The sequence below is a fragment of the Ipomoea nil genome, unplaced genomic scaffold, assembly GCF_001879475.1.
Source record: "Ipomoea nil cultivar Tokyo-kokei standard unplaced genomic scaffold, Asagao_1.1 scaffold0457, whole genome shotgun sequence".
NCBI classification, from domain to species: Eukaryota; Viridiplantae; Streptophyta; class Magnoliopsida; order Solanales; family Convolvulaceae; genus Ipomoea; species Ipomoea nil.
The window spans coordinates 544591-616679 of record NW_017616885.1 but is presented as its reverse complement, the minus strand read 5'-3'; the positions used below and the strand labels follow the sequence as shown (position 1 = coordinate 616679).

General features: G+C 35.4%; 3 protein-coding genes across 3 annotated transcripts; 2 read left to right on the top strand and 1 right to left on the bottom strand.

Annotated features, from left to right (window-relative positions):
* Positions 1-14991: 14991 nt before the first annotated feature.
* Positions 14992-16925, top strand: LOC109172941. The gene is made up of 3 exons (XM_019322191.1): positions 14992-15412; positions 15571-15848; positions 15930-16925. Exons 1-3 carry the CDS (start codon positions 14992-14994, stop codon positions 16923-16925), a joined length of 1695 nt encoding a protein of 564 aa, XP_019177736.1.
* A 12800-nt stretch (positions 16926-29725) lies between these two features.
* LOC109172940 lies at positions 29726-33685 on the top strand. Its single transcript, XM_019322190.1, has 2 exons — positions 29726-30627; positions 30826-33685. Exons 1-2 carry the CDS (start codon positions 29726-29728, stop codon positions 33683-33685), a joined length of 3762 nt encoding a protein of 1253 aa, XP_019177735.1.
* A 17622-nt stretch (positions 33686-51307) lies between these two features.
* Positions 51308-53624, bottom strand: LOC109172927 (protein SMAX1-LIKE 3-like). Its single transcript, XM_019322178.1, has 3 exons — positions 52884-53624; positions 52052-52280; positions 51308-51820 (listed from the first exon to the last, which is right to left on the bottom strand). The coding sequence occupies exons 1-3, from the start codon at positions 53564-53566 to the stop codon at positions 51506-51508; spliced, it is 1227 nt and encodes a 408-aa protein (XP_019177723.1). The 5' UTR covers positions 53567-53624; the 3' UTR covers positions 51308-51505.
* Between the last annotated feature and the right edge of the window lie 18465 nt (positions 53625-72089).

Below are 72089 nucleotides of genomic sequence, written 5' to 3'. Positions count from 1 at the left end.
AGTTTGAACTCGTGTGAACTACATCCTAAATATTACTTTCGTAAACTGAAGTTTGTTATTATTTCTCTTTCTTTACCCACTTTTTTTTTCGAATTTACAGAATCATTTCTCCTTTATTTGAATTATATTTCATATTTATTCTTGTATTTGCTTACTTGTTTTTTGAATACTACTAAGGGCATGTTTTGTTCATGAGTTTAGCTATCAGGAATGGAAATCAAAGTCATTGTTATTGTTTGATTGACAAGTTTCTAAAGCATTACTATAGGATTTGATTACCCCTTAATTAGAAAACTCATTCCCTAATAAAATAAGGGTTTCATTTCATTATTCCCCTCCTAATTAGTAATTTTATTTTTAAGTTTGGATTAATGCTTTTAGATTTTTGTTTTTGTTTTGTTTTTATATTGGTGTTTTGGATGTCTTTATATTAGAATAAATTGTCTTATTTTTTTTTTCTTTGTATTTTTAAAACATTTATTCCCATTATAGGATCATATAGAACCAAACAACAATATTGGTAATCATTCCCATACTACCATACTACCAAACATGCAAAATACTTTCATCAAAACTCATTACCATTATTACCAAGTATTTGATTCCCATTCCAATTCTGATTCCCATCCATGTACAAACCAAACACATCATAACTCTGTTACAATGCAGTATCTGTTCATAACTACTTTCTCAATCTATACAATTAAAGCACAAAGAGTCAATATCTCCATTTGTTTAAGTTGAACTAATTTCTACATAATTTGCATAACTAGTGTATGACTTTTAAATTGTAATCTACCCTACACCTACACACTACTCTTAAAAAAGACAACCTTGGGTCGAAATCTCCTTTCAAACAACTCACCTCCCACACTCATTTAGTCACATCAAGTACTTCTACTTAATATGATGGTTTAAGAGTGAATGTGATACGCCATTCATTGTAATTATGGAGCTTAATTAGGAATGAATTAATTATATTTCTAGAATTAGTATGATAATTAGGATGGTATAACTTAATTAGTGGAAGAGTTAATATTGTGCCTAAATTAGTATAGGGAAATTATGTAAATCACAATATATCATTACCTTGTATAGTTAGTATAATTTTAGTAGGTTAATTATTATAGGTATTAGTAAATTAGTATAAATAGACCATTGTATATGAAGATGGAGGAAGGAGAGAAATATTATGTTATTCCAGTCTTTTATATTGAAGAGTTCTTCATTCTCTTTTATTATATTGTTTTACTTTTGGAGTTACCGTAACTCGAATACGGATTGGAGCTAGAAGCCTGCTCGAAAGATTTCTTCCGTTGCGTACTAAATTTCAGTACGTACGCCATTCATTGTAATTATGGAGCTTAATTAGGAATGAATGGCGTATCAGAATGCAACAATTTAAATAAATTATTCACTTTGAAGAAGAAGAAAAAAGAAACTAGCGAGATTGAATTAAAATTTATTACTCTTAAAATAAACTTGACCTATAATCTCACTGGACTTTTATACTTCCTCTTCTCATTAGTTAAACAGCCCGCTCCAGTGGCGGACTCAGGAATTTTTTTCAGCGGGGGCAAAATATTAAAGGAAAATTGATAATTAGAAAAAAAAATGAAACACTTAAAAAGTATAACCATAAATAATGTTGGATATAGGAAAATTATAAAACACATCAAAACATTATAAAAATATTCATAACAAAATATGAATATAATCAATTTGATAAAATAATTTGAATAAAAGATCCATTATAAATTACACATCTTATCTCATTATTAATATCAATGAAGATTATATTATTGTGTTGAAGCAATATGCACTATTAATAATATTGAAAATGTGAAATAATGTGAAAAGATAGTGTTAATGGTGAAAATGTGAAATAAAATGTCAAAAACATTGAAAACAAACCACACACCCAACCATAGATTCGAACCCTAACCTACCTTTAAGCCAACCATGCGCTCTGCCAACTAAGCTAAGTCACATTTTATTATCATTTCTCTATTTTTTAATACTTATAATAAAACTTCTACTATATATACACATATACATACAAGGGTTATATAAGAGGTGGGGGTGGGGTGAGTGGGGGCAGCTGACCCCACTGCCCCACTGTGGGTCCGCCTCTGGCCCGCTCACTTGTGGTTATACTCTAATCTAATCCACGCCTGGATTATTTATACAAGCCAGGAAGCCAACAGCTCTTGTTTTATATATATATATATATATATATATATATATATATATATATATATATATATATATAGGAGTGATCACATGTGGCCATGTTGTTAGGTGTGGTCATATGGTCAATTATAGGTCATTAGATTAGATAGATCCAATGAATCATATTAATCAAGATTTTTTTAGTATTTTCGCGCACATTCTCCTACCCAGCGAACTGCAAGGGTAAACTCGTCATAAAACACCGAAATATTAATCAAGATTTTGTTGTGTGTTTTATTACACTATTGGTGCATGTTGTCCAACACTGTCGGTGTATTCTGGAACCCGGCCGCTATAAATGGCCATTGTAATTACCATAACACGAAAATACACCATTGGTGTGTTTCACTGTGGTGTGTTTTATTACACTATTGGTGTATGTTGTCAACACTGTTGGTGTATTCTGGAACCCGCCCGCTATAAATGGTCACTGTAATTACCATAACACCCCCACTTACCAAAACGCGCAAAAATCCTCAGAATTCCCACTGCCGTTAGATTAAACTGATTCAACGACACAGTTACGATCACATGACCACACCTAATGACATGACCACATATGAGCGCTTTTCTATATATATATATATATAGGCTTATGAGGAAAACTCACAGACTCATTATTCAAGAGTGAGTACTAAATTTACTTTATTCATATGTAATAGCATGCAAATTATCACACAGGAGATCAGATGTAAACTGCATGCACTAGGAAGACCTTGTATAATGGGCGCAATTGAAATAGTATTGATAATAATCAAACTCAAGAACTTTTGTTACGAAATTGTGCTCCACCCATTCTGATCCATCACGGTTTTCCAAGTAATTATTTATCTTTTGACATGTGTTTTTGGTTTTGGTATAAATTTTTTTTTTGAATGCTATTGATTCTATTACAAAGTATTTCAATGTCCGTTTATCTTTTCATTTAAAGTCTAATTAATCGTATTATGATGAAAGGACCTCAATTGGAAAGAAATTGAAAGTCAATGGATCTAAAGTGTCCAAATTAAAAGTCGGAAACTAATTTTGGAAAATCAATATAGTTGGAGGACCGTTGCTGAAATTAACTCCTATTATAAAAGTTCTACTACATGTTCTTCCAAATTTTATTCCCATACTTTTTCTCCTTGACATGACAAACAAGGATGAAATATTTTCATCATGTGGATTTTAGAAAAAGTGTCTATATCAAAATTGAGTTAATACCCAAAATCGTCATCGACTATAGTTGTTTTTCTCAATTTCGTCCTAAACGACTTTGGTGACCTAATATCGTCCCAGACTTTTGTGTTTCGCTCAATTTAGTCCCAGACTTTTGTGTTTTTCTCAATTTAGTCCCTCATTTGTTATTCTGTCCATTTGGTGTTAAATAAATAGACAATTCAGTAATTTTAATATTGGGATCTCTTTACTCATAGACATGTGAACTGCGAAATCCTTTTTTTTTTTACGAATTACTCCTAAAACTGCGAATATAAAATTTGATTTGCAGGTCCGGGAGTAATTGTGGGTGTAATTCGTACAAGAAAGAGGAATTTCGCACTTCACAAGTTGAAAGTGAAGAGAGATCAATATTGACATTACTGAATTGTCCCTTTATTTAACACCAATTTGACGGAATAACAAATGGAGGACTAAATTGAGCGAAACACAAAAGTCTGGGACGATATTAGGTCACCAAAGTCGTTTAGGACGAAATTGAGAAAAACTACTATAGTCGAGGACGATTTTAGGTATTAACTCTATCAAAATTTATGAGAGAGAATAGAAGTTAATAATAAAAGATGAGAGTCCATGTATTTTCCCTATTATATTATTATATAATGTTTCATGTACTATGCTTTTTAACAAATCATTCCTGCAACTCTGCAAGTTGCTTTTCATATCATTCAAAAAGTAGCTATTTTTTTTATAGTAAAAGTAGCTAGTTAAATACACCATATTCCTGACCTAAAACAAGAACTCCTAAAAACAAATTTTTAAATTAAAAAGAAATTAAAATATTCATAATGGGGGGATAGGAAATAATTTTGGAATCATATCATTTATTGCTACAAATAATCAAATAATGCATGAGTCATTAGGTATGGATTGATGAGAAATCACATGCATTGTTAGTGTTTTTTTGGCTCAACCTTATCACAATCATGGTAATAAGTGGTATAATTCAAATAAAACAAATAAAATTAAAAAAAAAATTGTAAACATTTAAAAGAAAATTACAATTTTTTTTTTAAATTAGGTCAAGTCAAATAGATTTCACTATGTTGTAATAGCAAATATAAAAGATCAAGTTTACTTGAAAGTCATTAATTAAGGATCATTTCTCTTTTTTTTTTTTTGGTGTCAACTACACATTGTGGTCCGGGTCCACCCGGTTCGCTCCGAGAGGCACAGAAGCTGGCCTAAAGGGAATCGTCACTTGTGGGAATTAAACTCGGGTTATCCCGGAATTCTCCCCCACAAAGAGAGCTCATTTGCCACTTGAGCTACCCTGTTGGGTTTAAGGATCATTTCTCTCATAGAAGATGAAGTAGACCAGAAAGAAGAGATATTATTATTATTATTATTATTAGAATTCGACACGCAGTGTTTGCAATGATTAGAGAGTAGATCAAGATTTCTCCTTTATGCATTTCCCTTTTCTCCTTTAAATGATACATTTAATAACTTTTATTTAGGTCTTTGAACGAACTAGCCTCTGTTTCTGACCTAAACTAATGATAAAGTATGACTTAATACTCGTTTTGACCCCTCGACTATTTGGACTATTTTGGTTTGAACAAAAGATAATTTTAAGTAAAAATTGCATAATTAGTAATAAAATTAAGTAAATTTAGAAATTGATAATCAAAGTGGTAAAATTCTAATAGTTAAAGGATCAAAATGGGTATTAACTCGATAATGAATTTTTGAAACACACAATTACTTTCTAGATAATTATTGAACCGTCCCAATATCCAAGAAATTAGAGGTAACTTTTGAGTTATCGAAGAAGTTTCTCGTCGCAAGAGGTCTTGTTGTTGGAAGTAAGACAAAACATTGATTTAGAAGTCACTTGAGTTATCCCACGCAGGCCATTTTTATAGGTTTTTTATTGAAAAAAAAAATGCTAGTTGGACTTAGGGATGTTAATCGGGCCAGCCTGCTCGGTTTTGGGGGCAAATTATGCTGTGGATACGAGTCCAAAATGACGTTATTTTCTGGGAAAACAACGGCATTCCAGTTAAAAAAAAATTTTGATTTTGTCTCGCCGTTAACGACGTTATTCGTTTGTGAAATTATGAATGTACAGTTATGGAATTATGAACGCAGAGCTCTGACATTATGAACTTACAATTATGAACATATAGTGATAAAATTATGAACATAGAGCTCTAAAATTGTGAACATAAAGTTTCAAAAATTATGAATGTACAGTTATGGAATTATGAATGTACAATTATGGGATTATGAATGTACAATTATGGAATTATGAACACAGAGCTCTGACATTATGAACTTACAATTATGAACATATAGTGATAAAATTATAAACATAAAGCTCTAAAATTGTGAACATAGAGCTTCGAAAATTATGAATTTACAGTTATTGAATTATGAATGTACAATTACGGAATTATGAATGTACAGTTATGGAAGTATGAATATACAGTTATGGAATTATAAACACAGAGCTCTGACATTATGAACTTACAATTATGAACATATAGTGATAAAATTATGAACATATGCTCCTATAAAGAAGCGGTCTGAAATTTAAAAATAAAAAATAAAAATGGTGGAAGATAACGGTGCCACTAACGACACCGTTACCGTGTCCACAATGTATGCTGGACACGGATCCATAGCATAACGACTGGTTTCGGGCTATCCTATTGGGCTGTCGGGTTTATTGGTTTGGCTAATTGATTATTTTATTATTTTATTATTTTATTTTCAGGTTCGGGTTTGCCCTAACCCTAAACTTCGAGTTATCAGGCTTATCGGGCGGGCTGAACCATCTTAATTAAAATTGAAAACTGAGAGTGAGGACCCACATTTAGAGCTATAAAAATAGGCTCTATTTGTCGAGTTGAACAACTTTAGGCCTTGTTTAGACAGGTTGGATTGTATATTTCTCCAATCCGATCGAACAGACCGTCCTGTTTAGCCCCTAAGGGGTACCCATGTTATATAGGTTGGCTTCATGACATATGTAACCCGCGGGTCAACTCGTATAACCCGCCACCCTTTCCCATACCTCCATCCTAAGTTTATTTAAATATTTATTACTTTAAATGCGTTTGTAATTTTATATTAGAATTTCAAAATATTGTTAAAAGCAAGAATTGAACTCTTAAGCTCTTCGTTAATCTTAACCTAGCAAGATCAGTTAAATGCTAACGATATTTTATTAAACCTTTTTGTATAACTATATATTTATTTAAATCATTCACAAACATGATATAGTTATATTATTATATAACACACACACACACACAGTTATATATATATATATATATATATATATATATATATATATATATATATATATATATATATATATATATATATATCTGTGTGTGTGTGTGTATATACATATTTATTAATGATCAAATGAGAACCGCCCTTATGTTGCTCATATCCATAGTTTATCGGCTCAAACCAAGAAGGCCAATAAGCAGTTCCTACTATATCGAAAATCAAACTTGAAAGCTTGTTGTTATCAAGTCAACTATCTGATCAACTCGACGTACTGGGAGTTTTCCCAAAATGCATTTATTTAACAATTACATTTGAGGGGGTTGGGATACTTGGATTGTGCAAAGGCGTGATATCCTTTATATAATAAAGCTATATGGTTTGGAAAATAATTAATGTTACAATTAATGCCACAACATCCTTTATTATAAATAAAAAAAAAACACAACATTTAAAAAATAAAATAGCTATATATTATATAATCATATAAAAAATATACTTTTGAAAAATAAAATTGTTATATATTATATAATCATATAAAAAATGTGTTCAATTAGAGTTTAAATTTACACATACAAAATTTGAAATTTACTTTCCAAATGTAATTATCTTAGTTATTATTCGTATTGTGAAAATTATAATATAGATGAAATACAATTAAGAATAAATCAATGTAATTATGTAAATTCTCTCTATAAGTTTATTTGAATATGCACATAATTAGAGATTATATTAACCATACAAAATTATAATTTTAATTTTAATTTTAATTTTAATTGTAATTTTGTATTCTATAAAAATAATAAATACTTGACCAATGGAAGCTCAAAAATATTATTATATTAAATAATTTAAAATATTTTAGTTTTTCTATTTTTTATTTATATTTATAATAATAATAACATAATTTTTTCCCGTGCAACGCGCGGGTGAATTACTAGTTAGGCTAAAAGGAGCAATCTATGAACCATATTCATATTAAATTAACCCACTTAATTCTCTAAAAGATGTAATCATGATCATTTTAATTGATTTGATAATGATACACCTAGCAGATTTAACCTTTACAGAGTATTTAATATAAAATTTTTACGGGAGACTATTTATGATAAAAATCAAAATTAAGATGCGTGTTTTGGTCGAATTGAAAGTCAAGAATTAAAATGAATACTAGTTCAATAGCCAGAAGAGCATTTGTGATATATTTTTTTTTTAAGAATGAATTAAAGTGTGTCATGTCAATTGGAAATATAAAAGAAGTAAAATGTGAAAGTACGTGCAAATTATGCTGTGCAACCGAATGCACCATGCGCATGGTGCATACGATGCAAAACGATGTCGTTTTGGTTAAAAAACACGCGTCCCACTTAAAAAAGAAATCAGGTTTGATTCCCAGCAATAGCATTTTTATATATCCATAAATTCATAACTATATATCCATAAATTCATAACTATATATCCACAAATTCATAACTATATATCCACAGTGAATGAATGAAGTAAAAATCCACAATGAATGAACTAAATATCCCCAATGAATGAACTAAATATCCACAATGAATGAACTAAATATCCATAAATTCATAACTATATATCCAGAAATTTATAACTATATATCCATAAATTCATAAGTATATATCCACAGTGAATGAATGAAGTAAATATCTACAATGAATGAACTAAATATCCATAAATTCATAACTATATATCCACAATAATGCTATTGCTGAGAATTGAACCTAAATTTTTTTTTTAAGTGAGACACGCGTTTTTAATCAAAATAATGTCGTTTTACATTGTATGCACCATGCGCATGGTGCATTCGGTTGTACAGCATAACTATTGGGAAGTATGCATGTTGTTAAATTGACTGCTTATAATGATTTTGCATTTCACTAGACCTCTCTGAATAAGCCCAGTTGAATTTCGATGAAAGTTTATGGACTTTGAGGGAATAATATTGGGCTACGATGATCTAACAAAACCATTCCTTGCCCAAATGTATATTCACACATACATGAAGATAAAATATATATTGAGTTAAATCATGGTCAAATGGTTTAACTTTGATTATAAAAACAACATATTATATATACTTGACAATTCATGTAAATGAATTGACACGATAGTGACACAAATATGATAGGGCTAAACATGAAATTAAACAATCAGTTAAAGTTTACAAATTAGAATTATAAATACGAATATGATTTTTAAATTGGTCGGCACATGTATGTTTAGTTAATAGGTTTCAAGTCCACACACATGCAAATCAATTAGATATGTTAACATTAAATTTTTTAAAGAAAATAAAACTTTAAAAAAAAACTTTTTTTAATCCACAATTAAATCTAACAATATAGCAACCAAGACTATGTAGTCTAATGGTACCCGGGTTGGATTTTCATTTGGAAGATTATGAGTTTGAGCTTTAGTGGAGGTGTTATTGGTTCTTTATGTTTTAGTAGGTTGAGCAAGTATATGAACAGATACTACATTGTAATAGAGCCAGTAGCATTCAAAAAAAAAAATCTAATATCTAAAAAATGATAACTAACGATAATATTAAATTATTAAATAGGTTATTAACAGGTTTAAGCCAGATTACCACTTAAAACATTAAACATTTCAACCTATTAATGAGCCAAAACACGTTAAGACAAAACATTAATTTATTATTTTTGTGTCTAATTTTCTCGTCTTTGTTAATGTGTTGTGTTAAAAATTTTCAGTCGTATTAAATCAATCTTATAATTAGTTGATATCGTAAAAACAATGTACGGTGGTGTTATCATAGGTTTGAAATGAATCACTTTTATTGGTATATATTATTCCAACTAGAAACGAGATTAAAAAGGCTCGTGTGCGCTGGCACGAATGTCGTCTGGAAATTGGCAGGCCAAAATTGAAGGTTTCGGTTTGCACGAACCTATAGAGAAGGATACCTCCTCTTGTGAATAATCCAACACCAAACACTAGCCAAATTCTCCATCTTTCCTTCCCTTATTTTCAAGAAAAAAGAAAAATAATAATCTTATTTTATTGGATTATTATTTGTTTTTCACCAACAGGCATCCAACATATAATTCTATACGACATTATTTTTTTTTTTTTTTTGAAAACTATACGGCATTATTTATATATATAGACATTAGTTAAATCATTTATCTCTGTTTGATCAAGATTTAATCCATTGAACATAACTGTAAGTGTACAAAATAGTACACATTAGATTGACTAATTTATTAGTTTATTTTATTAATATGTAATGTTAATTAGTATGAGTTGTAATTAGTATTTTGGACCAAGCTAAAATGTGTGGGGGAGATTTATTGTTAATAAGTTGGACAAAGAGCAAGTCTGAAGATCTCAAGTTAAAGAAGATGTGGTTGAGAAGAATTCAAGCCACATATGAAAGCTACAATCAAGGCTTGGTGAAATGGAAATTACATACAGTATATAAGGAAGGGAAAACGAAAGAGGAAGTTGCCAATTCTGAAATTCTGATCACATACGCAAGCTTTCTATATTACTGCTTTAATATTGATTATGTTATATTTGTGATTTAATTCTGTACTTCAAGTCAGTACCTGTGACAGTTGAAGCGATACACCAAAGATGGTTATGGCATGCACGGTTCAGTCCTGAATATGTGTTTTAGAAGAGTTGTAGTGGTAAAGGCTGTGAGCCGTTTGTAGTTACCTCTTGTAATACTCTGTAGTGAACATCTAGTGGATTAGGCAGACGTGGGTTGCCCCGCAGACGTAGGAGAAGGAGCTCCGAACTGCGTAACAATTCTACTGTGTTTTTACTTTATTTATGCTTTCAATTTCGTTATTTATACGTTGATTAAATTGATTTAATTAAACAGCGAAATTGTCTCGTAATATGAAATCAAGTAGAATCCTTAGTGTTAAATTGATTTCAAGATACACGGGCTTTTTCAATTGGTATCAGAGCCACCAGACTTAAGTTATTAGTCTGTCGATCTGGCTACTCCGTGCCCCTTGATCTCAATTCTTCAGCGGCTATTATTATTATTTCTGATTTTGTTAAATTGTTCGATCTCACGGGTTATTGAGTGTTACAGAATGGAGCACACTAAAGCTCTTCCCCAGCTAGTCGGTGACAACTATGCATATTGGAAGGTGCGCACGCGTACTCATCTCAAAGAACAAGGTGAAGCAGTATGGTGTATCATTGTAACAGGCTGGAAACATCCAACCAAAGCCAATACCAGTGAGGATGAAACTCGAGTGACGAAACCTGAAAATGAATGGACCTAAGCTGAGAAAACAAGTGCTGGACACAACGATAAGGCACTAGATATTATTTATGGGCTAATTCATGAAAGTCAATTTCCTATTGTTGCAGGCCATGATTCAGCTAAAGGCGCATGGGAAGCACTAGAGGCTACCTATGAAGGCACAACGTCGGTAAAACAATCGAAACTGCAACTGGTACAGTCAGACTTCGAGGAGCTCCAGATGAATGAAGATGAAACCATCGTGACCTTTCACACTCGTGTGCAAGAGCTAGCAAATCGAGCTATGGTCCTCGGAGAACCGTTCACTCAAGAAAAGTTGGTGAAAAAAATTCTACGATCGCTGCCACCTCAGTTCCGGATGAAAGTTACAACGATCCAGGAACATGACAACTGGGAGAAAAAGACTGTAACACAACTAATGGGGAATCTAAGAACTTATGAGATGGAAATCTTAACAGATCACACGAAAAAACAAAAAACAGTAGCATTTACCGCTGAAGAAAATAATTGTATACCTGACTTAGATGAAATAGGTGATGATCCAGTTGTATTTCTTACTAAACAGTTTTCTAAAATTTTGAAACAGGTATCAAAAGGTTCACGAAACAAGAATATGCAAAAGGGAGCGTCATCATCTAAAACAAGTTCTAAATCAGGATCATCAACCTTCAAGCCTTCTGGTTCACGTCCAGGACAGTCCAAAGAGAAACCCAACAGCAAAGGGATCAGATGCTATGAATGTGAGGGCTTCGGACATGTACAAGCAGAGTGTCTCACCTATCTTCGACGCAAGAAATCTATGTCAGCTGTTACTTGGAGTGATGACGACTCGGAAGGTGAAACAGGAGGATCTGATCCAGACAAAATTTCTGGTAATTTTGTTGCCTTTACTGCACATATGGCTGCTGGACCGGGTCATGAAGATGTTGCTGACTCAGAGGGAGGCGACTATATCTCTGCAGAAGATTTAGAGTCAAGTGAATCATCTTTTGAAATTGAGTTTAATAAGTTGTATCCCAAATGAGCAGCACTAAGCAAAGAAAATCGTAGATTAACTAGTGAAATAGGGATTGTAGCAACTGCAAAGAAAGTATATCAAACTCAAATAGCCGATAGGGATCTGCTTCTTAAGGAGGCATTGGCTCGAGAAGAAAAACTGAAACAAGAGGTACAGACTCTGAAACAGGAGCTGAACACCTACAAACGCCAAATCCAAATGATGGATACCATGTCTACACTTGACGAAATCCTTGAGTCTGGAAGAAAGACTTCGGCAAAATTTGGTATAGGTTTCACAGGAAACAGCTCAAAGGACAAAACGGTGTTTGTCAAAGCGTCAGGCCCTGGTCAAGGAGATATTCCAGAGTCTAGCACAGCGACACATCGCGTTGGTACAGTAATATCACTCAAGCCATATTATAAATCCTATAACCCGGTATGTCATTATTGCAGGTTACGGGGTCATACCAGACCTGAATGCTACTACTTCTACAAGGATCAAAGAACCGAGAAGTTCAAACACAAGAACATCCAACCCTTTACAAGACAAATCTGGGTTAAAAAGTCAGATTATATCTCATTCGTATCTTTCCACTCTAAAAGTACAGGTCGAGAAGAAAAATGGTACTTCGATAGCGGGTGTTCACGTCACATGACAGGAAATGCTAAATTTCTTAGTAACGTTAATACAAGCAAAGGTGAAGTTACCTTTGGCGACGGTATAAAATGACAAGTCACTGGTATAGGCACGCTAAACGTAGTTGGTCTGCCAAAACTAGAGAAAGTTCTACTAGTCAAAGGACTTCATGCAAATCTTATAAGTATAAGTCAACTATGTGACCAGAACTGGAACGTGAGCTTCACCAAAAATAACTGCAGTGTCCTAGATAAAACAAATCAATGTGGTATGGAAGGTACAAGGTCAACTGATAATTGCTATATTCTCACTAACAATGTTTTGTGTTGCAAGATCAATGTAGATAAAACTGAGCTTTGGCACCAAAAGCTAGGACATCTAAGTTACAGACTTCTTGACAAGCTTGTGAAGATTGAAGGTGTTCGTGGATTACCCAAGCTAAAAGTCAAACCAACCATATGTGGTGCATGTCAAGCAAGAAAGCAAACCAAATCCTCTCATCCAGCTCAGCACACCATAAACACAAGTCAATGCTTGGAACTGATCCACATGGATCTCATTGGTCCAACTCAAACAGAAAGTGTTGGAGGTAAGAAATACATACTAGTTTGCGTAGATGATTATTCTCGTTTTTCTTGGGTTACCTTTCTCATGGACAAGTCTGAGACCCTCGAAACCTTCAAAACTCTGGCATTGAAACTTCAAAAAGAAAGAGATGAACCCATCATTCGAATCCGAAGTGATCACGGACGAGAATTCGACAACAATCTGTTCGATACCTTCTGCAACCAAACAGGAATTACACATGAATACTCAGCACCGAAAACACCTCAACAAAACGGAGTTGTTGAACGGAAGAACCGCACAATTCAAGAAATGGGACGAGTTCTGCTTAATGCCAAAGGACTACCTCAAAAATTTTGGGCAGAAGCTGTGAACACTGCATGTCACATCATCAATCGAGTCTATCTATGTCCAGGCACAAATCAGACTCCGTATACATTATGGAAAGGTAAGAAACCAAACATTAAATATTTTCATGTTTTCGGATCACGCTGTTTTATCTTGAAGGATCGAAACCCTGTCACAAAGTTTGAACCAAAAAGCGATGAAGGCATCTTCCTCGGCTATTCAACGAACAGCAGAGCATATCGTGTATATAACAAAGTTACCAAAATCATCATGGAGTCTACAAATGTTGTAATCGATGATCAACCGAACGATATTATCACAACGTCTCAGCCTGGACCAGTGACAGATCCTGACACAAGTTATCCTGAAACTTCTGATTCCAGAACCCCTGAACCTAATCCGGAGTCCTTTATGCCATCTCCCACATCAACTCAACCAAAGCAAGGAACTGAGTCTGAGTCTGAATCTGACACTGATCACTGTAACATTGATATCCCTACTCGCATCCAGAAAGCTCATCCAATACAAAACGTAATTGGAGACCCCAGTTCCGGTGTAAAAACCAGAGGTAAACCGAAACATGATTATCTTCAATTAGCAGGATATTCTTGTTATACTTCGCAGATCGAACCGAAGAATATCAAAGAAGCTCTAACAGACGAACACTGGATCAAGGCCATGCAAGAAGAACTGGGGCAGTTCGAACGAAATAAGGTATGGTCTCTAATTCCTAAACCTAACAATGTTAATGTTGTAGGTACCAAATGGATCTTTCGCAACAAAACCGATGCAGCTGGCAACATCTCTAAAAATCCAGTCCAACACTCCAGGACGAAACACATAGACATTCGACACCACTTTATTCGTGAACTTGTTGAAGGGAAAGAAATTACTTTGGAATATACTTCAACAGATAAAAATCTTGCAGACTTGTTCACCAAGCCGTTAGACAAATCGAGATTTGAACTACTTAGAGCAGCACTTGGAGTTTGCAATCCCACGGCTTAATCTACCACACCAGGTATTACAAATAAATTCCAATTAATCTTTTTATGTTAACATGGCAGTTTGTTTAACTGTGTTGCAGAAGGGCTCATTCGACTTTTTAATCCATAATATTATCCTTTCCCCATATTTAATACCAGTTAAAATCAAACCATATAGTTCAAATTTTCCCCAAACCTCTATCTAAAAATTAGTTACCTTATACGGCTCATTTGACCTCTCATATTTAATTTATTCTCAAAATTAAATCTTAAACTCAGATACTGATTCTATCATCCACAATACTCTTCTATTATAACTCTACTTTCTAGTCTTACAACCTAGTCAATCCTTTCCCTACTTTCACATCTTTTGAGAACCATCTCTTCACCATCATTCATTAACAAATTAATTCATTATCTCTTTGTCTCTCTTACCCATCACCACCGTCACTTTCATCTTCATCCTTAAAGCTTCCTTCGAAAACTCTTCAACAATGGAAGAAGACAATCCTTTTGCTATCTTCACCACGAAATCGGAAAGATTAGAGCTCCTTCGACAGATTATCGACGCTGATTCTCCCCTCACATCTGATGACACCGATCGAGTGCTTGCCACGGTTAAAATATGTGAAAGTCTCCTTGAAGGCCTTTCGGACAAAGAAATTCGACAAATCAAAGCTCTTACCCGGTTCATCTCAGCCAAGCCGTGGACTCTTCAGGTGGATCTACCCAAACCGCCTCCATCACAACAGGAGACGGTGCATGCCTCATCTCCGGAAAATACGGTAATCTCCTCACCGTTAGATGACAATGTTTCAGCTTCTAGAAAGTTAGATTTCAACCTTTCTTTGCCAGATCAGTTTGTGTCTATCATTCCCTCTAGTGATATGTGTGCCCCTTCCTTTCCTATACAAGGTGATCCATATGATCCTTATTCACAAAATTGCCTGAAAATCTTGTGCCATTATCTGATTTAGTGCATGCTATGTCATCTCCCTTTACCATTCGAAATATTAACCAATATGTGTCTCCCATGACTTGTGTTGCATTCTCTATTCCCATAACCATTCCAGTCTCAAAATCCGCAGAGGTTCCCATCCCTGTGCCCACCTTACATGACTCTGTTCCTATTATCTCTGTGCCCGTGGGCAAATCTTCCCGAAAAGGGAAAGAAAAAATTATTGTTTCAGGTACAGCCGAGAAAAGAAAAATTGGAGCATTGGAGGATGTTGTCTGCTTGTCTGATTCCAAGCAATCAAAAAGAGGGTCTACATTGCCACCCAGGGTGACAAGGTCCAGATCAGTTTCAGGCCCAGTACCAAGTCCAGCCCCTGCACCAGCAGCTGCCACTGTCTCATCTGGCTCAAAGATGAAGAAATCTAAGAAGACATACCATTCGATTTTATTGTCTCCAACTTTGATGTCTGATTAGAGTGTTCATGCCACTAGAGATTTTATAGTGGAGAAATCCATCAATGTGGAAGAGCTGACAAAAAAATGCAACATTGTGCCTATCTTGCGAGATCAATGCCTACTTGCCTCACTTGTTCATATTGGACCATACTCCACATGGCTCACTGCCGAGTTCTACACGAATTTAACTTTGGATACTTTTTCAGAGGGGTCACCTCGATTTCAACAAGTTTTCATCTGGGATAAATGGTATCCCTTAAGTCCGGTCGTGATCAATTCCTATTTGGGTACTCCAAATCATCAAGCTGCCCCTGACCCGAGTCCTAATCTCCTAGTTGCTGCTTTAACTCACAACAAAGTCGTCACTTGGCCAGGCACCGGACTCGAAAGCCTAAAGCTCACCACGATCTACTCTGTTCTTTTACGGCTTGCTTCAACAAATTGGATGCCGGTTGTGCGTCATCATCTTGTGTCTGACCAGCTTGCTGCCCTCCTTTACAAGATCAGGAACCGACTTCCTTTCAATCTTGGAGAAATCATTTTTGGTTATCTCGCTCAATTTGTGCGACATAGGGAACCTAAGGTACATCTTCTGTTTCCTAGTTTAATTTTCGGGTTTCTACAGGAATATGGGTTCAAGCCCTACAAAGATGAGGTGGTAATTGCTAATGACTCAGTCTATAAATACGATGTTCGTTTAACCCATAAGGATCACTATGATGATAGAGCTACGCTCATGATCACTCCCGACGCACCAACTGTCACGCCCTCTGTGTCTGCCCCTGCATCATCTGCTGACACTGCTTCAGCCCCGAATCTTCGTCCTACGGCAGTGTTCAAGGAACCTCAGACGCTCATGGATTGCCGTCAAATTGTTCTCACTCTTCAAGCGTCAATTGCTCAAATTCGCACATCGGTTGCTTCTCAACAAATAACCATTGATGACTTAGAAAAGTTGTTGGGTGCTCAGTTGGAAGAAATAGCTAGAATGGAGGCCATCTATGCTTGGATCTGAACTAATACTGGCGCTGGCACTGGTTCTATATCTGAGAGTGATGAATCTGAGTCGGGCAACCCGGTCTGCAAGTTAATCCAATCCACTAGTATGATGTTCACCGGTTTGTTTGTCATTTATTTGGCATAAACAAAGGGGGAGTATGGGAATGTTTGGAATGTTTGGATGTTTGGTAAGTTTTTAGTATTTGGTATATTTTGGTATGGATGTTAATCCTTGGTTCGGATGCTATTAATAATTTGGTATGACTATAAATATTTTTGGTATGACTATGAATGACTTAAGTATGAATGTCTTGGTGTATTTGGTATGTTGACTGCATGGTATGAATTGGTTTTAATTGGAATGCATATGAAGAAAGGAAAGCTCCAAGTTAGGGGGAGTAATTCAAATTACAGTATGGAAAGCGTGACATATATGGTATGTTTGATACAACACTTTTTCGTGCATGAGTCACTATTTATTGATTGGATGAAGTATGTGAGTCAACATCAACTAAGGTCCAAAATAAAATCCCACACACAAATAAGCTTTGGTCTGGTTCTAAAAGATTTAAAATTGCATATTTAATTTTCTTTATATGTTCAGTATGTATACTTTGGGATGTTAATAAACTATTCATTTCTTTTTCCCAAAGTATAATGATACTATTGTTTTACCAAATAAATTGCCAAAGGGGGAGATTGTAAGTGTACAAAATAGTACACATTAGATTGGCTAATTTATTAGTTTATTTTATTAATATGTAATGTTAATTAGTATGAGTTGTAATTAGTATTTTGGACCAAGCTAAAATGTGTGGTGGAGATTTATTGTTAATAAGTTGGACAAAGAGCAAGTCTGAAGATCTCAAGTTAAAGAAGATGTGGTTGAGAAGAATTCAAGCCACATATGAAAGCTACAATCAAGGCTTGGTGAAATGGAAATTACGTACAGTATATAAGGAAGGGAAAACGAAAGAGGAAGTTGCCAATTCTGAAATTCTGATCACATACGCAAGCTTTCTATATTACTGCTTTAATATTGATTATGTTATATTTGTGATTTAATTCTGTACTTCAAGTCAGTACCTGTGACAGTTGAAGCGATACACCAAAGATGGTTATGGCATGCACGGTTCAGTCCTGAATAGGTGTTTTAGAAGAGTTGTAGTGGTAAAGGTTGTGAGCATCTAGTAGATTGAGCAGACGTGGGTTGCCCCGCAGACGTAGGAGAAGGAGCTCCGAACTGCGTAACAATTCTACTGTGTCTTTACTTTATTTATGCTTTCAATTTCGTTATTTATACGTTGATTAAATTGATTTAATTAAACAGCGAAATTGTCTCGTAATATAAAATCAAGTAGAATCCTTAGTGTTAAATTGATTTCAAGATACACGGGCTTTTTCAATAACCCAAATAATATAGGTACTTTGGCTATTTTATATTCAATGTAAGTTATGTAAGAGATTATTATTACACAATACACATCCTACGTGACGAGCAAATATCATAATCATTTATAGTCATTAATTATTTGTACGAAAAATGATCAATTTTATTACAAATGAATTAAATTAGAGTTTGATTTTGGTATAATGTTATCCGAGCTGAGTGGATAATATACAGAATAGGGAAATGCCAATTTTTTGTAAAAATAAAAAATAAAAAATAAAAAAATCCTGATATATGGAACTTCTTTTCGACTGTCAGAAAGCTAGCATTACAAGTGTCCTTAATAAGGTCCGCTGAGATTGTAGCATAGTGTGCGACCACACTTTTTCAGTTCTCACCATAAGTTTCTTTGGGAGTGAAGAAATTAAGGGCGTGTTTGGTTTAGAGGTTTACATATTAGAAATGTGAACCAAAATCATAGTTATTATTTAGTTGATAATTTTTTAAAATACACAATTATGAAATTTGATTACCTGTTTGATTAAGAACCTTATTCCCTAATTAAAAATAGGTATCATTCCATCTTATATTGATAATTTGATTTTTTTTTTTTTAAATACGGTAATTTGATTTTTAAATTTAGATTAGTGCTTTTAAATTTTTGTTTTGAGTTTTTGTTAATATTGGTGCTTTAGATGTCATTATATAATGATCAATTGCCTTGATTTTTTATTTTTATATTTTTAAAATTTTTGTTCCCATTATAGGGTAATACATAACCAAACATCAATATTGATAAATCATTCCAATTCCACACTCTTATCAAACATGTAAAATACTTTCACCAAAACTCATTATCATTATCAAGTATTTGATTCGTATCCCGATTTCGATTTTTATGTGCGAACCAAACATACTGTAAAATTTATTCAAATGGTTTAACATGATACATACTATAATTTTTTTTTTTTAATACCTCTATCAATCTACCATACATTTTACTACAATATTTTGTCTAAAATAAAAATGTGAATCATTTACGTTTTCTCTTCTTTTCCTATCCATTTGATTAGAGTTGTCAAAACAGTCCATCTGCCTCGTTCAAACGGATCCGTGACGGATCATCAAAAAGTGGGTCAGGTTGTGTTGTCCCATTTTGGAAATGGGTTTGTTTACCTTAGCCCACATTTAAATATTTTAAGGTTAGCTAAATGGAGGCAAATTATATTGTGCACCACGGTGCATAATTGATTATGCACCGCGCATCAGACACTACAGTGTGTTTAAACTGACACTGTCAAAACGACGTCGTTTTATTTAATGAAAAGAAACAGAATCTTCGCAAAAAATAACTCTGTTCTTCAGTTTCATTTTGTATACACTGCAGTTTCAGTTCAACACAACTACAGTTTCATTTCGATATAACTACAGTTTCATTCAATATTTATACACTCAAGTATGTGAAAATGTTATTTAATTTTATTTTATATGCACTATAATTTCATTAAAACACAACTACATGATCATTTGAATATAATTACAGCTTCATTGTACAATATACACTCAAATATGTGAAATGTTATTTAGTTTCATTTTATATATACTGTAGTTTCATTTCACCACAACTACAGTATCATTTTGATATAACTGTAGTTTCATTTGATAATATAAAAATAATACGTGAGCCAGTGTCGGTTTAGACACACTGTAGCGTCTGACGCGCGATTATGCACCGCGGTGCACGATATAACGACCCCTAAATGGAGCAGCATGTTAACTCACTTTTATAATTACAATACACTAGTAAATTAATCGTGCCATTCACGGATAAAATTTTTTATTATATATTTAAATGAGAAAATTAAAGATGAAATTATAAATAATTCTAATATTTGAAAGTGCACATTTATTTGATTATAAATTTAGTGCAAAACTATCACTTAATTAATTGAATAATATATGACTTGTTTGTCTGCAATTATTTTGGAAAAATCGATACGTAATATAATTAATGTAATTATATTATTACTAAAATAAATATGAAAAAGGTGAAAAAATTTAATTGTAATAATTTAAAAATAAATCCAACGACCCATGTTTAACATAATTCCCATAATAATTATTAGGCAATTATACTAATATATGTCTAATTATACTTTTATACCGTAAATATATTCCTTTTTACAATATCTTATTTACTTTCATCCTTGTAACACCCCGTAATTTTACCGTTTAAACCCAAATTAATTATTTAATTAATTCCGTTAGGAGTAGCTGAAAAGGGATTTAATTCGGCCGGGACCCTTAATTAATTGGTATGGTCCATGGTGGACCGTGGACCATTGTCTATATTTAAGCCTCTAAGCCCGTTAGAATAAAGAAGGTGGGTCCAATACTATTCAGATTCTAATTAGGAATCCTAAACCTATTTAAAGGGGACTAAAAAGCATTCAGAACCCTTTCACCCATCCCTCTCACTCGAAAATCACTCCCAAAGAGATAGTCAAAGAATTTCCCATCACCAAGCCTAGGAAAGATCGATTGGGAGAGAACCCTGAGGAAGAATCGTAGGAGTCGTGAGAAGTTTAATTAAGCTAAAAGGTAACCCATGTCTTACAAAACATATTTTCCTTACTATGTTATGATTTATTGGAATCCTTGAGTTATGAATGCGTTATCTTGCGATTATACCTTTTTAGAGCTTGTATTTAGGGTTTATATTGTGATCTCTTTATATTCTTGATGTTCTTGATGATCTTGGGGGTAATTATGTGCATGTTCTTGTGTTAAGCGAGCATGTTTATAGCTTGTGTTTAGGGTTCAATAATGTTGTTCGTTGAGTCGTTCTATGCATTCAAGTCCCTATAATTGTTGATGTGAGTGTTGGGTGTGTTTTGGACTTGATTTTGGATAAAATTGGTATATTCCCGAAGTGGAAAATTCCCAGGGATATTGTTCCAGCAGGTAGTCGTGGGGGGACGAACCCCCCACTTGACCACCCGCCGGAATGGCGAAAAAGTTCCAGCGGGCGGCTGGCGGGTGGACGACCACCCGCTGGAACGTTAAGGTTCCGCCGGCGGGAGGTCGGCGGGTGGTTGTCCACTCGCTGGTACTTGCCAGTGCGGGGTCGTTCGGTCTCCGTTTGGTCGAACCTCGTGCCTCGGAGTGTCTTCTTTGATGTTTGTGGGTTTAGAATAATGTCCTAGGTACCGTAAATAGGATTCGTGAGTCGTGTTTATGCATGTGGACTAAACCTGTGTTGTGTTGGTCCAAAGTATGGTCTATGTTATTCCTCGTAGGTCGCATGTTTATATTGATGTCACGTGTCGTTGTGAGTCTATTCGTATGGTCTTCCCTTTCCCTGGTTATCCCTTGATGAAGTTGTTGTTGAGTTTTGAATGTGGTGTTGATGTCCATGGATGATGAAAAGATATGAGATTGGTGGAAAAGATATGTTAGCGGTATATAGCACTGCGTGTGCTTAGATTATGGTGCTGCGGTACAATCAGGTTAGCATTGCGTGTGCTGATGATATTGCACTGCGCGTGCTTATGTTATGGTGCAGCGGTACCTATGTAATGGTGCTGCGGTGCTGAGAGATCAGTGGTATGCTGGAGGTAATGTAGGCGGGGAGCTTTGCTCTGGAGGGATAAGGCTGGTGGAGTACAAGGTTGTCTGGAGGTACAGGTTGGAACCGATATAAGGATGGAGATGAGTAAATGTTTGAACTTGGTATAAGGTTGGAACATGGACGTGTCTCTTGGTCTTCTTGTTGTCTATTATTGTTGTCGTGTCTTATTGTCTTATTGTGTCTCTTATTGTTGTCCTGTCTTTTGGTCATGGTTTGCATGCTTGTATCGTAATGTTGTCGTGTCGTGTCAATGTTAACGGTATTTCGCGAGTCTTTATCCTGATTTGAAAGCTAGAGTTGTTTAAGACTATATTTATGTATTCCCGTGTTTTAAAATGGTTTTCTTATATATATATATATATATATATATATATATATATATATATATATATATATATATATATATATATATATATATATATATATATTGTACTCAACGCGTGGGAGTGTGTTACTTAGCATTATTCGCTAACGGTTGCTACACCGCATGTTTTTCAGGTACAGATTAGTTGAGTCGTGAGCGCGTTATACGGAGCTGTGGTTCCTAGCTTAGTTAGTACTTAGCTTTAGTTTGATGGCCTGTGAGCTCTTTTGTATTCGAATGATATTTATGGATTGTGATTAGTTAGTTGGTAGCCTTGTGGATTGTGATTAGTTAGTTGGTAACCTTGTGCATCTAGGTTCTCTAGCTTAGATGTGGCATAACACCCCTAAACTATTATGCTTAGCTTCCACTTATTTGGGTATAAATGATAGACTTATTCTTATTTTGTAAGCTTTAATTGTTTTAGAATATGCTTAAAGTCGGGGGTGTTACAGTTGGTATCAGAGTCTAAGTTCGACCCTAAGTTTATGCCTTTAGGATAAGATTTTAAAGATGTTAGGCTTGAACTCTAGGTGTTTAAGTACTTAGAATGTAAGAATCTTAGGACGCGCGGTGAGATTGTGAGTTTATTTATCGCTTTCTGTTAAAGTTTTCCTATGCTTGTTCTTTGTTTAGCTTTCATTCTTGTAGTTAAGACATCAGGTAAGGGCGCATGTTCCTGACCCACATCTATGGCCGATATTAAACCTATAGAATCTAGGATGACACCATTAAGAAACCGTGCAAGGACCCCTGAGATGCCTACTAATGAACAGTTGGCCCAAAACTTGCACCAGTTGACTCAGATCGCCCAGGCACTGAGCAACAATCTCCTCAACAACAACAACCATCCCCCGCCCGATAGGAATCGCGACGTAGCTCGTCAGGTATCGAATCATCGTCTTCCTATCTTTGCCGGGGAAGAAGACCCCGCGATACTTGAGGAGTGGATCCGTACGTTCGATAAGATCTTTGAAGTAGCGGGTGCCCGGAAGAGCGCCGGGTCGAGTTGTTATCGTTTTACTTTGGACACGAGGCCGACTTATGGTGGATTCATGAAAGCCCAGTCTGTAGACAAGAACCGGGTTTCAACTGGGAAGCTTTGAAGGATAAGCTACGGGAACGCTTCTATCACTCGCACGTAAGAGCGGCGATGTACAAAGAATTTCTTCACTTGAAACAAAGATTCTCTACAGTGGTAGAATACCACAAAAGGTTCCTAGAATTGGCTCGTTTCGCCCACGTGTTGGTTCATAGGGAAACAACGAAAGTGGAGAAATTCGTTATAGGGCTCAACTTTGAGGCTAGGAAAGCCTTGACCGTAAACAGGCCAAGAACCCTTAATGACTCTTACATCAACGCCGCCAATCTTTATCGGATTCAACAATTGCAACGGGGAACCCAAGAGCAAGCAAAGAGAAAGAACGATAGAAGCGGAGGCCTTAACTTAAAACGAATAAGGAACGATTCCAATGTTAGGTCTACCCCTCAGTAAGCCCAACGACCGCCGAAAGGAAACAACGAGGCCGGATGGGGGCAAACCCTTTGTAGAAGATGTGGCAAGGATTGCCGAGGGAACGCCTTGCAATGCTACAATTGTGGGGAAAGGGGCTACAAGGCTTTTTCAGTGTAACCAACCTGCACGTGTAAGGCCACCGCCCACAGGGCAACAAGGCAATATGAATAACCAAGGGGGCTATGGAGCACCTGGGAAGGTGTTCATCATGAGTCGCACTCAAGCCGAAGTCGAGGCCGAGGCTGAAATCGAAACCGAAACCGGAACCGAAGCCGTACCCATAGGGGACGAGGACGAGGACCTTACAGGTAATTCTGTGCCCCATCCATGGAGCTAAATTAAAATAATTAATTGTGTTCCCTCGTGAGCACTAGGCCTTGGAAATAATACTTAGGTAACCTAGGAGACTTTGACTTAAAATCTTTGATCCCACCTTGAGACTAGTAAGAGTAAAATCTTAGGAACCATAAGGAAGTTGAACCAAAAACCATAAAACAAGATAAGTGTAACCTAAGAGTTGTGAACCGAAAACCTCCCCTTTCCATGACTAAACTCTTAACCATCAGATCACAAAGTGTTTCTCAAAATTTAAGGAATACAAAATCTTCTTAGGTGAAAAATGTTCTATATATATATATATATATATATATATATATATATATATATATATATATATATATATATATATATATATATATATATATATATATATAGGGAAGGGTTCAGGTGCGACGCACTTTAAACATTAACATGGCGCATCTTAAGTACACAAATCACCACGCACCTTAAGTCCACAAACAAAGCACCTTAAGAACACAAATAACTCACCTTAAGTAAAAAAGTCACGAACATTAAGCACAGAACAAAGCACATTGAGCACAAAACTCACACACTTAAGATTTTAAAATGTCTCATATTAAACACAAACCCACGCACGTTAATCACAAAACCACTCACCTTAATTTTGACCTAGATGCAAAAATTACAAAATTACACCGCATTGATGAATGGCTCCGATTAAACCGCACGTGAAGCGCTCACCTGCACGAGAACCGAGCAGAGCCCCACCGTAAGGGCCCCCCACACCCCGGCCCGACAGAGCAGAGGCTAAACCGGTGCTCACTGCACACAAGGAACCCCCTTCACTTTGAGAGGTTGCTCCCACACTGCCGCTGGTGAGACTCGATCCCTGGTCATTCTTCCAAAGTTTCACCTCTATGACCAGTTGAGCTACCCATGCGGGCTTGTTATAATTATACACGTTGACTGCTATAGTGGCTATTCATTAAAAATTTTCATTTTGAAATGTCTAAATCATACTCTTAGGGGGGTGTATTCGATCATGACTTTCATAGAGTTTTAAAGACTTTTATGAACTTTAAAAGTTTAGAGGTATTCAATTCAAACTTTTAGAGAGTCTTTAAAAGTCATGCGGTATTCAATCACGATTTTTAAAGAGTCTTTAAAAGTCATGTGGTATTCGATTAAGACTTTTAGAGAGTCTTTAAAAGTCATGTGGTATTCAAAAAGTTATGAAGTTTTGTAGACTTTTAAATTTTAAGACTTCTGTAGACTTTTCCTTCTAAAATATAAATAGTTGAAATCCAACCATCAACCCCAAGATTTCAAAATTTTCTTTCTAACAACTTTGAATGTTTTCTCTCTATTTACACTCTATTTTTTCACCCTATTTAAACTTTATAAACCTACCTAAATTTAATAAAATTATTTTTTCTTCATTATCCTATATTTTCCTCATACCTAAACTCTACCAATTTTTCGCTCTCCTAAACTTTACAATCTTCCTCTAAAAATTCGAAATAATATTATTTTTACTTCATTATTGCGTGTTTATATTGATTTTTATTTTTTTTTTCAATGAATTTTTATCCCTAACTTTCTCTAATTCTCCCTAAATAAATGAACAAAGCAAATTTTTCATCGTCAAATTTTAGTATATGTAATATGTTTCATAATATTCATATAAATTCTTATATATTTTGATTGCAAACAGTAGCACCTTGTTGTTGTTCGCAGTCTTAAATTGCTATTGCAAATAATAGTTCTTTGCGTGATGTCTAGCAATATATCAAGTACAATTTTTTATATATATTATTAATATTAGATTTTTATTTTTTTTTTATTTTATGAAACTTGTAATTATATTTTTAAATATTTTATTTGATCAACTCTTTTATTATAAATTTTATTGTTCAATATTGTTATGAATTTCTAATGAAATAGTTTTTTTTTTTTTTTTTGATGTTTATTAATAATATATATAAGTCTTAGCATACTATGGATAAAAATAATAACGTTGAGAATGTTGACGTAGGTGAAGAACTATATAATAAGAAGAATTTTATGATATATTATAAATGTTTTGTAAGAAAATTATAAATGATAAGAATCAAAATCATTGAAAGTTTGTAAAGATGTATTCAATTTAGAATTTCAATGACTTTTGTAGACTTTTTAAAATAAGAAGTTGATAAAAGTCTATGAATGTTTTTTATATAGACTTTTATAGAGTCTTATAAAGTTTTAAAAAGTTTTGAACGATTCTATGAAAGTCAATCAAAGTTTATTAAAATCTATCATTTTAAAAGTCTTTAAAACTCTACAAAAGTCATGATTGAATACACCCCCCTTAATTAGAAAATTAATAGCGTTCAAAAAAAAATTGAAAAGTAATAAGCATTTAGAAATATCTACAAATCTATATCTGTACATACAAATACAAGTATTTACAAATCTAATAAGAGCCAATAAAGTTAGACTCCTAACGGAAAGTAAAAAATGTTGGTTTTTAATTGTTTGTAGAAATGAATACTTCATATTATTTTGATTTTAGTATTTACTATTATTATTTTTTCTATTTTACAGTCTATTATATCATTTAATTTTTCTAAATACCCTTGTATTCCGTCAGTAAACTTTAGTCACAAAATATTTCGTTAACTATTTATTATTCTTAACTTAATCATTAATTTCTATAAGAAATGTCTTAAGTTCGTACCCCATCCCAATCAGAGTTAACATAATTGTTAAACATATACTATGAATATGTTAAAATGTATTAAAAAAAAAACTAGGTACCACAAGTGGATTGGGAGAATAGTTCAATTCCCAATGTGTACTTTTAAACTTGTGTTTTAGAATTTATCAAAGTATCATTCGATATCCCGACGTATATATGCAATATTATCAAATTTTTCTTAAAAGTAAATATTTTCAAGAATGCATATCTATGACCTGTGGCATAATTTTTCAAAAAATTAACTGGTGCAATAGCAGTTTTAGAGCGAAACACCCTGATGAAGCATGCTGCAAAAGAGGTGATGAAGCATGCTGAAAAAAGGAAAAATAAATAGTCTAAGGACTTCTCTGTAATTACCATTTTCTTTTCGATTATAACCACCTGATGTCACTGCACCTACACATCATTCTTAGAATTTTATCAAATGCATGAAAACCTCTAAAGAAATTTGTATGTTAATTTTTATTATAGCATTATAACAATATCTATTGTAACTATATGTTTGAATTATTTATTATCATCCTCTATTGACAGCAATTGTAGCAATTGTCATTGACAAACTTACAAAAAAATTTGTCTCAACAGCGAATGAAAATAAATAAATCAATGACTTTATTATTGTGGATCAAAAGTAAGTAACCCACTTTATTACTCTTATTTAATTAAATAAATTAGTAGCTACAACAAAAAATAATGCATATGAATTTCTTTAATTTGGAATTAGATGTCTATGATGCCTTTATTCAAAAAAATTATTCATTATCTTAAAAAAGAGATATAATTTCATTAGTTATATTATCCTTATTTTCTACAATTCAAAAATTCCTTACCTTTAAATTCATAAATTAATTATATTTACTACATTGTCAATTGTCTTCTTTTTACATTATCTTATAATTAAATATCAAAGTTATAATACAAAATATGTTATATATTTATTTATCAAGTATTTTATTAACCAAAGGGACTCATCTATTCTTAACCAAAGTTCAAGGGTTCGATCCTTGGCGTTGGGAATGGAGTATCCTTAAATCTCCAGGCCAGCTGTCCCACCCAAAAGAGGTGCCTACAGTTCAGCGAGGGGATTAGTCACTATGTCCGACGGTGGAACCCTGGATATACCCAAAAAAAAAAAAAAATTAATACAATGGAAAAAAAATAGTTTGAAGTCAATCATATTAACTACTTGGGGAGGATTTGTTGATGAAGAGGGTATTCAAATAATCCAAGAAATTGAAGCAGGAAACTACCTCTATCTCTGAATTACATCGCAGTTGTTCACTTTAAAGTAAATCATATTTCTTTATTAAGATGATTTAAAATGTATTAATTTTTACTACCTTATCTTATTTTATTCATTAAATCAACTATGAATTTCTCTATCCACAAGAACTCATTCAACAATAATGGTTGAACCAAATTAAAAGTACCTCAAGCAGAACACCTAAAGGACTAGCTAATATGATTTTTATGTTAGGCTGCTAGCCAGTTAAAACATAGAACAATCTGGCGAAAAGAAGAATTATGACCTGAGTGAGTTTTTTTCTCTCTCCGTTTTTAGACGTGTAGAGTTTTTCCCTTCCCCTCTCCTTGTGAGTTTCTGTGTCGTTTGAGTGTTTCTGTCTGGTATCATGGAGAAAGGCAGTACGAGTGCTGTGACAGATGCTTGTGGAGCCTTGTCCATTGTTGATGAGGATGACGGTGTGATTGTGGAAGTTGATGAGGTACCCCCACCGACGTTTGATTACCGGTTCGCGGTGACGGGACGTGTGGCTACGGATAAGTCAGTCAAGTTGGTGATATTTCGGGATGTCATGGCTAAAGCTTGGCGTCCGGTAAGGGGAGTGATGGTTCGGGACTTGGGCTCGAATCGGTTTCTTTTCCTTTTTTACTGTGAAAAGGATATCTCTAGAGTTCTGACGGACGGCCCGTGGACGTTTGATCAGAACCTTGTCCTTCTTCACCGTCTGCAGGAAGGAGAGGATCCGATATCGGTTGATCTCAGCATGGCCTCTTTTTGGATACAAGTTCATAACCTGCCCGGAGGATTTATGTCGGAGAAGGTGGCAAAAGTCGTTGGCAACTATGTTGGTGTGTTTGAGAAGGCAGACCAGCGGAATTTTGCTGGAGCAGAACGTACTTTTATGCGCGTGCGAACACAAATCAATGTTACAAAGCCTCTGAAAGCAAAAATGAAAATGAAAAAGCCTGGTGCTGACTGGTTTTGGATTGACCTCAAATATGAGCGGCTTCCTTCGTTTTGTTTCTCCTGTGGAATTATTGGCCATGCCGATAAATTCTGCCCAGAAGATACTGACAAGCCAGTGGGAAGTGGTGAGAAACCGTTTGGCTCATGGCTGCGAGCAGGTGGCCGGAAAGGAGTAGCAGCAGTTCCGACTAACAGGTGGCTGGTCCTGGAGGATCCGGTGGCAGATGCCGCCACGGCGGGGAGAGGAAAGGACGAGAGCTTGACAAAAGTAACAGACGCCAATAATGGGGAGTTAATGCCGAAGGTGGTGGGGAACGATCCGTTGCCTCCGAGTTTGGGGGCTGGCGTAAATGAGAGTAATGGAGGTGCAAGTGATGTGGGTAATTACAGTGAGGTTGAGGGAGTGGTCATTGTGGATCAGAAAAGGCGTAGAGTTGGTAGAGAGGAAGGGAGTGATACATGGGCTAGCCCAATGGTCATTGAAAGTCAGATTAATTCTGATGAGGTGGGTCCTGAGGTCCAGGCCCACCCGGCCCAATGAGTTATCTTAGTTGGAACTGCCGTGGGCTTGGAAATCCTATGGCAGTTCATGTTCTGTTGGGCTTTGTTACACAATACAAACCCGACGTTATTTTTTTATCAGAAACTTTAAGTGGCGCGTCGAAGATGGAGTCTGTGAGAGTGAGATTAAATTACGACAATTGTCTTACAGTGGAGGCGACGAGAAGAAGCGGTGGCCTAGCTCTGCTATGGAATGGGGGATTGGATGTGGAGGTGGTAGGCTATTCCAACCACTACATTGACACAGTGATAACGCAGAGGGGATCTCGGTGGAGGTTCACAGGGTTTTACGGCTGCCCTAAGTGGAATCAGCGATATACTTCGTGGAATACTCTCAGGTATCTCTCTTCCTTAAACGACCTTCCTTGGGTCCTAATGGGGGATTTAAACGACATTTTGGACGCAAGGGAGAAGCTGGGACGAGTGCCTCACCCTCAATGGTTGATTAGGGGATTTCGAGAAGCTGTGCGTGCGAGTGGGTTGTATGACTTTCCTTTTGAGGGTTATCAATTCACTTGGGACCGTGGGCGAGGAACTAGTAATTGGGTGAGGGAGAAACTGGATAGGATTTTAGTGTCTGGTAACTGGCAAGATTTGTTCCCAGGGGCGAGAGCTTGGTCGGTGGAAGGAAGCAATAGTGATCATATGCCTCTGCTATTAAAAACAAACACCTTGGGGAGGCAAGGGTTTAGGAGGAGACCGAGGTTTGGGAATTCATGGGGTAGCATTCCTGAGTGCAGAGAGGTGGTGGAGTCAGCTTGGGTGTCATTAGATGGCTTTCCGATTGAAGATAGGCTAGTTGGTTGTGGCAGACGAGTCTGGGAATGGGGGAAAAATCAAACTCGTAGGGAGGTGAGGGAGATAGAGAATTGTAGGGTGAGGATGGGGTCTTTGAGAGGGGCAGTAGACTCTGAGGGGATGAGGGAGTTTGGGGAGTATCAACGGAAATATTTTCAGCTCCAACATTCTTATTGTGACCGGCTTAGACAGAGAGCAAAGGAATGGTGGTATAAGGGGGGGGGTGGGGGGGGGGGGGGGATTGCAATAGCCGCTTCTTCCATAACTCTATAAATGGTAGAAGGAGAAAGAATAGGATTACGGGGGTGAAGGATTCTGGAGGGGTGCTGGTTACGGATGAGGATGGTATAGGGGGTAGTTGTGGACTATTTCTCTCAGTTGTTTAAGAGTCATGAGGGGGACATAAGGCTGGTGATAGACTGTGTGCAGCATAGAATTTCGCACGACCAGAATGCGACCTTGGAGAAGCCGATAAATTCAGATGAGGTGCGGGCAGCAGTATTCTCTATGCACCCGGACAAATCTCCCGGCCCCGATGGCTTGTCCCCAGCTTTTTTCCAGCTGCACTGGGATATTTTGGGCACCGAGGTAGTTTCTTTTTGTCATAACTTTCTTACATCTGGTCAGTTACCTGCTTCTGTGAATGAAACCCATATTGTCTTGATCCCGAAAACAAAACACCCTGAGTTGATGTCTGAGTTTCGCCCTATATCCCTATGTAATGTGCTTTACCGCATTCTTGCTAAAGTCTTGGCTAATCGTCTTAGGGGGGTGTTAGACTCTATTATTTCCAATGCTCAAAGTGCTTTTATTCCGGGTCGTTCTATTGTTGATAATGTCCTAATTGCGTTTGAGTCAACTCATTCCTTAAATCGAAAGAGGGGTAGTAAGGGTGGTTTTTGTGCGTTGAAGGTTGATATGAGTAAGGCATATGATCGGGTGGAATGGGGATTCTTGTGTCAGGTCTTAAAGAAAATGGGATTTGGTGAGCGTTGGGTGGGTTGGATGAGAGAGTGTGTGTCTTCTGTCCAATATAACGTTTTGATTGAGGGGCGGGAGTGGGGTCCAATAGTTCCTGAGCGGGGTCTAAGGCAAGGGGATCCTCTATCACCATGTCTTTTTATTATAGTGGCTGAAAGTCTGAGTGCCATGCTGAGAGTTCAGGAAGGGGAAGGGGTGTTCCATGGGATTTCTGTAGCGCGACATGCGCCGACTATTTCTCATCTGTTTTTCGCTGATGATTGTTTGTTTTTCTTTCGGGCAAACAGTTTTGAGGCTAGGATTTTGAGAGATGTCTTAGAGGAGTATGGGGGTGCAAGTGGTCAACATGTAAATTATGCAAAAACGTCAATTCTATTTGGAAATAATGTGCATAGGGAGGATAAGGAGGCTGTTTGTGAGACCTTGGGAATCCACGAACAGCAGGGTAGGGGGAGATATCTAGGGTTGCCGGGGTTTGTAGGGAGAAGGAAGAAAGAAATTTTGGGGTTCATTAAGGATAAGGTTCGGGCTAGAATCATGCATTGGGGAAATCATTTTTTGTCCCGGGCTGGGCGAGAGACCCTCCTTAAAACTGTTCTACAAAGCATACCAAATTATGCTATGAATGTTTTTTTACTGCCTAAGGGGCTTTGTGAGGATATTGAGCGGCTCATGAACTCTTTTTGGTGGGGATGTGAAGGGAAGGGGGGAAAAGGTATTCGGTGGAGTGCGTGGGGGGAGTTATGTAAACCCAAGCTCTATGGGGGAATGGGTTTTAGAAGGGTGAGAGAGATGAACCTAGCCATGTTGGGGAAGCAAGGATGGAAATTTTTAAATAATCCGAATGCGTTAGTAACCCGGGTGTTTAAGGCTCGATATTTCCTAAAATGTTCTTTCCTTGAAGCTGGGGTGGGCTCAAATCCGTCCTTTGTGTGGTCTAGCGTTAGGGAAACTCAAGGGTTACTGCGTGGAGGGGTGCGGTGGAGGATAGGGGATGGTGGCACGGTGAAGGTATGGGGTGATCCTTGGCTCCCTGATGTTCACAATCCTTATGTTATGACTACGGAACAGAGTTATTTAAATGATCCTTTGGTTAAATCTCTCTTCTGTGTGGGTGAAATGAAATGGGATAGTGAACTGATTAATGATATATTTGATCAACGAGATGCCAAACTGATTTTGAACCTGCCTCTACCTGCTGAATCAGAGTATGACTTGCTGTATTGGGGAGGGGAAATAAATGGACTATATTCAGTTAAAAGTGCCTATAAGCTGGCTTTTGGTAATTTGAGTCAAGAACAAAAATTGCCTTGGGCTGCTGTCTGGAATCTTAATCTTCCTCCGAAGATAAAATGTTTTTTTTGGGCCATGTGTGCGATGAAGTTGCCAACTAAAGACGCATTGATTGTTAAACAGGTGGCTTGTGATCCGACGTGTCAATTATGTGGCGATGAACCCGAGACGGCGATCCATCTAGTTGCCAATTGTAGCTTTACCCATGCTTGCTGGAATGAGATTGCAACAGGATGGAATATGGGATGGGCAGGTTCGGTGGGGTTATGGGTTCAGGAACTATGGAATGAGTTGCCTACTGCTATGGTAGAAAAGGTAGTTACAATTGCTTGGGCTATATGGGAGAACCGAAACTCTATGGTCTGGAAATCTCAATGCAAGGACCCGAGAACAATGGTACGTATGGCGTTGAGCTATGTGCGAGATTGGCAAACTGCTCAGAGTCAAAATACAACAAGGACACAAAATATGGCTATTCAAGCGCACCATACTGCATGGTCCCCCCCTCCTCCACATTATTTGAAAATAAATATTGATGTGGCCATGGACTTTGAGCATTGCCGAATGGGATATGGGTGGATTCTTAGGGATGCAGCGGGCGTGGTGAAGGGGGCTGCGACCTCTACGATTCAAGGGATTTATTCTGTTCGAGAGGCCGAAGCCATAGGGGCTCGTGAAGCTTTGAGTTGGATCAAGAACAAAGGATGGTCCCAAGTTGTGCTTGAAACTGATGCGCAGGTGGTGACAAATGCTGTGGTAGCAGATCAGAACTTCACCCCGTTTGGAATGATCATTGCTGAGGTTCGTGCGCTTTTGGAGCATCTGCCTTTGGTTCGGTTTGTTTTTACAAAGCGGAATGCAAATGTCTCAGCTCATCTGTTAGCCAAGTATGCATTGTGTAATTCTGGGGAGGGGGTGATTGAATATTTTGATTTTATTCCCTATTTTCTTTCATCATCTGTTTTAGCAGACATGTCTGGTTTGAGAAATTAATATATTTTGATCTTTTGTTTTCAAAAAAAATATGATTTTTATGTTGATAATAATATGTAAATGGTAATTAGATCATTATCTTACGTAGTTACATTTAAAACTCATTATTAAAAATGCCAACGGGGGCAATAGAACATCGTGACACACTTGACACATCGAAAAGATGTCGAGACTTCAACAATGCTCCAATTAATCTTGCAAATCCAGAAAATGAAGAAATTTCAAAAATAGCCACCGTTGCAACATTCATTGATCTTGTATGTAATATACTTATTGTGTATCCTTTAAATATATGAGAACTAATATAAATTTACAATTCATTTCATTTTCTAGACTCAAACTTTTTGGATTACAAAGCAAAATAAGCATCAAAATTAACAACAAAAACACTTAATATTCGGGCTACCAGCAGAGTCATTTTTGTTATTATTATCAAGTAAACAAGTTATGAACTAGAGGTACTACTCATCATGAATCTTCTAAAAATATAATAAATATTAATATTTTGTTCAATACTTTTACATGAGAATCTATGACACACATCTTATAACACATGAAACATGTTGGGGAGAGAAGTACCACGGCTAAGATAAAGAGTTCATAGTAAAACTAAAATCCAGTCATATACACAGCAAGCTAGGCAAATTTAAAACTTCCTACATCATAATCTCATTGCATGACGCTGCACTCTATGCTATCTCTAGTAACACAATTGCACATGACACACTACCAATTAAAAAGAGGAGGAAACGTACTGAAGATGAAGACAATGACAAAGCTACCCAAAAGAGAATTAAGAAGACTTAAGAGAAATTCAAACCAAAGGTAGTATTTATTTAGACTATCGGTTTTAGACTAGCGTTATTACAAAGTTGCAAACATTTATTTAGTGACAATTATAATCAGCATCTCCTATATTATCATGCATTCATATACTTTGATTTACTGATTTAAATAAACAAATTCAACATTCAATTACCTATGCATGAACATCTCCTATATAATCTTGCATTGATATACTTTGAATTACTTATTTTAAAATAATCATTGGGCATTATTTCATTCGCGCAATGAGCGTGAAAAACTAGTGGCTAAATACGTACATATAATAATTAGAGACTACCTAATTTTTTAATTTCTAAATGTAAGAGTTAATTCCATTTTTGGTCCTAGATTTATAGGTGGTAGTTCACTTTTAGTCCTTTTTTTTTTTTTTTATCAAAACATCCTATTTTGGTCCTAGTATTATTGTGACATGACCAATTTTAGTCCTCTATCAACAAAATCGTTGAAATTTTGTTAAATAGAAGGATATTTTGATCTTTTTAATACAAAGTGCGTTGACTCGTTATATTTTTTATGTTTATTTTTGAAAAAAAAAATCATAATTGAAGAGCGAAATGTCCTTGTATTTAATGAAATTTCAACGATTTTCTTGATAGATGACCAAAATTGGTCATGTCACAATAAAAAAGGACTAAATGTGACCTGCCACTTATAAATCTATGACCAAAAATGAAATTAACTCTAAATGTAATTATCTTAATTATAAATCTACCAATATAAATTATAATTATGGAAATTATATTTTAAAATTTACCTAAATACATATTAATAAATATTATATGCGAAAGTATACAATCATATAATCATATAAGTAATTACGTTCGATTATAGTCTAAATCTAACCATACAAAATTTAAAATTACATCTTTTGATTTCTAAATATAAGTCCCTTAATTATTATTCATATGGTTGGAATTATAATATAGGAAAATGCTAATTTCCCCTACATCTACCATGCACAACTAAGTCATTATATTCCATGGTGTTGCAAGTTCTAATATTTTTTTTTTTCCTTTGTTTTTTTTTTTTTTTTATTTCAAATGTCAACCTATTAGGACTTGTCAAATAAGGGAATGACTATTTTGTGAAGCGTAGATGTAAGGGCATTCTAGCATTGTCTTATAATATATATGAAAAACAATTAGGAATGAATCAATATATTATGCATGTAAATTTCGTTTATAAATTTTGTCATGATTAGGGACTATATTAATCATAAAAAAAATTAATTTTAATTTTTTATGCTATGAAAATACATACTTTATCAAATATATGAGAAGTCTAATTATATTATTATATTGTACATTTTGATATTTTTTATTTTTTAAAATTTATAATAACACAATTTCTTCCGTGCATCACACGTGTAAAGCACTAGTTAATATATTTAAGAAACAAGATATACTATAGTGTAGAAGTTTACACAATATTTTAATAGTACTAATAAAAAATATATATGACAATATACACACACATGTGTGTATATATAATTATATATCTCGAAAACCATATAATTAAGTTCGTTTATGTACAAGCTAAGGATAGAAAGAGTAGGGCCTTTTCCAAAGGTGCATAGACACAAGAGTACTATCATGTAAGGAAATGTTTAAAAAAATCACCCACTAAAGGGTGATAAAAAGTTAACAGCTTCTATGTATCAAAAAGGGCTGTGCACATTCTGCATTCATATAATTTATTGGAATTTCTTTTAGCATTCATTGGGAGGTCATACATTCATGGTGGAGGACCCTCTTTCCTTCAACTCCCTCCTTTCACTCCTGCTTTTCTGGGAAAATAAGATTACATAACTCTACTCCAATTCCTCATCTCAATAAAGTATGAAATGTTTCAATTCATGGTGGAAACATTATTCTAAATTATGCTGCCCAATCTCTTTCTCTCTCTCTGTGAAAAATCACACTTTTAATTTTTCAATTGTTACCCTATATGCAATTTAGTAACTCGTCAATTTTTAAAAGTTTAATTTTTCAATTGTTCCAAACATTGTCAATTTGGTCCATCGGCCCTTGATATTAATGAGATATATGGGTAGGACTATAGAAGAAAATTGAGAGTCGTTGCGTGTGAAATTCTTTTTTTTTTTTTTAAAGGCAAAACTTTAAAATGAGCAGAATTTAACTTTTTTGAATACTATTGACTCTATTACAATTTAGTATCTGTTCTATACTTTCTCGACAATTGAGCGACAAAAAATGTGATTATATATTTTTACAGAGCTTCTAAATTTAATAAGTCGTCTAAAGTTTGTTGGAAAAATAGCATTAAAATGGCATAAAATGACATGTTAAGTGGCTATTTTGTGGTACAATTATCAGTGGGGTCCACTTCCGATTTGGATCGGGTCAAAGTGGATTCGGGTTCTTCGTAGTGAGACGAAGAGATTGATATATTGTACGCTCAAAACGGATAATGGGTGAATGAGATATTGATTCTCAAAGTAGACCCATTGAGTTGGAAAAATGTAAGGGAAAAGTGAGCATTGTCCCACATTGATTTGGAAAGAGGATTTCACCCCCCCCCCCCCCCCCCCCCCTTTTATACAAGAGCTCTTTTGGAGCTTGTAGAATTGTATAGCATAGAGGCTCTCTCGCGCGGGGGGAGGGGGGGGGGGTGCAAATCAAATTCCAACTGGGGGCACGAATGTCGTCCGGAAATTGGCTGGCCTTGCGGGCTGGCAAATCAAATTCCAACTGGGGGCACGAATGTCGTCCGGAAATTGGCTGGCCTTGCGGGCTTCTGTACAGTTTTCCAACACTATATGGCCACAGCACGAGAGATCACCCGAGATCAAGTGTCCAACACTATATGGCCACACCACGAGAGATCACCCGAGATCAAGTGTCCAACACTATATGGCCACACCACGAGAGATCACCCGAGATCAAGTGTCCAACACTATATGCCCACACCACGAGAGATCACCCGAGATCAAGTGTCCAACACTATATGGCCACACCACGAGAGATCACCCGAGATCAAGTGATCTCTCGTGCGCTGTCATGAGGTCACACGAGAGTTTGACTCTCGTGTTGTGAGCACAAACGAGAGTTCAGTCTCGTGTGCACTGAAGCACGAACTTTCGTGCATCCCGAAAGTAACTGAGCTGAAACAGCGCGGACCATTCGTTGGTTTTGGACTGTTACAGGATTAATCTTGTATTAATTCCACCTTTTGAATTTTTGAGTTAAATCTCAATAATGGTGGCTGTTTCAGGTGTTACAAATCGTGGATTAAATGCTAAACTAAATGCTATTGATTCCTCACCTCCTATATAAGAAGGGGTGTAGCAGCAGTGTTTCGACACAGACTGAAAAACAACACACACAACACTGAAATTCTGTTTTCCCAGCTCCAAAATCTCTGCTCCTACTCCCTTCTTGTAGCTGTGTTCGTCCCATGCTCTAGTTCGCCGGGTTCGTTCGTTTGGGTGCTCAAACGTCGAACCGTTGTACGTTTTATCCTGGGAAACCTAGGCCACAACGCTCCTAGCACTTTTGGGAGGTGGCAAATAAGGTTTTAAGGAAAGACAGACACTTTGCCTAACTCGTACGAATCTTTCTTCCTTCTCCTTCTTTCTTGTTTTGGATTATGCTCTAAGCAAAAATCCATTCTTTCTTGTTGTTTTGGAATTATAATCTAAGGATTATATTTTCTTTTTGGTTGATATATATTGGTATATCTTTTTCGTAGATATACATGTATATATAACCGTTGGGTCCGTTTTATATATATTTGTGTGTATATATATATTTCGGATATATATCTAATAATATTTTATATATATTTCGTGTGTATAGATATAAATATTATTTTTCGGATATTAAATCGATTGTGGTTCATTATCACCAACAAAGTTAAACAAAAAAAAAAAAAAAAAAAAAAAAAAAAAAAAAAAGGAAGTAGATTTTTGTGGCTTGTGAAATGAGTTAAATTTATCAACTTTAATCTATCTCTATCTTTTATTAACTTTAACATCTTAAAAGATTATGTTATTAGTGACTTGATCTCCTAATCACTTCTCATACACTTTGCTTTTTCTCAGTTATTGCTTTTTTGATTGGAAAAAAGATTTCCAAAGTTAATATGCTATCTTTTTTGTCAGTATATATATAATATGCTATCTTGGTGCAAAAGAATAGTGGTTGTCTGTGATAAGGAACTTCAACTCAAGCTGTACCAAAAAAGATGGAAGCCAAGAATTCAACTGTTCAAAGTGGAAAGAAACCCAAATCCTATAAAAGGAGGCAAAAAAGAAAGTGGCCCTGCTTGCTGACACTACATATTCCATTAAGGGAATAAAGTTATAATCCAAATTATTGAATTGAATGTATTATATTAATATATTGTGCAATGATGTTTATAATGTGTACACACTGGGTTGAAGAGCTTGATGAGGTTAAGACCAACAATAAGTTCAGAGTCTATTGGTGACTTTAGAACACGTCCAATAGCAAAAGTCCAATATGATATGATTTATCGACATCATGTCTATGTTTAATGAATCCACATGCTAAATTTGATGAAAGAAGGGACAATCTTAGTCAAGTTGGTCGGACAGTTAGTTTAGTAATCACAAGGTTTCAAGTTTGACTATCTGAAAGAGTTATCTATTAATTTTTTTAGTTTGTGTCCGTCAGATTTGAACGATCTAGTCAGATTTACTTTCTTGTAGTCTCATTTGCCAGCTTGGGTCAAAAAGCAGTCTTCACTCAAAACGTACATTCGTGTAGGGGCTACGGGTTTTCTCGTATCACAATACGACTTTGGGATACAAAGATGGTGCAATAGATTTAGATGCTTATCTAAACCAATCTCTAATGTGCTTATACGAATGAACTTATCCAAATTATTCAATATTAAGTACCGGTGACACCGAGTAATAGTAACGCAAGAAGATGATATTTCATCAATCATCATACTACATGGGGATCGTTTTTTATTGGTGATTACTCACTACCTCAACAAGTGTTATAACATTGTATCTAACATCTTATACCAACTTGTAATTTGTTTATTAGTATCTCATAAACACCTTATAGATGCATGATCGTAAGTATGTTACCAGGTATATTTATAAGTGGAGTTAATACCATCTGAGGTCCTCCGAGTATAGTGGTTTTGCCACGTTTAGTCCTAAACTTTCAAATTGACCATTTGTGGTCCTTCGACTTTCAAATTTAACCATTTGTGGTCCAAGTTAACCACCCATGGTTCTTCAAGTTTTGAAATTTAACCAATCGTGGTCCTCTTGAATGGACCATGGTTGGTTAAAATTTAATAGTTAAAGGACCATGAGTGGTAACTTGGATCACGAATGGTTAAATTTGAAAATCGAAGGACCACAGATGGTCAATTTGAAAGTTTAGGACTAAACGTGACAAAACCACTATACTCGGAGGACCTCAAATGGTATTAACTCTTTATAAGTGAGCAGAATTGTCTTGTTTCAGAGTCTGAGTACAAGTTTTAGAGCATGTCTATCTATCATCACAGGGGTTCGGCTTTTATACTACAAAGCATAACCGTTACAACAATAATAGCAATGATCTCCAAATAAAAAAGTACAACAACGACTCGTCTCTATAAGTGTCATGACTCATTAGTTATTGTTGTGCGCTCTAATAAGTGCATGGGCTCTTGCAACCATTCCACCTGCTATCTGACCGTTACTGTTTGACTGGCTTCACTACATACTTTGACTCCTTGCTTTGGGACCAAGAGTTCTTCGGGTCGGGTCTAGTGACTTATCTAATTATCCGATCACCATCCCCCTACTCTCGAGTTGCGAAAGTAGTGGTGGATGGATGGAGACAGTTAGGGAATAAAGTGCAAATTATTAAGCATCTTGTCACCAGCCCCTACTCTCAAGTTACAAGCATAAAGGAGTCAGGTAAGGAGTAATAATATTGTTCCCTTTTGTATATTTATTTTATTTTAATAATAATAATTTTTTAATTTCATGTCAGGATCGAAATAGTCACAGTGGCCGAGGCGCTTGGATAAGGCCATACATCAGCCCTTGCCCGAGGACAAGACTCGACCATGGTTGTTGATGAGGCCATTCTTCGGTGCCTGGCCGAGGATAAGCTTCGACCATGGTGGCGAAGGCCATGCCCCTGCGCCTGGCCGAGGACATGTCTCGACTATGGTGGCCAAAGCCATGCCTCAGCGCCTAGGCGAGGATAGGCCTCAACCATAGTGGCTAAGCATTGTCCTTGATACCGCCTACAATCCCTTTTGTTTTTTTTTTTTTTTTTTTTTTTTTTGGGCGTGGGGGGGGGGGGGGGGGGGGGGGGTGAAGGGGCAAAGAAGTAGGGATAGATTCAGAAATTTTTTCCAGTAAACGCGAAACATTAAAATAAAAGAGATAAATTTAAAATAAATAAATAAATTACCTAAAAAATATAGTTGTAAATATTGTTACATATGAGCGAAAAATAAAACACATCGAAACTTTATAAAAATATTCATAACAAAATATGAAACATAATTAATTTGATAAAATAATTTGAATAGAGAACACATTATAATTTGATAAAATAATTTGAATAGAAAACACATTATAAATTACACATCTCATTATTAATATAAAAGAAAATGATTCAAACCCCTGACCTTTATTATAACCAAACATGTGCTCTACCAACTAATCTAACTCATTTCTTGTTAATATTTAGTAAATTTTTTATACTAATACTAAAACATGTACTATATATACATATATATACATACAAAGGTTATATATGGGGTGGGGGTGGGGTGATGAGGGGGGAGCTGCCCCCCTGCCCCCCCCCCCCTGGCTCCGTCTCTGAGTGCGCCAATGATGCCATCAAGCAAATCGCCAAGTATTTGTCAATAGAATCCACTGCTTGTTGGGTGCCATAGGGGTCGGCCCCCATGGTCCCGTTTGAATTGTTGGCAATAGCGAGCCCCTAGCCAACACTTTCAGTGCTCTTGTAGCTAAGGGAGCACTACATCCGTCAGGTGGGTGAGGTCTAACTTCTCACACCCTTAGGGCATGATGTTTTTTTTTTTTTTTTAAAATAAGAATGGTCGAGGTAGGACATCGGCCATTTTAATTTGTTAAGACTTGAAACTTGGTTGAGGTTGGGCCCGACCATGAATTAAAATAAAGGGATAATTGTAAAAAATGCCCCTCTATAATATGTCAATTATCAGTGTCACCCCTGAATTATGAGTGGTGTAAATGTTGCCCCTCAATTATCAAAAAGGTGCACATATAGCCCCTCCCATAACGGACATGTGGTTCCCCGTTAGTGTACGACACCGTTAAGTCGAAGTAAATATGTAATTTAGTTGTTTTTTTCCTCCCTCGATTCGAAGTACCAGCAATGGACAGCGGTGGGGAACCACATGTCCGTTACGGGAGGGGCTATATGTGCACCATTTTGATAATTGAGGGGCAACATTTACACCACTCATAATTCAGGGATGACATTGATAATTGACATATTATAGAGGGGCATTTTTAACAATTTTCCCTAAAATAAACTTGTGTTTCTTTCTAGATGAAAAAATTAATATGGGCAGACCATGATCAACAATTACAAAATTCCTATTGTGTATCTTCTATTTCTCGACTTGTTTTTTATGTTGCGCGGGCTCTTCCTCTAAGTCTCCTTCCTTTGTGATCTAGTCGTATTCTCTCTCTTTTCCCTTTTTTTTTTTTTTTTTTTTTTTTTGTTGTTGGTGCCAGAAGTGGATGGCTTGGAGCCCTCACCCTTTTGCCATACATTTTTGGGTTGGCCTCGCTGTTGTTGTTGCCCTAGGCAATTCACAAACTGATGACTAAAGTATCCCCGCTGAGTTAGTTCTTTATCCATCATTTCGTTTGGTCTACCTTCAGAGAAACTTGCATGCATTCCTCTAGGAATTGCAATATCCACATGTTTTTAGCTCGGTCCAAGATCACGCTAACCGGATGGGTGAGTGGGGTTAAATGGCGCAAGGGGACCAAGTGGGATCCTCCTGAAAATTGGTCTCTCCCTCCCGTCTTCGATGGGGCTGAGCTTGACATGTGGTTGGTTGGACCAGTTCTCTCGGAATTTCCTCATCCCTTGCCTTCCTATTTTCTCTTCTTCTTATCGACCTCTTCCGCTTTTGCAAAACAATTAGCCATCCTCATCAACTCGTCGTATGACCGAGGAGGGTGAGTGTTCAAGTGCTTGTGAAAGCCCCTAGACCTAAGTACTTACTAGAAAATTAAAATGGTTGCCTTCTCATCGAAAGCGTACACACTATTCACTTCTTTTTACATATAGTCATGAAATCCCTTAGACTATCTCTCTTGGTTTGTTTGATAATGCATAAATAAGACAAGTGCTTCCTACACTAAATTTTGCAGGAGAAGTATGTTAAGAAGCTCTTGGACAACTTTACAAAAGACTTGATGAACCCATCTGGGATGTGTTGAACCAATTTTGGGCCATCTCATCCAATGTGGACAGAAATGCCCTGCACATGATCGCTTCGTCTACCCCAACCATCACCATAGCAGGCTTATACCTTGCCATGTGTACACGCGGGTCCGAGGTCCTAGTGTCTCAGTGTAAGCCTTGATAGCTGGAAGCCTAAGACCAATTGGAAGAGGCGTGTCTATTATCCTCTAGGTAAATGGCGCGGCCATCTTTACCTTGGGTTCAGGCGACTGTTCCCTCGCATCTATTTTTTTCTTGAGCTCTTCTATCTTCTGATGCAGCTGCTCTACCACCTCCTCCTGCACGTTTGGGGTTTGCTTTTGCACGGTGGACCGATGCGAAGCTAGTCCACCAGACTCATCCACCCTTTTTTTATTGCGGTGACTGCTTTCCTTCACCCACTGTCTTGGTGCGGTCTTTTGGTAGATGACCCCTCAGCCCTTAGTTGTGGCTCTAATCTCTCCTGAACTGTCACCCTCTCACGTAACCGCTCTAGGACGGACTTGAAACTGGCAGGTCATCCAACCAACCCTCCACTCTAAACACCTTCATCCCTTACTTCCGTACACTAGCCCTCGCCCTCAACCACTCTTCCTTGGGAGCGAGGTCGCTTGCCCTCTGCATGCGTTCCTCCTTGTCGTTGGGTTCTCTCCCACCATAGTGACATCACCTCAACCCCGCCTTGGGGTGGCAGCGGGGGAACCAAATTTAGCACTCCTGCCACTAAGTTGGTCAGTGCCACTTCTGCTTGTTGAATGGCATAGACGCTTGCCTGGAGTTCCATAAGCGGAGTTGGTGCTCTGGTCCCTTGCTGCCATCAAGCACAACTATTGTTGAGTTGGTCGCAGAGATCACGCGAGTTTATCGATCGGGCATGTCCACTAGCGTTACCATTGGGGTTGAGGTTGTAGGAACCTTGAGCGTTGCTTGATGTAGACCATGCAATTGCTTCAATTTGTTTCGAGAAAGATGGATATATGTAATAACCTGTTTGAGAGTTGATCTCAGACTCTCAATGAAAGCACCAATGATGGTAAGTATGTTACCGAGTATATTTGTAAGTGAACAAAATTGTCTTGCTTCAGAGTCTGAGTACAATGCAAGTTTTAGAGCTTGTGCTCTATTGTCACAAGGGCTCGGCTTTTATACTACAAAACATAACGGTTACAACCATCCTACTTGCTATTTGACGTTACTGTTTGACTCTCTTCACTGTTTTGACCACTTGTGTTGGGACCAAAAGTTCTCCGCGTCGAATCTAGTGACTTATTTAATTATCCAGTCAACAATCTCTAACTTTCGAACACTAATTAAATACATTTGTAGCAAGGAATCATATGTGAACTGTACTTGAACTACATTTACTCTATTATAATCTCTAACGGATATATACAACTTGTTTTAACTATCAAAAAATAATAATTTGTGATGATGCTAGATGCTGATATATAATGGTGCATGATGCAACATAATCACATGAATTATTCTTCAAATCTTGTATATATCTTATATGTTAGATTAGTAACAAGATTTATTTTCTTTTGTTTTTTTTTTTTGTTTTTTTTTTTTTTTTTTTTTTTTGTTTTTTGTTTTTTAGCAAATAGAAATATTCATCCTATTTAACTTTTTTTTTTTAATACATAGCAATTTATAAGTTTTAAATGTTTAAAAAATTATGGAAGTGCTTTCTTCATTCTAAGTTTGAGAGAAACTTAATAGAATCACTGCTCGAGGGTGTGTAATAGGTAAACTCCAAGAAGATTAGATTGTCTATAGTTTACCGGCTCAAATCAAGGTTAAATCCCAAGGATTTTAGGTTGCCTATAGCTGATGCCTGGCTCAAACTGAGTAGGCCAATAAGCTACTCCTATTGGGAGTAGAACTTGTAACCTTGTGGATTGATTGCGGTAATTTGGGGCAAACAAATAATACTCGGAGTATTCGGGTTATCGAACCAAAGGGAGATGGGGTGCTAAGCACTAGCTACTAGGTTACTCATATGAAACTAATCTGAACGAAACTTGAAGGTTGGGTAATTGCAGAAAATAACAAACAGAATAAAATAAATAACAAGGTTTTGTAAACAATAGAGCAAAACAGGATTCTTGGGATCACAATGTTTAATCACCTAGTGCCAATTAACATTTGTAATATTTAGTTTGGAATTAAGATTCGTATGGGAATGCAAAGTGGAACAGAATTACTCTCGTAATCTCTACCCCTATTGAATTTCCACTCTCGTGGCTTAAACACCCGATAAGATCGAAGATCAGCATTCAATTATTCCTAATTACTACCATCTCTCGATGCGCAACAATCTAGAATAAAATTCCCCTAATAAATTCCCCTTTCTCAAGGTCCAACCATTAGGTGCAATCGTGTGTGCCCTAAATTATGCCCCAACTCTCGTTGGTGACACAAACATGGCTATGAAGCAAGTAATTTAGGCCTTTAGTTACCAACAACATCATGTTAAAACAAGATTGCAACACAAATCATAAAACCAAACATAAATATATTAAGAAATTAATGAACTAGGCACATAGGTTCATAAACAATTTCACCCAAAAATCCCTAAGGGTTTTAGCCACTCATGGCCATAATGACAACTAATACAATCTTTAAAGATAAAAAAATAACAAAAAGGAATAAGAGAAAGAGTGAAAGAATTTTCCCGAATCCTCCTAGCTAGTTCTCTACTCCGAAGCTAATCGTAAATCTTCAAATTGGTCTTCTTTGTTCTTGCTCTTGATTGCCTTCCAAATACCAAAAATCTGGGAAAAGAAGAACTCTAGGGTTGATGGAAGATGATCCTTTTATAGTAGCAACCCAATGGTATTAATTTAGGAAGGTTCTGAAAATTCAGCATTCTGCGATCTCGACGCGTCGAGCCTGTAATCTGGCACGAATTATTGCTACTGGAAATTTTTGACGCGTCGAGCAGCGGGCTCGACGCGTCGAAGCTTTGATACTTTGACTTCTTCCTCTTTTGATCATTTCGTGCTTGAAATTCTCCCCTTGCTTTTACACTTAGCCTGTAATGGTGAAAAAAGCACTACCAAACACCGTAAGACATTCAAAACAAGTGTAAAACCATATTCTAACGAGAAAGCAAGGAAAACAAGTATTAAATAGGCACGATTCAATAACTTTGTTACTAAAATGAATCAGAATAGCTATAAAAGCATGCACAAATGTGATAACATCATGGATACCAAGTCAATAATCTAACCAATTTGAAGGGGTTGCCACTATTTCAATAAATTTTATTGGAATTAATACCCAAAATCGTCATCGACTATTGTGATTTTTTCTCAATTTCGTCCTAAACGACTTTGGTGACCTAATGTAGTCCCAGACTTTTGTGTTTTTACTCAATTTAGTCATCTGTTCGTTATTCCGTCAAAATGGTATTAAATAAAGGGACAATTCAGTAATCTCAATATTGATATCTATTTACTCTTAGCTTTGTGAAGTGCAAAATCCCTCTTTCTTTTACAAATTACTTCCAGAACTACTCCCAGACCTGCAAATCAAATTTTATAGTCGCAGGTTTGGGAGTAATTTGTAAAAGAAAGATGGATTTCACACTTCATAGGTTTAGGAGTAAAGATATGCTAATACTGAAATTACTAAATTGTCTCTCTATTTAACACCAAATGGACGAAATAACAAACGGATGACTAAATTGAGCAAAAATATAAAAGTCTGGGACTACTTTAGGTTACCAAAGTTGTTTAGAAAAAAATTGAGAAAAACCATTATACTCGATAACCATTTTGGGTATTAACTCAATTTTATTGCTATGCTTTTGAGTTTAATGAAAGATTACATATTATACTCTCAAACTCCTCCCAAAAAAAGGGTAATATTCTCAATCTGTGAAACATGACTTTAAGGTATATAGAGATGAGGTTCTTCATGTTCTTTACATTAAAATGTTTTACTTTTAATTAACTTTTAGCTAGCTTTTGCTTATTTACTTTTTACCAAGTTTAATTTGAAATATTATCCTTAGCTTATAGTTGCTGTACAATTCAACTTTTTAATTTTTTTTTTTTTTTTTTTTTTTTTTTTTTTTTTTTGCATAATGCTCTCTCTGGAGATAAGAATGTTTGGTGTACCAAAAATCAAAGTTAAGTTAACAAAAAGTTATTCTTTTGCATAAACGCATCAAACAGCATATATGGAAAGTGGTGCTTTTTTGAAGTATTTCCAACTAAGGGGGATTTTATGTATGTACTTTTTCTTTATTATTATTTATTTGTTATTATTATTATTCTTTAATCTTTTGACTAGTGATAAAGAAGAAAAGTTGCTCCTCCTTTGCACAACCGTTGTATTGTTAACACTTGTATGTTTTATTTTATTATTTGGTATATTTAATTTTAGATAGATGAAGTTATCCCAGTTAAGGTCTAGGCATATATATACGTACTAGTGTACTACTATCTTTAAAGAAGACAGTGATATATTTATAATGAAATTTACATTTGGGGGTCTTTGGTTCATGAGTTTACACATTAAAAATGAAAATCATCAAAATCATAGTTATTTTTTGGTTGACAACTTTTTAAAACACAACTATATGATTTGATTATCACTTCAGTTAAGAACCTTGTTCCCTAATTAAAAAGGGGTATTATTCCATTTTATATTTTGATAATTTGATTTTTAAGTTTGCATTAGTGATTTTAAATTTTTGTTTTGATTTTTTGTTCATATTAGCGCTTTAGATGTCATTATATTAGGATCAATTGCCTTGATTTTTTTGTGTTTGTATTTTCAAAACTAGTATCTCATTATAGGGTCATACATAACCAAATATCAATATTGGTAATCATTCCAATTTCACCCTACTACCCAAACACGCAAAATACTTTCACCAAAACCATTACATTACCAAGCTAAGTATTTAATTCCCATTCCGATTTCGATTCCGATTCACATGTACGAACCAAACACATCCTTCGTTTATAAGGAAATCAGAGTCGTGGCCGTGAGAATTATACATAAATTATTTGAACAAAATAATAGGGTTAACCATAAAGTTATACCTTAGACTCTAGTAGTAGTAGTCTATTGGCATTCTTAGTTTGAATCGGGTAGCTATGGACTACCTAGCTTAGTTTACATCTTTGTATGGTAGCCTTTTGGTAACTAGGGTTACAAGTCGAGATTTATCCAGTGTACACGTTTAAATAATAGCTGCGAATTTCTCTCGTTACTATAAAAAAACAAGGTTAAGGCCGGGTACGTCAAAACGGCTTCATTGTTGGTTGCAGATGCATTTAAGTTACAGAACTCAAAAATTGTGCAATTTGATCATTATATCTAATCTAAAAACATAATAAGTGTAAATGAAAGTTATACCCCTGATTTATGTTCGTTTTTTCCGTTAAGTTTTTTTTTGTACATTATGCTATAAAGGTTGTACATTAAAATATTTTGGACAAACATACCCCTACCGTTATAACTTCCGTTATCTTTTCCACTATTGTTAGTTGTTACCATGCACATGCATCCACCATATATTTTCTTATCTTCTTCATTAATAATAATAATAATATATACACATTATATATTTGAGTTATATGTTAATTATTACATAAAATATAAATATCAAATTTATAAAACCGATTTACATTATTATTATTATTATTTAGAATAATTTAAATATCTAAAAATCTAAATAAATTTAAAATTTTAATATAATGTATTAATATTGGGCACCTATTTTTTGCTCATCGTGCATAAAAAATACTAGTAGTTATATACATTACAAAATTGTAGGAATGCAATGGGTCGAGTGTGGGTCAGGGAGGTCTACATCTACCACTCAATCCACTATATACTTTCTTCACCCACCCCATCCCCGACCTGTAACAAGTGGATGTTTTCAAAATTCATCCCTGCCTCACAAGGGTACCCATTACTTATTATCTTATTAAATATTTTTAAAAAATAATTAAAATATTTAAACGATTTTCATATAATAAAATATAATGTTCACTAGTTATACTATAACATAAAATAATAAAAATATTTAAATATAATAAATAAATTGTTACTTTTTTAAAAAATTATACTTACTAGTTTATTACTTAAAATAGTACAAAGTTAACAAGTGTTATAGAAACTTTTAGAATTAACTATATACTAGTAATAAACCAAAACTATATACTATATACTATATATATATATATATATATATATATATATATATATATATATATATATATATATGTATATATATATATATATATATGTATGTATATATATATATATATATGTATATATATATATATATGTATATATATATGTATATATATATATGTATATATATATATATACATATATATATATATATATATATTATTTATTTATTTATATAACACGGTGGGTTGAATTGGGTTCTATGCGAGTTTTGTATATAAAATTTGCATCGGCTAACCCGATTCATAACGGGTTTAATATTTTAAGACCTACCACCCACTCAACCACTATCATCTGAAAAAATCCGATCCATGCAAGGTGGAATGGCAATTTATATCGTGGACCCTGGATCAAAACAACACCGTTTGATGTTTAAGTTTTAATAGACTCTGTAGCTTTCCGTTTATCATGTTTCAACATAAATTTTAATTTATTCTATGTACAGAATCCTTACGCTTAAAGTACAAAATAGCGTAATATGATGTACATAAACGCATAACACGAGATACATATACATGTTTTCTATTTTACTTATATATTCTCATATCTGATTTATGTAAATAATTTATATCTTATAGGCACATAATTTCATAGTACAAGACATCAATGTTGCAAAACACGTAGGCGCCCCCTAGGTGCCGACTTTAAAAATTATTAAAATTCACTAATAAAACATAAGGTTCACATAGTTATTTTTACAAACTATTTACGTAAGTGGTTGTAAAATTGTTCGAAAGATTGTTTAAACCATCTAAATACATGAAAAACTAAAATTAAGAGCTAAAGAAGCATTTTTTGAGAAATTAGTGGGGCAAATCGGTGTATAGATCTCAAAAAAATACGCGATTTGAAATTTTTTTTTTGTCCAAAACGGACAACTGAGTCAAAAGTTATGCCTCGACAAAGTTTTAAACCCTAAACCAAAAAAAAAAAAAAAAAAAAAAAAAAAAAATCAGCCCGGCCGGCTAGGCGGTCTAGGCATTTGCCAATCGGCGCCTAGGCGCGATTTTTGCAACACTGCAAGACATAAATACGTAAAATAAGACAAACTATATTTTGTGTTATAAAACTACTAATCAATTTCATGTATATAATCCTTATGCTTAATGTACATAATTACATAACATGATATACAGAAACATATAACACGAGATACAAACACATGCTTTACAGTATAAAATAAAAAATTTAAAAAAAAAACACATCTGTAACGCGTTAAAATTAAAGTTCTAAACGACGTCATATAGGACCAGGGTCTACGGTATAACGATTGAGGTGGATTCAGGTGGATATCTACAGGTGGATTGAAATTGTCATCCCTACAAAATTGTGCAACAAACACAATTAACGGGTTAAAAACAATTATCAAGTAATTACATTTTTTTTTTAAAAAAAGTTTAATTTACACTTGAAAAACTTAAGGTGTTTTCTTTATTAATACGGAGTATGCCATTAATAATAATAATAATAATAACAATAATAATAATAATAATAATAATAATAATAAATACTAACCGCAACAATAATGATATTAAAATTTATACGGAGTATATAAAACATAACATAATTTGTTTTGTTTTTTAAAAAAAACTAAACATAATTTAAGAAGAATTAAATCAATAAAATGATATATTACTATTTTAAAATTAATTTACATATTATCAACGGTAATAAACGACTAATTTTCAAAATTTTTTTTATACTATCTGCTAATTAAAACAATTGCCTACTGATTATCCGTTAATTCTTCATTATGCCCAACAAATCCAACCTCATTATATTCATAAATTTCGTTGGCTTCCCACCAATTGTTAGTGCTGTCATTTTCACATTTATTGCCGTCGTTTATGCGTCATGAACACACAAACTCACTATTATGTGAAGTGATAATATATTAATTACTATTCCAAATATTAAAATTCAATTTGACAATCATACAGTCATTATGCACTAACCCAAAGGGTATAAATTTTGACAATTCCACAAAACAAACGGAATTAGTCGGGTGTATCAAATTAAAGACTCGAAACACCTCATGGTTTACAGAAAAAAAAAATGTACTATATAAAAACACTGTAATTAATAGTAAATATTGCTAATAGACAATTATAAAGCCACATTTATTAAATACTAGTGTTAATGGGAAAAGTTAAAATAATTACATATTACCTAAAATCAACCAAAAATATGAATTTTTGGCATCACGTACTGATCTTACAAAAACTTGTCAATACACCATTATCATACAAAATTTTTACACCCATAGATTTCGAAGATATATAATAACTTCGTATCATCTTCAAAAAGCATCGTGATGTTCATAAATGCAGATGTTCAAGTCGAGAGAACCACAATGAGCCCGACGGGTTGTTTCCTTTCTTGGAATGTATTCAACTTCCATTGCATTGCTTGAAGAAGGTGAAGGATTGGGATTAAAAGAACACATATTTCCCAGATTGGTGTGCTCAGGAATGTAAATTCTCAGACTAGTTTCAAATCCTTGATTTTCCCTCCATTGTTCTTTGGGGTCTAAAATTGGATTAGGATATTTTTTGTGGACTGAACTGCAAATAGAATTCCATTTCTTACACAGCAGCTCCATTGCCATACATTTCTGAAGAATTAACAAAAATGGAAAAAAAAAAAAAAATCAAGCTCATTGCATAAGGAAATTAAAGTAAAAAAGGGAAGTAATTTTTGAACGACAAGAGAAACCCCACAACCCTTTCAGGTGTAAGTAAACCGGTTAGTCATAGAAGTCATAGCTGACCAGTTCAAACCAAATGAACAAGGATTTAGACTTGTGACCTTATGGTTACAAGCGAAGGAAAGTAATTGAATCTACCTGATCATAATTACTGTTAAGTCTTGAATTTTCATCTCTAAGCCAAGAGGGCAGGCTTGAAACTGAAGATTGAGTGTTAGAAATAGTGTTCTGTATGCTAAGAGCTTCTGCTTCAAACATGGCTGAGCATTCTGTACAGCAACTTAGCTTTATCTCCCCATTTTCAATCATCTTCCGAGACGATCCGTCCTCAAATTTCTTGCTCTGGGGTTTCATTGTTTCCAAATGACTAAACAAAAAAAAGTGTTTGAAGACAAATTAAAGTCATCATATGAAAGTTAACCAAGCTGATAAAAGGTGATCAATAATTTGAATTCAAGATTCTCATATTCTCTTGAGGTGTGCATATGAAAGAAAGTAGTTTTTTTTTTCTTTTTTTTTTTTTCCTCTCCCTGAATCTTGAAGAATTTTGCAGCAATAACCACTGAAATGCTATCTCAGCCCCAAAAGAAAAGAAAGAAATGGGAAGAAATGCATGTTAATAAGCTAATTTAGGCCCTGTTGGGTAAAATAGTTAGCCTATCAGTCAATTTTGACTTATATGACCACTATTTGCTGTTTGACTTGGTTAAACAATCAATATGAGTGTTTAATTAATTAGCTTTTTGTAACAACTTATTGTTCCAAAATGCTAAATTTCAAAAATCTGCTCAAAGTAATTTTTTCTATAAATTTTTTGAGAAAGTCATTTTCTACAATCAACTAATGTAATCAACTAGTCAAACTCACTAACCCAATCAGCTAACAGCCATTTACCAAACACCCGGTTAATCTGTGCATGATGAAAATCCAACCAGTTTCAGAGTTTAAGGGATGGGAAGATATTTACTACCTCTCTGGGTTGAGGCTCAAGCTAAGGCTGACTTTGTTCAAATCCTTCACCCCTTCACTCTGATGAGTAGTTGTTGGACATGGATGGGAAGGAAACAGATGGGCAGTGTTCTCTCTGGGATTCACGCGGTTTTCCGAATTCTGAGAGGAAAGTTGGAGGGAAAGCGCTTGTTCCACATTGGTTTTAACGAGGGAACTCGAAAAGCCAGCTTCCCTCATGACTTTCCCCACACTAGGATCATCCAAGACAGAGATGATGAGCTGCTCCACATCTATCTTCACAGGCGGAACGAGCTGGTTCTGGTTCTGGTTCTGGTGCTGCTGCTGATGATGATGGCTCTCTATCGCCCCTCGCCTCTGGTAAGCCTGAGCCCGCTTGAAGGCTGCCAAGAGCGCGTTGGAAAGGGAGAGGTGTTGGGCGGGAGAGGCCGGGAGGCGGTTCAGTGCAACATTGAAGCAGAGCTCCAAGGCTTTGCAGTGGAGGGGGTGGGAATGGGAGTGAAGGCAAGCGGTTCGAAAAAGGCCATTCGAAGAAGAAGAAGAAGATGCAAGGAGGGTGTTGGCCACATGGAGAGGTGTGACTTGGGAGTGGCCTCTCTGCCTAGCAAGAACCATAGCTTGGTTCACAACACTTAATGCCTCTAAACTCAGACCTTGCTGCACACTACAGCCTCTTGTTCTCATGTTTCTGCACAGATTTTTTAGTTAAGCTATGGAGAAGAACAGTTAATGGATTGTTCCTTGTATATCTATATCTATTCTTGTATGGAGATGCAGAGGGTGGGGGGTGGGGGGGGGGGGGGTAAGTCACTTAGGTGTTGCTCTTCTTTTATATTGAAGTTGAGATAATCAATTTTGTGGAACCAAAAAGGCAAATTGGAAGCAGAAAGTGGAATGCAAGTGTTGACAAGGAGGAGGAATCCACTAGGATCAAAGCAAGCTACCACAACTTTACTATCTTTATTAAAATAAAATACTATACATGAAAATAAAATAAAGTTAGAACCCTTATTAAGTTTGAAGAGAATAAATGTAAAAGTGGAACTTTACTTTTATCAAGCCTTTTTTAAAATCTTAATACAATGACAAAGACAAAACTACCCTGCATGAAAATATTCTAGATAATATCAGGAGACCAAATATAACAAACTCCAAAAGTTGAAACATTGAGGATGCATTGGTCATAATGCAAATATTTTATTATGCAACTCTTACTAAAAGGAAGAAACCTTAGATTTGATTGCATATCAATACATCCATTCATAAGCAAGAAGGGTCACAATGTAATTGTATAAATTCATCAACTATATACTAACTACAAGAGTCTCAAAGTCAGTTATTAGTAGGAGTAGCCCGCCTCGCTGCGTATTTAGTTTCTTGCGGGTTTTTACGGGCCAACCTGCCAGACCTACGGGTCAAGGTTCATGTGACCCTAGCCTGCCCCGCGAGGGTGCAATAGTTATGTTGTGGAACCGTGTTCACCATGTGCATGGTGAACACTGGATAGATCCATAATTTCGAAGTTGTAGATTCATAATTTCTATAGTGTAGATTCACAACATCTATAGGGTAGATTCATAATTTTTATACTATAGATTCATAATTTCTATACTATAAATTCATAATTTCTGTACTGTAGATTCATAATATCTGTACTGCGAAGACGAAATAATGCGATTGCGAAGAGAGAAACGTCGTTAACAACAAATGAAAAACAAAATTATGAATCTACAGCAAAGAAATTATAGATTTACCTATGTGTTCACCATGCGCATGGTAAACATGTTTCCACAGCATAATTTGCAACGAGGGTGGCAAGCCCGTGGGTTTTTTTTTTTTTTTTTTCCTATAGTTCATGAATAAACATGTTAAAAAACTACCACTGAGAACACCAACATGTATCTATTGTGCATAAACATGAGAGAGATTTGCGCATTACTAGTTGTTGTATATATTTAGCAAGATGCACCAAAAGGAATCTATCACACTGAAAATCAAATGGATTGGCTTCAAAAGTGAAAAAATGAGTTTATAAGGTCATGGATTAGACTATATAATTGATTGGACTCACTTTTTTAGTGTGATTTGACCCATATGCATTATAACCAGTTGAGTGACCTTGGCCCGATCTTAGATCACAACATATACAATCATCAACTATATACCACAAGAGTCTCAAAGTCAGTACCATTTCAGCAGAAGCATGAGATATGAACATTACTAGCTGTTGTATATTTATCAAGATGCACTGAAAGGAAATCTATCACACTGAAAATCAAATGGAATGGCTTCAAAAGGGGAAAACTCTACTAGTTTTTTGTAGCATTCAATGAATTATGAAGGGATGTTCTGAAGAAACCTAGTTAGCATTCCCTCTGCGACAGACCTCTGCTTGCTTATTTCCTTGAGTACCATCGCGTAAGCAGTATTGCAAACCTGAGCATCTGGAATAGAACATCTTCTACATAATTTAATGATTCATACATCTTCTACATAATGTTACTAGCACAAAATAGAACATAGGAGACTGACATTTAGCTACTGTTGTTAAAAGAACAGTAGTATATTCTTAATTCAAAAATTTGCTACTGTTCTTAGGTGTAACGGATGAGATCACTGTCTGTCTGTCTCCTGTCAATATCAAAAGCAAATAGCAATTCAACATATATTCAACTAAGACAAAATACTTACAGATTGCATGCTCAGTCTGTATGTTCTGAATCATTATGCTCAAATATTGAAGTAGGGGTGCCCAATGCTTGAATCTCCACTAATCTTTAGTAAACGAACAAACTCACCTAAAACTTGATATTCCATGAAACACTTGGAGACAAGCAGGTTTTTATCATCCACAAGCTTGATTTCTCGCAATTCATTAACTATGCATCTGTTCCACCGCAACTATATTGAGAAAAATCTCATAGTTTCGAATAAAAACAAAAATACAATAAAATAATATGACAGCAGATAACTCAGAATGAGTTGAATAGCAGCAGGAAGAAGATTTGTAATGAAATGAAAGTTTATATTCATCTTCTAGCTGGGATAGAGCTCCAACAAATGAAGAGGGTAATGAGACTAATAGAGGGTGACATAGAACCTTGAGGAAAAGAAAGAGTGAAATTTCCATTATATTCACAACAAATTAAAATCAGTGGTAGTAAATTTAAATTCAAGAATCTGAACAATTTAAACTTCACGTTTCAGTTCCGGTTTCCGTTTGTGATCAAAGTTGGGATATAGGCAAATTAAGCTATTTCTCGATTTCCAAACACTCGTATTCAAATGGTACCTCTAATTAATTTGATCCAAAGACCAGGAATAAAAAATTTGTGATAGGATGATGAGTTTTACATTATGCTTCCATTATATTATTGTACAATTATAAAGCCTTTTCACATTTATCCTTATCCTTATTTTTTAAAATTTTTTTTATTAAATTTTGAGAAAATGATTCAATATTCTAATTATGTTTTTTCATTTCATTATTAGGAACGATTTATGGTATTCCTAATTCTTATCTATGTTTCTATAATGATAAAATTGTACGTTACGTTTATGCTATTTTTCATGTGTGCTGCAACTTTTTTCTCAGTCAAGAGCTATGTTCTTTCATCAACGTAACACTGGTGCATTTTGATTTTTATTTTGATCACCTTCTTTCTCTATCACTTAGCTTCTTCCTCGACTGTGACTATATTCCTTTGGTTTTCTCTTTTATGTAACAATTAAATACAAACTTGTGACTTCATTTCTTTCATTAAGTTCATTCACAACTGCTTCTTCTCCTATAGAAACTAACATAATACACTTCCTCTTGATTGGCTAAAGTTGCCTGGGATGAACTAGGCAAAATTGAAATATCAATGAGATTTTCCGATCCCCCACTTCTGCAATCAAAGGGAGTTTCTTGAACTGTAATCTCAACGGCTTGTGACGACGTTCCACATGGAAATTTGTGAGTTTCTATCATTGAGTACGTTCTGAATTGCCTGGGCCATTTGAACATGATCAATTATTAATATCCTCTAAGACTTGTTCAATTAATGGTTGAAATGTGCCTTTAATTTCAGACCATTTTATGCTTCGGCAACATCTTATGTTCCAATCCAAACTTAGATAATAAAAAATATGGATGGGTAAATTTTATAACTATTGAAAATTTTAATTTTTTTTTTTTTTACAGGGGAGGTGTGGGAAAATTCTTTGGTGACACTAGGAGAGGAGACCAAATATTTTTATTTATTTATTTTCCACACACTAGTTTAATTATAGTAACACTAAACTATCATTTTTATTTTGTTATAGTTTCATTCTACGATCATGGTTTACACAACGATGTGTGGACCATGGTCCACGACTCCACGGTATAACAACTGCTTATCACACACCATGCCACCCACAAGAATATAATGCACTTTGCATCTTTCTGAAATGGAACAATAGATAAGTGTCTCCTAAACCGTACCCCACGGCCCGGCCCTCAGTTCAACCAATCCCATTTACACATCCCCATCATCCTAGTCTAACGTACAACTACATCGTACTTTAATCGTTAGGAACAATAGCCCTCAGGATCGAAATCAGCTTAGCTTCCAAAAATAAAATCAAAAGCAACATACTTGGGTTCATGAGTGAACACAGTCACTAGAGACGATGACTCACCAAAAGCGTTATTCAAAATCCAAAGGATATCAAGACTGGAATTACCGATCGAGTTTCACGATTGGAAATGTAATATCATATGAATAGAAGGCAATTCTTATTAATTGCAATGACCAACTTAACCACATTAATTGTTTTAAAAGAAACCGGTGCATTAAGGGTTTTAATTGTACGTGAATTGAACTATCTCATCTCAATATATCAAAAATTATGATTGGTACCCAGGTTCACATACTAGGATCTAAAAAACGTGATTTCACTTAAGGAGTCTTGAAGCAAGTTCTAGTAAGCCAACCATATATTACCGAAATTCCACAAAAAGTTTCACTAGCAATGCACTAACCGCTAGATTAAGAATTAGTCCAATTATTGAGTGGTTAACAAGAATATTGGCAAGCTAAGGGAATAGCTCAATTATGTGTTACACCTTGATTTCATCCAGGGCACATTGAGATGCAGCAAGTTCCACCAAAAGAGTCCACAAACCAACAAGAGAGAGCAATTGTAACTAAGTGCTATGACAAGTAATTTATTAACAAAAACGACATGAACCATCCAAGCAAGGTTTCAAAAAGTTTCAAAAATTTTCCAATTTTTGTCTCCTCCCCACACTTAAAATAGCCTACATCGTCCTCGATGTAAAAGAAAACAAAGCACAATAAAATAAGGGGAGTAAAATTATGAGACTAAATAAACTAAATTGCAGGAAAATAAAAGCATAAAGAAATACAATGAACAAACTAGATTGCAGTAAAAATAAAAATTCATGAAAATGAAAGATATCATGGGGTGCCTCCCAGAAGCGCTAAGTTTAACGTCGCTAGCTCGACGTAAACTGTATGCAAAGTCATCCTGGATGATCCCTGAGGCTACTACTATCAACAACCTCGATGAAATGCTCCACACTAGTCTTGATTGCCAAAAAGGTACTCTTTTCTCAAGACCTCCCAATCTTTGTTGTTGGCTTGCATACTTGAGTTTTATCTCCAAATAAAATTTCGGAGTTTTCTGCAATTGTCTCCACCATGAGATCATTTTCCATACGTGCAAAATTTGCCACATTGTCCACATTAGCTAACAAGGCGGACATTTGCTCTACCTCATGCATGCCTCCTATAAGTCTTTGGGAAGATCTTTATGAGTACCATGTTGGACCATTCATTGCAATCTTTTCCAAGAGATCTTCGGCTTGAGTTTGTTCCAAAACTGTGAATAATCCACTGGAAGAAGAATCAACTAAGATCCTTGAATTGTGAAGCAAACCTTTATAGAAGGCCATCATCAAATCCCAACTTTGGATGCCATGGTGTGAGCATTGCCTTCGTAGCTCCTTAAATCTCTCCCAAGACTCTGTTAGAGATTCACTTGCCAATTGCTTGAAATTTTGGATTGCTCTCCTCATTTTTTGAGTCTTAGAAATTGGGTAGAACATCTTCAAGAATTCTCTATGCAATTGGTCCCAAGTAACAAAATGATTGTTCGGAAAGGAGATGAACCAACTATGAGCCTTATCTCTTATAGAGAAGGGAAAAATCGGAGCTTAATGTCTTCATGAGGAACTCCATTGATCTTGATTGTACTACAAATCCGCAGGAATTTTGTGATGTGAGAATTGGGATCCTCCATCGGTGGCCCTCCAAATTGATTAGAAGCGACCATTTGTAAAATAGCCGTCTTGATCTTAAAATTGTTAGCCTACGCACCCGGAACATTAATGCTATCATGCTCCTCAACATCGGGTGCAATGTAGTCTGGCATGGCTCTCCTTGATGGTTGATTAACTCCATTGCCATCTCCATTGAGATTCAGATTGATGTTTCGTGGTACATGAGACATTCTTATTTGCTTTCTTAGATACTTGGCTCTCTTTTCAGTCTCAAGGTCCAAAGGTATTAATCATATCCTTTTTTCCCCAATGATCGTGTGTGCATACTACACCAAGCAACTTAAATCAAAAGATCACAATTATACAAAAGAAACTTGTTATCGGTTAGCAAAAATAAAGAAAAAGGGAGAATTAGACTCCTAGAATAAAACTTTGACTAATGTCAATACTTAAACACCACTTCCCCGGCAACGGTGCCAATTTGATTGTTGTATATTTGACAAACAAATAAATACCCGGAGTATCGGGTTATCGATCCACAGGGTAGCAGGGCGTATCAAGCACTAGCTACTATTCTATTCATGAGAAGCTAATCCTAACGAAAAGGGTGATTGATTGTGTGACAACCCAAAAATATGTTTTCTAAATTCTATTTTATAAAATTTCAAATTAGCTATTTTCACACTTCCAAAATTTTACTTCGAAAATGGTGTATGAATTAAATATTTTTAACCGAGTTTTAAATAAATTCAGCACCGAGAATATCCTATTTCGGGTACATTTATGTACCATATTTTAACTCAAAAAGTCAATCTGAGTGAGACCGGAAAGGAACCTGTGAAAGCTGAACCAAGCGTTTTATTTAGAACTATCTTTTAAGAAAATATATTTTTGACACTAAGTTACTCAAAATTATTTTTGAGACCTTGGTTCATGATACAAGGTGAACTATGAACCTTCTACAAGCTTTGTCTGATCATTTGAAACAGGCCAATTTACCCTTTTAACCCCAACCAATCATTTGCTTCCTACCTATGGTTTTGGACCCTATAAAAGCTTCACAATTCCATTGTTTTATCCTGATCCCTTTCTTTGCCTATCCCAAGCTCTAGTCTGCCAAGAAGAATAGAAAACACAGTAAGGTTTCCAAGATTCATTCTCATCCATTCATTAATCTTTTCTTCTAGTTTTCCATTCTTTTGCCTCCAATCTCTGAGGTTCCTTCCTTAAGTGTTGTTGTGTGGTTTGTTTGAGGTGTATATGTGGTGAAGGAGGTAGTAGTTGAGTAGAGAGGAAGAAGGGATCCACACAAGAAGAAGAAGAAGATAAGGTATAAACCATTGACTCCCAAACTAGATTTTTGACTCTGTTAAATGATAGAAATAAGATTTAGATGCTTAGAAATACTATATAATGTTTGTTGGTGAGCTATTTGTGTGTTGTTGTTGATCTATGATTGATTTATTGAGGTTTGAAAGTGTTTTTGTTGATCTGGGAAGGTTACATATGAAGAAGTTTGGGTATGGTGCACACAGATGGTGCACTAGTAAGTCCAACGGACCATGGCAAGATCCGCTGGCTAGACCCATGAGGCCTCGGATTATGGCTAGATCCGTTGCCAAGGGCCGCTTCTTGGCGGAACCAAGTGGCAGGACGTCACAAACACCGTCACTAAGCTCAACCAGGCAAAAATATATTCTGGCTGGGCCCTCTGTGACTTAGCTACTTGTCGTTCGGACCGGGACTCGTGGGCCCTTGAGGCTCGAACGCTCGGGCTCGTTACGACGTACTAGTAGAAGTTAGTTTCGTTGGATTTGGAGTTAGAAAGCATGATTTACGGTTAGAATTTTGAGAAAAGAATACTCTGTTGTTGTTGTCTGTGAACTTGCATCGGTGAGTAAATTTGCTAGCATCTGAGTATATTTTTATTGAAAAGCATGTCTAAATACTTGATAGTAATTGTTGAGAAGTTTTACTAAGTATTTGAGAATTTGGCAATGAATAGTGCATAATTCCCTTGTTTCCACAGTGAATGAATTGGCTAGCATCTGAGTATGTTTTGAGTTAGAGAAGCATGAGTAATACTTGTTAAGTATTTATTGAGAAGATTTGCTAAGTGTTAAGGTTCCAGTATAAAGCAGTGCATATTTCCTTATTTCACAGTGAATGAGAATTAAAGCATATTATTTCATAGTAAAGACCATGTTAGTAGATTTCATTGAGCAAAGTGCATTATTGGCTCTAAGTAAAGCCTAAGATCTATTTCAAAAACCTATATCTATTTTGGAAAATCGTTATCTTTTTGCATTGAGAAGATTGCATTATATTTGATTTCGAAAATGTTAGAAAGAGAAGTTGTTGAGATTTATGTTCATAGCAAGGCTTGCATAAGTTAAAGTTTGTTACATGAGAAAAGAAATTGCATGAGAAAGAATTTGAATGAGATATATCTATATGCTATCTCTTTGTGAGGAAAAATAGTATTTTGGAGGACCGTTAGGATTATGTCCTTTCAGAAGAAAAGAGAAAAAAGAAAGTTTGTGAAAATAAAGAAATGGTCAAAGAATACTGACAAAGATTTATGAAGTAACTTGGTCGATATTCCAGGGTTACTAGGTTGGATACTACCCACCGGGCTTAGAATCTTGGTTAGGGGGTGTGCACACTGACAAGTACGATACCTGGTTCCGCTGAGATTGAGAGAAGAACCAAGAGAGTGCTGGTTCTGTGGGCGAGATGAGTATTTGGCCGGCTGGATGCCGAGCCCGGATAGGTTCGTTCACGATTCGTGAAGTTCCTACCTTGCCCACGAGTAAAGAAAGAAGGAAAGAACGATAGAAAGAAAGCAAGAAAGTAAAGAACAGAAAAACGAGACAAGAGACTAGAGAAAGAAGGGGGCAAGAGACTCAAAAGAAGAAGAGAAAAGCGAGTCTATGTGACTCAACAGAAACCTCCATAGAAAAAGCATTTCTTTTTACATAAGAGCGAGAGTATATATTATATACATTCTTATAGTATCATGGCATTTATTTTTACTTGACTTGCATGATTTGCATTTGGAGTATGATGAGAAGTATAGCTTTTGTTGTCGCTTATGAGTTGGCATGATAGCATGAGTTTGCTTAATTGTTAAAGTTTAAGTATCTCTTAATCTATCAGTTTGAGCATAAGAAATGCATGATGAGCTATGATTAGGGATATCTGTTTAAAGCATGAGAATTGTGTTTTAAGTTGAGTACTTGAGAAAGCATGTTTATGTGATGAATAGGTTGCAACCACATAGAGTTGTTTATGAGCATGATTTGAGATTGTTGTTTAAGTGTTGAAAGTACTTGAGATTAAGTGTAATTGCAAAATGTTTTCCAAATCAATATCTATATTACTTTACATGGTTGAGTGTCTTTATACTTAGCATTAAGTTGCTAATGAGCTTATTTTCTACTTGTTTTTATAACTCATTTCAGGTGGGCCCAGTGTTTGAGAGCGCATGAGATAGATTAGTGCGTAGTTTGAGGTTGTAGAAACTAGATTAGTTTCTGCTGTTGATAAACTGATGTTAGTTACTTTTAGACTGATCCTTTTGTTGGTGCTTGGACACCGGGGTTTGTTCCCCAAGACTTTGATGTTTTTTTTGATGAGTTTAACTCTAAATAGATATCCCTTTGAAGCCTGTGCAGTGATAGCGAGTAGTGACTATAGCGGTGACACCCGTTTGTTGGTTTTGGTTCGATTTAAGTTAATTAATCTTACTTTTTATCTTGTTTAAAGTTAAAGTACACTACAAAAAAAAATGCACATAGTCAACAGTTTTTAACAAAAGTGTTGTCTTTTCTTTAAAAGACAACAGTTTGGTTCAAAACCGTTGTCTTTGACGCAACACTTTTGTCAATGACAACGGTTTTTACTTCACCGTTGTTATAAGTGTGTTGTCTTTATGCAATTTGAGAAAAGACAACACTACAACGACAACGGTTTTTAAAAACCGTTGTCTATGTGCGTTTCTTTTTTTTTTCTTTTTTTTTTAAGACAACGGTTTTATTTAACCGTTGTCTTTGATATATTGTCTTTAAGTGTATTTGAATAAACAACACTACAAAGACAACAGTTTTTTAAAACCTTTGTCTTTGGGCATTATTATTTTTTAAAAGACAACGGTTTTATTTAACCGTTGTCATTTGTATGTTGTCTTTAATAACACTTGAATACACAACACTACAATGACAATGGTTTTATAAAACCGTTGTCGTTGCACATTCTTTATTTTTTTAAGACAACGGTTTTATTTAACCGTTGTCTTTGCTTTGTTGTCTTTAAGCGTACTTGAATACAGAACACTACAAAGACAACGGTTATAAAAAACTGTTATCTTTGCGCATTATTATTTTTTTAAAAGACAACGGTTTTATTTAACCGTTGTCATTTTTGTGTTGTCTTTAATAACACTTGAATACACAACACTACAAAGACAATGGTTTTATAAAACCGTTGTCGTTGCCCTTTTTTTTAAGACAACGGTTTTATTTAACCGTTGTCTTTAGTATGTTGTTTTTTTTTGAAAGGTAGTATGTTGTCTTTAAACGTACTTAAATACATAACACTACAAAGACAACAGTTATAAAAAACCGTTGTCTCTGCGCATTATTATTTTATAAAGACAACGATTTATTATTTTATAAAGACAACGATTTTATAAAACGTTGTCTCTGTGCACTATTATTTTATAAAGACAACGATTTATTATTTTATAAAGGCAACGATTTTATAAAATAAGTTAGGATGTTGCCTGCAAGGGTTGAACCTAAGACCTCCAACACAGCACAAAAAGCTCAATCAACCAAATTACACCAACTCATATATATTAAAGTGCGACACCTAATATTTATCCTAGATTTTATATAACTGTTGTTGTTTTTAAGAACACTACAAAGACAATGGTATTATAAAATAAGTTAAAATATTTCCAACAAAAGTCAAACTTATGACCTCTAACATAACACGTAAGTCTCAACCCACCAAACCACACAAACTCTTGTATATTAAAGTGCGACACCTTATATTTATCCATTATTTTTGGGCTGGCAACTTTGACCACCGGCCATTGGCTGGTCGGCAGCATGTCTAGCTGGCCACCTCAGGCCATGGCCGGGCGGGGCGGGGTGGTGCGCCCTTCCCTAGCGCATGACTAGCAAGGTTAGCTGTAGGTTGGTAATCGACCTTTCTGGCCTCCATGGGACACGTGAAGGATGGATATGGAATACTAGTTAATGTTGTGCACTTGTCAACAATTCGAAAGACCCTCTACACTATATAAGGCACCATTCCCTCCCTTAGGGCATCATCCGAGCACTAAAGGCACCCTGGTGGCCTGGTCTAGTGGTCTCTGGTCTATACCCTCAACCCAGCCACCTGGGTTCAATTTCAATCATTAGCATAGTTAGCTATAGCCAATTTCTTGGACCATGATCTTTGCATTTGGGCCGCTAGTCTAAGCACTACTATTTTCTTACCACCCAATCGTTATGCTGTGGAACCGTGTCCACCTTGCAAGGTGGACATGGTTCTATGTTCATAATTACTAAACTATATGTTCATAATTATAAAGCTATATATTCATAATATTTGAACTTCATATTCATAATTATTGAACTCTATATTCACAATTACAGAACTCTATGTTCATAATTACTGAACTATACATTTATAATTATAAATCTATATATTCATAATTTTTGAACTTCATATTCACAATTATTGAATCGCTATATTCATAATTACATAACTATATGTTCATAATTATGTTCACAACTCTATGTTCATAATTATAAAATTATATGTTCATATTTTTTGAACTATATATTCATAATTATGAACAGTTTTGGAACCGTATCCACGTTGCGAGGTGGATACGGTTCCACAGCATAATTTGCTCCCGTTCTGTGCCTATATACCCGATTTATGGTGGACCCGGTCCCTATAAAACCATTAATACACTTATTTAATTTGAAAAAAATAAAAACACTTTCACCCAGACATTATGAAGATTAAAAGATGAAGATTTATGAAGATATAAACACTCAACAATTCAAGAACAAGCATTAATGATAAATCCTTAACTAATATGTCATCTCCAAATGTGAAATAGTTAAATGCAATTGTGGGTGCTCTAAAATATGCCCTAACTCCCATTAAGGCATAGAGATAGCAATGAAACAAGTAATTTAGGTCTTTAATTACTAGCATCAACAAAAAATAGAACACAATTGCAACACAAGTCATAAAACCCGGCCAAATGTAAATATATTGACGAATTTAAGAACTAGGCACATAGGTTTATAAACACTTTCACACAGAAATCCCTAAGATGTTTTAGCCAATCATGGCTAGAATAACATGTTTTAGCCAATCATGGCTAGAATAACATTCATAGCAACAATATAAGAGAGTTTACAAGAAACAAAGAAAGTAATAGAAAAGGGAAAGAGATTCTCCCAAATCTTCGTAGTTTTTCCTCCTTCTTCCATGGTAACTTGTAGTTCTTGATGTCTGTCACTCTACTTTGTCTCCAAAAAACTCAGCATAGGTCCTAGGTTCATGTGTTGCCAAGGAGACGATACATGTCCACAAAATTTTTTAAAATATACTTTGTATATAATCCATTATTTTTATACTTCATAATTATGCTTTTGAATCCATTGATTGGTTTAAATTGGAATTAAAAATAAAATTTTATAAGAAATTGACATCAAAATTTTGGTGAATAATTTTGTATCTAAATATTCATGAATAATATTTTCAAAACAAAAATATTCATGAAAAAATGTTTATTTTAAATTCAATTTTTAGTTGTATTTTTTATTCAATGTTAAATTTGTATGCATTATATTTTGACAAAAAAAAATTATTACATTTTATGTTAAATTAATATTTATATAATATTTATATTTTTTTTAAAAAAATGTCAAAGTTAAACTATTATACATGACTCCTTTTTTTTTTTTTTTTTTTTTTTTTTTTGTATTTTATGAATCAGTCATGCGCTCTTGGGAGTGTGAATTTTTAAAATGCACCGTTATAATTACATTATTATCTGAGGTTAGAGAAATTAAGCATAATTAATGCGGTGATGTTGCAATTGAAATGAGGAAGGAAAGACTTTAAGCTAATTTGGTGTGCATTGTCATATGATTTGAGATTATATTCTTCCCAAATAGGCATATAGTTGCACGTGCACCAGTATAAAACATAAAAATGCACAAATGTGCACTTAGAAAAATAAAGAATGACTTACATTAGTAGTGGACATAGAAGTGCGCACAGGGATACCTAAGATGCACAAACACATATCAATAATAAATTGCTATGCAGAAAGATAATGCACACATGATCGACAAAAAATACACAGATACGCAACAAAAGAATGCACACATAGACAATAAAACAATGCACATGAGCATTTTGTGGGGTACAAAATGTGTTGTCTACAAATTCACAATAATAGACACACAAATATGAAAATGTCTACGCATAACGAAAACAGTGATCAATAATCCCGCCAAAATTACTACTCCAACAATCATGCATAAAATCCAAATATAATAATAATAATAATAATAATAATAATAATAATAATAATAATAATAATAATAATAATAATAATAATAATAAGATTCCAATTAAAGAAACAATTACTAAACACTCCCTACCAAAATATTTACGATTGAAAAAATTAAATAACAGACAAAAATCTAAATCACCCATCAAGAACACATCAATGCCAAGGTTAGTCTACAATCACCCATCAATAGCATGTGTCTTCAAAGTTTGAACTTGTTGATATCCTTACAAGGCCTTTAGGGGCGTGCCTTGTTTCAACATTTTCGGAACAAGATATCCATACAGAGTCTTTGACGGGGGCATATTAAGCATATAGTTTGGATTTGGTTACCTAGTCTTCGTTTCTGATTTATTTCCTGTAGACTGGCTACTTAGTATTTTGTTTTTGCGACTTTTATGTGGTTGTTGTCACTGTTTGTAGTGTTTATACCTCTTTACTGTAAATGACTAAGTCAGCATATGCATCCTTTACAGTCACAATCATTAAAATATAATGCAAAGGATTGAGGATCCAGATTTATACATAGTTCTCATGTAAGGAAGGTTTCTCATATATATATATATATATATATATATATATATATATATATATATATATATATATATATATATATATATATATATGATCGCGTTCAGATTCGAATTGTGACAACTTAAAATTTAATTTTATAAATCCGATTTTAAGAAATTCCAAAATAGCCACTTTTACTCCCTGAAATTTTTTGCAACAAGAACGGTGTTTGAATGGATTATTTCGAGTGAAACATTTTAAATAAAATTCAACACCAAGGGGTTTAATTCCAAAATCCTAAACTTTCGGGTACTTCGCGTGCCACGTTTTAAACTGAGAAACCTATCTGAGTGAGACCGGGAGAAATCCGAGAAGCCTAAATCAAGTGTTAGTGTTTAAATTGTTCAAAAAACCCCAACTTATAATTGGCAATATTATTATGGAAAACTAAGATAGATTTAGCATAGTGTCGGTTTGTTCTACAGAGGACTGATTAATCAGGTAAAACAACAGAAGGACTGACACTGAAGATCTGTTTTAGGAAGCTGTTTTCTTAAAAGATGAACACGGTTTAACGGAGACAGTTTTGGAAAGGTATTTTAAGATTACATTCTTCAAATATTGTCCTACCATCTACAATCAAAGATATATATGGAGAGTGTTCTAACTATGGAACTATAAGTACCCTCACTCGACGAGAATTAGGGTTACGCTTTTTTTTTTTTTTTTTTTTTGGGAAGAAGATCTGCGTATCTGCTTTGGAAAGGTATGGACCGAATCTTTAAGATTACATTCTTCAAATATTGTCCTACCATCTACAATCAAAGATATCTATGAAGAGTGTTCTAACTATGGAACTATAAGTACCCTCACTCGATGAGAATTAGGGTTACGCTTTTGAAGAGAGAAGAAACACTCCTTATTAGTTTCATGAGATCAGATCTTTGATTACCCTTCCTCTTCTCAATACAACATGTTCATGATGATTAAGATGAAGAACTTGAGAAGAATCACTGTTGCTTAAACTAAGGGACTCTACAATCTTATTGTGGGAACAACCGTAAAGAGTGTCATTGAAGTGAACTGCATCAGAGTTGGATCTCCAAGTGAAGGGATTTCATTGGACTTCTGTATGCATGGCTCTCCATCTTCAACAATCCACTAAACCTGTGTAGACTGGGTACGTACCTTGTGTGGGGCACTTGGGTGAGATTATTGTTTCTCTACCTTTGTACATTGGATTATGATTTAGTGGATTGAACGCCTATGTGATCGTCTCCCAGACATAGATACACACTGTATCGAACTGGGTAAACATCTTGTGTTTTGCTTTGTGCTGTTATCTCTTTCTTTAATCACCTCAATGGGTTGCGTTACTGACTGACTTCATCGTTGAATCAGTCAGTCCATTTCATCAGTTGGTTAATCCAATTATTTTGATTAAATTAAAATGAGGAAATGCAAAATTACATGTGGTATCAGAGCTTTTAAGTCTACATAGTGACTTGATCCGTACGGGTTTTGAGTTTTGCATTGCTCTCTTTTTTTTGAAAGTGCCTATGTGTGTTCGTTGGATGCTTGTCTTTGTTCAGGATGGATGCAAGTATGAAACCACCAGAACTAGATGGTCACAACTACTCTTTCTGGAAGGCTCATATGGAGATCTATCTCCAAGCACAAGGTACCAGGGTTTATCGTACTGTCCTATCTGGGTGGAGTCGTCCAACTGTTCAGAATGCTGATGGAACCACTGGGGATAAGCCCATGGAGACTTGGACAGACGATGAAATGAATGCCTCTGATCTAAACAACAAAGCGTTGAACTCTATTGTAGGATCCCTGCATGAATCTGTCTTTACCCTAGTCACAGGGGTAAAAGAAGCTAAACGGGTATGGGAAATTCTTGAAACCAGATTTGAGGGAACTAGTGATGTCAAGCAGTCAAAGCTACAAATGGTGCTGTCAGAATTTGAAGCTCTTAGAATGAACGAAGAGGAAACCATTTCAGTTTTTCACAGTCGGGTTCAGAATCTGATGAATAGAGCCTCAATTCTCGGTGAACCATTCACTGATGAGAGAGTAGTCAAAAAGATCCTTCGACCTTTACCTAAACGCTTCCGGATGAAAGTAACTGCTATTAAGGAACACACAGGCTGGGAAAAGAAGATTGTAGAAGAACTTATGGGAAGTTTACACACATATGAACTTGAAGTGCTTGCTGATGATGATATTGCTGTCAACAGAAAAGGAAAGTTAGTGGCTTTTGTGGCTGAAGCTGATCGAGAATCTGACACAGACGACATAGATGATGAAACCTTGGCCCTTCTAACCAAGAATTTTAAGAAAATATTGAAAGGATTTAACAAAAAGAGTCAAGGTCAGCCTACCAGGACACAATACAAAGGCAGTAACTCCTCATATCAGAAAGCAGAAACCTCACCTTTTCCACAGAACAATCAATCCCAGACTAGCCGAACAAGACAAAACAGAAACAATTCCACAGATACAGGGAGGTCTCTCAACTGGTCAGTACAGTGTAGAGAGTGTGAAGGTTTTGGACACATACAGGTTGAATGTGCAACTTATCTCAAGAGGAAAAAGCTATGTCAGTGGCTACGTTAAGTGATGATGAGGAGGAAGCATCTAATGATCAATCAGATGATAATGTGGGAAACTTTGTAGCCTTCTTTACAGCTACAGAGAATCCGTCAGATGAAAACGAATCCGATGGAGAATCCTATATATCAACAGATGATTCTGAAAAGAGGCATATTCAAATTGAAATGGAATTTGCTAAACTTGTTGCAAGCTGGGAACAACTAGTGAAAGTCAATAAAAATCTGAATGACGAACTTAAGCAAAGGGATGATCTTCTGAAGAAACTAAATACAGATCTTGTCATAAAAGAAGATCTTATCACACAAATAAGATCCCGATAAGGAAAACTGATAAAGGAATTGGAAGGTCTGAAGAAAAATATCCAGATGATGGACACCACATCAACATTAGACAAAATTCTGGACTCTGGTAGAAATCCGAATGATAAAAAGGGTCTGGGATTTGAACGAGGTGAATCTTCGAATAATGCTCCTATGTTTGTCAAAGAGGGTATGTCAACAGCTACAGCAGTTCACAGTTTTGAACGAGGATAGTCATCCCGGTCAGTTCATTAAAATGAAAAGAGAAAGATATATGATCGAAGTGTAGATACTGACTCCGGCAGAGTAGCCCCTCAATCTCAGTATTCAAGGTTCAAAAATAAGTTTGTCAGAGTTAGACAATACACTCCCATTTGCCACTACTGTCAAACAAAAGGTCACACTCGGCCTGAGTGTTATTTCTTCTACAGAGATAAAAGAAAGGAAAAATAGCAGAACAAGACTATTACACCGTTCACTAGACAGGTTTGGGTAGGGGTGAGCAAACGGTCGGTCGGTTACATAACCGACCGAAAAACCGAAAAACCGACCGTGATTTTTGACCACCACAACCGACCGAAACCGACCGAAAGAAATACTATAACCGACCGAAAACCGACCATCGGTTTTCGGTCGGTAACCGAAAAACCAAAATTTCTCAAATTATTAAACAATTAATACTTATACAAGTCTCCAAAAATCAATACTTAATAGTTAATACTTGGCAGAATCACCACTGCCTTAGACGCTTCCGCTTCGAATTGCATCTGACTCCGGCCCTCCGAACTAAAGCACAACGATAGTTTCCGCCACGAAGATTCATGAGAGCATTAAGTTATTAACAATAGGCTGGTGACCGTCCTCAAGTCCCTCAGAAATTAATTATAATTTCCAAAACTGCCATGTTGGCGAAGGTTGGGGTAAGATAGCAGTCAATGGATGGTTGCCGTTCCCTTAAATCTTAATGTTATATTTCTTAGTTTCACCAGAAACATAGATTTATCATTCTAATTTTTGTTCTACAATGTCAGTGTGTAGTTTATACAAACCATTTTATGCGAATGATTGGGATATATAAAAAATGTAATCGGTTATCGGTCACCGACCGATAACCGACGGCTATAACCGCAAAATAACCGAAAAACTGAATTTTTTAAAAGATCAATAACCGAAACCGACCGAAAACTGACTTTTTCGATCGGTTCGGTTATCGGTTATCGGTTATCGGGCGGTTAATCGATATTTTGCTCACCCCTAGGTTTGGGTCAGAAAGTCAGAAGTTATATGCTACCCCACTATAGTTCTGACTGCATCTACGGCTGAAGCTAGATGGTATTTCGACAGTGGATGTTCCAGGCATATGACTGGAAATGTAAAGTGTCTTATGGCTGTTCAACCAAGCAGTGGATCTGTTACATATGGCGACGGGCAAAAAGGCAAAATAGTTGGAAAAGGTACCCTGAATGTACCAGGTTTACCTCACTTAGAAGAGGTTTTGTTAGTCAGTGGTTTGAAAGCAAATCTGATTAGCATCAGTCAGTTGTGTGATCAAAACTGGAATGTGTGCTTCGATTGTAACTGCTGCAGAGTCAGTGACAAAGCAGATCAACTTGTCATGGAAGGAACACGATCCTCAGACAACTGTTATGTTTTGGCAAACGAAAATGCCTGTCACCTATCAAAATCTGATGAATCAAAACTCTGGCATAGACGACTGGTCACATAAACTTCAGAGATATGGATAAATTGATCAAACTAGAAGCTGTGAAAGGAGTACCTAAGATCAGAATAGAATTGGAGAGAGATTGTGGTGCATGTGCCATTGGGAAACAAATAAGAACTCCTCACAAAGTCGTAAGAGTTATCACTACTGAGAGATGTCTAGAGCTTGTT

What these genes read in the sequence shown, in the direction of transcription:
- LOC109172927 (XM_019322178.1), bottom strand. Translation starts at nt 53,566, where the DNA reads ATGAGAACAAGAGGCTGTAGTGTGCAGCAAGGTCTGAGTTTAGAGGCA. An exon ending in TTGAGCCTCAACCCAGAGAG is followed by an intron (nt 52,281 to 52,883) that starts GTAGTAAATATC and finishes TTTTTTGTTTAG; the next exon opens with TCATTTGGAAACAATGAAAC. An exon ending in TTAACAGTAATTATGATCAG is followed by an intron (nt 51,821 to 52,051) that starts GTAGATTCAATT and finishes TTAATTCTTCAG; the next exon opens with AAATGTATGGCAATGGAGCT.
- LOC109172940 (XM_019322190.1), top strand. Translation starts at nt 29,726, where the DNA reads ATGGAGTCTGTGAGAGTGAGATTAAATTACGACAATTGTCTTACAGTG. An exon ending in CAGAGAGCAAAGGAATGGTG is followed by an intron (nt 30,628 to 30,825) that starts GTATAAGGGGGG and finishes GGGGGACATAAG; the next exon opens with GCTGGTGATAGACTGTGTGC.
- LOC109172941 (XM_019322191.1), top strand. Translation starts at nt 14,992, where the DNA reads ATGGAAGAAGACAATCCTTTTGCTATCTTCACCACGAAATCGGAAAGA. An exon ending in CCCTTCCTTTCCTATACAAG is followed by an intron (nt 15,413 to 15,570) that starts GTGATCCATATG and finishes TAACCATTCCAG; the next exon opens with TCTCAAAATCCGCAGAGGTT. An exon ending in CTGCACCAGCAGCTGCCACT is followed by an intron (nt 15,849 to 15,929) that starts GTCTCATCTGGC and finishes ATGTCTGATTAG; the next exon opens with AGTGTTCATGCCACTAGAGA.